Source organism: Henckelia pumila, chromosome 2 (genome assembly GCF_033568475.1).
Source record: "Henckelia pumila isolate YLH828 chromosome 2, ASM3356847v2, whole genome shotgun sequence".
Lineage (NCBI taxonomy): Eukaryota > Viridiplantae > Streptophyta > Magnoliopsida > Lamiales > Gesneriaceae > Henckelia > Henckelia pumila.
Genome location: NC_133121.1, coordinates 15,202,752 through 15,274,097, shown reverse-complemented (window position 1 = coordinate 15,274,097; position 71,346 = coordinate 15,202,752). Strand labels below are relative to the sequence as shown.

At 32.5% G+C, this 71,346-nt stretch overlaps 2 protein-coding genes and 1 long non-coding RNA gene across 8 annotated transcripts; 2 read left to right on the top strand and 1 right to left on the bottom strand.

Moving 5' to 3' along the window:
• Window positions 1-20,664: 20,664 nt before the first annotated feature.
• On the top strand, window positions 20,665-25,101 carry LOC140881145 (RNA demethylase ALKBH10B-like). Its single transcript, XM_073286216.1, has 7 exons — window positions 20,665-21,389; window positions 22,936-23,066; window positions 23,179-23,296; window positions 23,623-23,733; window positions 23,859-23,974; window positions 24,063-24,217; window positions 24,298-25,101. Exons 1-7 carry the CDS (start codon window positions 20,858-20,860, stop codon window positions 24,761-24,763), a joined length of 1,629 nt encoding a protein of 542 aa, XP_073142317.1. The 5' UTR covers window positions 20,665-20,857; the 3' UTR covers window positions 24,764-25,101.
• A 9,571-nt stretch (window positions 25,102-34,672) lies between these two features.
• Window positions 34,673-38,371, top strand: LOC140885279 (uncharacterized). Of its 5 annotated transcripts, none has more exons than XR_012150861.1 (8): window positions 34,673-34,916; window positions 34,989-35,040; window positions 35,280-35,343; window positions 35,572-35,710; window positions 35,825-35,907; window positions 36,474-36,537; window positions 37,316-37,402; window positions 38,127-38,371. It is a non-coding gene; the product is annotated as an uncharacterized lncRNA (long non-coding RNA). The 5 variants fall into 5 exon arrangements; XR_012150858.1 differs by having other exon boundaries at window positions 35,280-35,435; XR_012150860.1 differs by lacking the exon at window positions 34,989-35,040.
• Window positions 38,372-42,075: 3,704 nt separating this feature from the next.
• On the bottom strand, window positions 42,076-57,000 carry LOC140881187 (piezo-type mechanosensitive ion channel homolog). 2 transcript variants are annotated; one of them, XM_073286299.1, is made up of 21 exons: window positions 56,803-57,000; window positions 56,455-56,535; window positions 56,062-56,221; window positions 55,770-55,927; window positions 54,995-55,151; window positions 54,683-54,869; window positions 52,774-52,889; window positions 52,338-52,422; window positions 51,933-52,148; window positions 51,661-51,838; window positions 50,869-50,997; window positions 50,595-50,768; window positions 50,217-50,450; window positions 48,443-49,930; window positions 45,513-47,989; window positions 45,033-45,428; window positions 44,703-44,861; window positions 43,800-44,306; window positions 42,961-43,102; window positions 42,718-42,862; window positions 42,076-42,437 (listed from the first exon to the last, which is right to left on the bottom strand). In XM_073286299.1, exons 1-21 carry the CDS (start codon window positions 56,849-56,851, stop codon window positions 42,302-42,304), a joined length of 7,374 nt encoding a protein of 2,457 aa, XP_073142400.1. In that variant the 5' UTR covers window positions 56,852-57,000; the 3' UTR covers window positions 42,076-42,301. The 2 variants fall into 2 exon arrangements, with proteins under 2 accessions (XP_073142400.1, XP_073142401.1); XM_073286300.1 differs by lacking the exons at window positions 52,774-52,889; window positions 54,683-54,869; window positions 54,995-55,151; ... (2 more) ...; window positions 56,455-56,535; window positions 56,803-57,000 and having other exon boundaries at window positions 51,933-52,163; window positions 52,338-52,420.
• Window positions 57,001-71,346: the final 14,346 nt, after the last annotated feature.

Genomic DNA, 71,346 nt, shown 5'->3' with positions numbered 1-71,346 from the left:
GGCCTCTCTGCCCAGAAAATCTGCATAATTGTTTTGCTGCCAAAGCTGAATTCCCATCCCATAATTCATGCAAGATCAACTCGAAACATGATTTATTAGTTCCAAATCAAGCACATAAACATAAACAACCTCTCAAGCATCTATACATGCATTTGTTACATCAAACAAATCACTAAATAACGATAGACGACATAAACTAACTCAAGTTTCATACATGCATTCCAAAACCAACAAGTTCTAAGGTTTGATGCTTCTAGATCTCAAGACTTCATCTACAACCCGAGTCCTCACTTGCTAGACTCTCTCTCCCAGCTGTCAATGACGTCGATGACCAGCTTCTGCCCCATCTGTTGTCATGCACACATACAAAACAAGACAACAGCTGGATAAACTCCGGTGAGAAATCATTATCAGTATAATTGACATATATATAAAGCGTTAACGAAATCATATCAACTCTATTCATACTCGACTCAACAATAGAGTAAATAACGTATATATCGATTAAGAATTAATTCATAAAACGTCATTGCCATCGAGATTCGTAACCGATCTTGACATGGATATCCATCTATCGTAGCCATCCCGGCTAGAAAATAAGGTTAACCGCAACCTTAGCATAGAATCAATTCAATATACTATCATATCGACTCAAACTCAAAGATCCACTACCTGAGATGGATCGACAACATCAAACATAAATCAAAACATAACAAGTATGTGGTTTTTGCGGGCCAACTCAAGAATAGTCGTTCTTGAGTTTCAAAGTCCTTAACTCGCGATGTCGTCATTATACCTTCGTATATCTCGGTTCTGAATTCTTCAATCTGAAATATAACAATCAAAATACTCATATTAAACTTCATTCAAGCTTATTATATCAGAAACGAATCAAAACTATCAATAGATCGTCAATCAATCTCATTTCAAACCTCAACTTCTTCTTATTCGATTCAACTCGGCGTCTTGTATTGTTAGCCTTCAACTCAACTGAAACGGAAGAATAAAAATGCTATAACATTCATAACATCTAGATAAAGACTTCAGCTCAGGTAGAGGCTATCAAAACAGTCTAAAAACTCGCTTCAACGGCGTAGCGATTGAAAATCGATAACCGACGAAATATCAAAATCATTTCTAATCATTCAAATCATTCGGTCATTGTACATCAGCTGAATTCATCACCCCAAACATCATATCAGCAGCTATAATTCTCGATATACATGCTAGAAGTCATAACCAATATATTCAATTATCCAACTTCGATTCGATATAGCATAAACAATCGATAGAATGCTAAGAACATGACAAAAGCATGAAATCTGATATCTGCTCAATAACTGATATCGAAATCCATATAAAACAACACAAAACTTACACGAGATCGAAGCCCTCGTCGTAAGGATTCCAGAACAATTTCCGGAATCGAAATTGTATAACCGCTTCAAAAGTTATAAAGATTTGAAGATCATGAATTCAAAGAAAATGGAAGAAGATCTCGACTCATGCTCAATTTTCTGAAAGTTTATGCATATCACACGTATGCATGCTGATGAAGAAAATAACATCTGATAACTTCAAACAAAATTGCAGTTTAGTCCCTCGTACTTAAAAATTGCAATTCAGTCCTCGGCCCTCTTTTTAATTCAATTTTAATCCTAAATAATTTAAGAATATTAGTATTTAAATCGAAACTCTAAATATTCCCAAATTAAATATACTCGGATTAAAATCAAATTAAGTTCGGATTAATTTAATTAATCTCGGGCCTTACAGAAATAGTCTTCTCTAATTCATATCACATTATTAAATAATAATTTATTTAATTATTTGCAAATCATGTCTATTTGAATACACAACACCAATTATGTTTCTCTCTCCACAACAAAAGATGATTTTCCTAATAATACGATGCATCCCAACTTCCATTTAGTTCAACATACCTTCATCTATATTTTCTGCTGCCAACACCAGCACTCCAGCGACTTAGCATTGAAAACCAACAAAAAACAAAGTAACAAAACTAATGCGAAACTTCGACAAATTAAATAACGAAATAGAAAGAACATCCGAACATGACAACTCACATGACGAATTCGACAAATTTTCCTGTATTTACTATGACAATGCTACATAAAATATAAACAAAACTTAGCTAGTACATTCATCCAACAGCTAGAATTTGTTACATATAGATGAAGTTCTTCCTTCATTACTATACTACCATAGCAAGCCCTAAACCACCACAAAAACATTCGGCGTTTATATACGGTTTTATAAATCACAAATCCGTCGCTATTTTAAAATTAACGACGGTTTTACGACTTAGTTTTTTAAAATAGTCGCTAAACGGTGTGATTTTTTGGGGTTAACCCTAGCATGAAAATTTTCATGCGAGGCCTTTTTCACTTTCCAATTCATTCGAACCCACACTAATTTATTATAGCTAGGCTTCTGTTACATTTTTATTATAAGATCTTCTGAAGGATATTATTATAAAATAATGTTAAAAGTACAGTACTCATATATCAATACATAAATATTTACAAACTTTACACTGATATTTTTATTCAACATATTGCGAGATAATTAAGCTACCTAGCTAGTAAAAACATCGATCTAGATTCCCATTCACAGCTAAGAAATTATTGGATCGATTTTTGGACTTCTAAGACACACTGGAATCCGATTCCCACCACTACATTTGTCATCTGGAAAAAACTATTTTGTGGGGCAGATATTATATACGTACACACATATATACGAGTGATGTAACTGATCGGGAAATTTATGGGGAAATTTGTTTGTTATAAAATTATACAAGTTGAAAATATTGAGTTGGCCATTAAGAAATGATAAGTATCAAACATTGCAAATTAACGACCTCACAAGTCTTGGAAATTATTCAAAATGCAAGAGATTCAAAAATTTATTTTGTTTATATCGAAAAAAATATACCAGCAAGAAAAATTAAAATTAAACAGGGCGATTGCGATCGAGTTCATACATCTAGTGGATGGGAAAGGAGAACAAAAAAGCACCTTTTGGCTATCAAGAGGGTGTCTTATCTTAGTTGGTAGAGTATATGAGCATTTGGTGATCAGTACTGGTCAGAAGTTCAATTATATTCCCAATACCAACATGACTTTTTTGGACAAGATTGTCGGCTGTCGCACAGAGCTTGCTTAGTATTGTTTATTTGACTAGCGTATTTTGTAAACTATTGCATTAGTTCGGAATTTTACCCAGTGCGCATCGAAAGATAGTGGTCGCGGGTTTTTAAATCATAAAAGATAAAATAAAAATAAAAAGAAGCACATTTTGGCTATGTTCTCGACCCCAAAAGTATGTGCACATTGTCAAAAGAGGAGAGAATCTTAGACTCTAGCTTAGCGACCATGCCATCTAAAGCTAGGTTGGAATTTACTCATAAAGTTCCTCACATTCCACCATTGTTAATTCACTCGCAAATCACGATTATGCAAATAAACCAGCTTGATTTGTTAAAAGAATATGCCATGCATAAACAAATTAAAGTTATGAAATAACAACATATTATTGCATGCAAACTTTTCGAGATGGACCGGACAAAATTCGAGCGGTCATGCATATATATACTTAAACACGATGATCTCTCCTTGATAAATATACCAACAAACACCTTCATTTTCTTGTCATCACACAATATTTTATTTGAAATGACACAGAACCAGAAGGCTACAAACCCTAAGGGGGTGTGCCAGAAACTTTGCAATATTGTAAACCCTTTTAAATCAACCACTCATGATGATCATACCAACATGATCCCTATTGGGTATGATCCTCATGTTACCGATTCGTCGCCTCAAAAACCCGAGAAAACTAGAAGAAAGAAACACACTTTCGAGAGAAGAGAGATTGTGGTGTTTAATGGACACGGAAATGATCAAAAGATTGCTCACGGGGTGTTCGAAAAGGCGGCTGCGAACGAGGCTAAAGAGGTGCAGTCCGTTCATTTTTCAGTGGACAAGATTCATTCAAAGAAGAACAACGATTTGATGCACGAGACACATGATGGTAAGTTTTCTGATTATATCAGTGAAGTGAAGAAAAAGATCACGAGAACTTTGACGCGCATCAACGGCGGCGATCATGTCGCGGGAAGGGTGCCGAAAAGAAGGGACAGCTTCGATGATCGGGTCACGAATTATATTGATCGAGCAAGGATTAAGATCAGAACCACCACCAATGTTGGAGATGAAAATATTATTGGTTTTTCACCTAAATAAAATAAATATATATCTATATATTATATTTACAATATTTTCCCCCTTAAATATAATATATATGTTTGTAAAGTTTGAAGTGATACTGATTTTACGAGTCTCTCATGAAAACTTGTGGAAGAGTTATTGTGAATTTGTGATGGTTTGATTAATGCATATATATATATATATATATATATATATATATATATATAAGAGTTATTGTTTTATATTCTTCTTGTAATTGTCGGTCAATTTACTATCCTAGCTGATTAAACTGGCATTCTTTTCAATTTTAATAATTTCTAATTTTACTTAAAATGCTGACGTAAGAACAAGAAAATATTTAATTTGGGATAAAAAAATGTTGATTTGGCGGAGGTGATGACAAAAATATGTGTCTACTATTTTATTTGCAACTCTTACAGATTTTTCCAATTCTACAAGGCCCAAAGCCCAAAACATAAAATGGGCTGGACCACTAAAATGGTATGTCGAGACTCGCCAGGGTGCATGAATGGCCCATATTCAACATCATTAAATCTAATTTAGCAGAGATAAAAGTAATTAAATCATATTTTTATATAAACATAAACATACATATATATATATATATAGTTTTTGAAAAAATTAAAATAAAGGGAAAAGATCCCCCTGTTTATTCCCTTTGACTCCGCCACTGATAGCTACGGATCTAATATAATTAAGAATGTAGTGAATCTGAGATATTTGGAAAATAAGATTCAAAGATTCTATTTTAGGATATTACAGTTTGATTCAATAATTTACTTGATTTATTGAACTGTCTGTCTCTGTTCTCTATTATATTTGACTCTTCACAAATATAATTAAAATTAAATGAATATTTGGATCATGCGCGCAATAATATTATGTGTAAGTTGACTTTGACATTTAATTTATTGTTATTGTAATCATAATCTATTAAATTAATTTCTTTCAACGGCGTCTTTCACAGTTATTGAAGAGTAAACCTCCTTTCGTTGGAGTCTTTTGATAAAATGGCTATGGCGACAAACACGCTTCTTCAGATTTGAATGAACAATAATGGTCTAAAAAATATATATATTATTTAATTATGAGCCAGCCATTTAATAGATTTAATATATTATACATAATTTTTTTAAAAAAATCATTAATTTGTCAATTTTTGAACTTGAGAAACTATTAGATAATGTGATAATTTTATTCGCTTCCAATCACGTTTGTGACCCTTCTATGAAAGGTTTTGAAAGAGGGAAAATATTTTATATGTGAGAGAAAAGCAGCGGTTGCGAGTTCTCACGTTAAAAAAAATAAAATTTTATGATAAAAAATAATAATTTTGATCTTGTATGTTTGTTTGATCGCTATTTGAATCTTCTATATTCAAAAATTTCAATTTTAGGACTAAATCTCTCAATTTGTGTGAAGTTTATAACTTTTTCCGCATGAGTATTGGTTCAGTACATCATATAAAAATGTCACGTCAGTGTCACCTGAAAAAAAATATATTAAAAAAACATATATGTTTAAATTAAAGTTTGATAACATAAATAATCAAAATCATAAATACCCAAGAATACAAGACGAATAATGCAAATTCCCTTATTTTTAAAGATATTTCGCAAATTCAATTTTTTTAGGCATTTTTTTTTTAGTTTAACGAGATACTATAAATAAACATATATTAATTGATTGTTCGATATTCTCCTGTGGTACCAAGACACACTATGTCTATAAAGTGACTCTATAGACTTTATGATTGATTGTCCTCTGCGTATTAGTAGTGGATTGTCAACGTATTAGCGAGTACCCCCAATTTTTATTTTTATTATTGTTAATATTATTAGAATTATTCTAGGGAAAAAAATATAATATCTGTGTTGATTTAAATTATTGTTTTTAATTTTTATTATTCTAATATCAAATTTGGTTATTGGGCAAATTTAATAACGTGTCACCAACCCAGCTCACGCACACGAGAAACATCACACTTAATTAATATAAACAGCGTGTAAATCATTTTTGTTTTTTGTTTTCAAACTAAATCATTTTTATTTTAAAAATCATATTTCGGCTCAAAAAAATACAATATTAGAGATAGAGAGATACCTAAATTCAATAATGTGAGGTCATTCATGAATGTCGAATTAACCAATTTTCAACCATTCCTTTGTGGAATAACTTTATTTATATTTATATATATATAACTATTACGAAACCATCTCATATATAATTTTGTGAAATATATCTTCGACTCAATTCAATTCATAAAAAATATTATCTTCCATTTCAAAAGTAGTACTTTCATTATAAATATGGATCATGTCGATTTTCTCACAATTTATGTTCTACAAGAGACATATTCTCTCATATATAATTATTTTGTGTATATATGTCAAAAAAAATATTTTTAACGTGGATATTACTATACTATCTGGAAAAAAAATTATTTTGATACATAAAAATAAAAAAAAATCATGTTGGAACCCATATTATGGAATAAAATACTAGTTTAGATTGTTGAAATCATACAACAATCCAAATAATACATGTGGCCGGTGTACAGTGGGGGCAAAAAACAAAAAAAAACTGCAATTTTGGTCTGTGTGTTTATCACTTTGTAATTTTGGTCATCTATATTTTTATATTTCAGTTTTATTCCTGCATATTTCGATTTTTGACAATTTTAGTCAGTTTTCTTCGAAAATGATTACGTGGCACTATACATGTCAACTCTACGTTAGCACTATATTGGTGTCACTTCAGCGTCACATCAGGAAAAAAAATTAAAATTGTCAAAATAACAAAGATAACGGACTAAAACTGAAATCTAAAAATATAAACGATCGAAAACACAAATGTAAAACATACATTACCAAATTTTTTTTTATTTTTTTTTAAAAAAAGTCATGTAAGACAACCAATATTTTTTTGTAACAGGTACGATACCGAAATTTTCGATACGGTATGCGGTATTCGCTGAATATCATGATATACCGTACCGAACCACCCCTAATTTTGGTTAGTGCACCGTTTATCATGTTAATTGATATTATCACTTATACTCGATAATTTTTGTATGGTAGACGCCCGCAATTTCTCATTTACAAGTAAAATTATGTGATAACAGTGTCTATGGCATGATAGTAATCTTTGTGTTTGAATCAATGGATATGGACTTTGTTTTGTGAAAAAAAATGCTTGACGAAGTGAGGCTAGATACTACAAGAAATTTGAATACATTACATGTATCTGTATCTTTAATTTGAGATCCCCCAATCAAAATTCGTCATTAAATTTCACAGATGGGTCAGGGATGGAGTACGGAATTTTATTTCACAATTGATTTCATATAACACTCAAATTTTAAATCGTTAATAAATTAAGTGTCCACAGTGAATAGTGAATGTGCAACATATCATACACACATATATATATATATATAAAAGTGTTCTAAAAGGTGTCGCTTAGGCGCTAGGCGGTTGCCCACTGTCTCGCTTTTTTGTTAGGTTATGTCTCTACGCGTTTCTCGTCTAATCTCCTGGGCGCCGCCTAGGCTGACAGAAATCCGTCTAGGCGGTTACTATTTTTATTAAAAAAATTAAAAATAAAAAACTAAATATGAAGACTTGATATCTATTAGTTAATATCTATGTTGTTGTTGTTCATGTTATTATTATTATTATTATTATTATTATTATTATTATTATTATCTTTACTATATTATAATAGTTGAACATATGATAGAAACTGTCTTGATATGACAATGACATCAAATTATGTTTATCTATTTTTGCCCCTATATTATGTTCATTGTAGAATTAGTTTTGTGGTTCTATTGATAATATTGTTCAATTACTAATGTCCTTCCCACTTTCTCACTCCACGTCTCAAAATGCTTCAATTTCAAACTCTCCACCACTTCTCTCCTCACAACCCACATTCTAAAAGAAACTCCTTCGTTTCAAAATCTCAATATTTAATTTTTACTAATTTTCATCTCGTGTTTTATGTATTAGATATTTATGTGTTAGAAATGATTATGTATTAGATATTTTTAAATTTGTAATTTTCGTCCCGTGTTTTACACAAGCAACGTGTGTGCCACGACGACTAGTTATTATTAAAATTTTATAAGAGTTTCGTAAAAAAACTAAAAAACATAAGATATAAAAATTATATTTTATAGTAAAACTCATGAATATTCCAAGTTATTTATTATTTAGGTTTAAAAAAACCGCCTAAGCGACGTATCGCCTAGCGCTTTTTAGAACATTAATATATATATATATATATATATATATATAATATGGATGTGCAACGTATCACACACATACATATGTGTGGCTAGTTGAAATATTTAATTATTTAGAGTTTGGAATTTTGTGTGAAAGGGTTTTTGTCACCTAACATCACGTATTTAAACTTTGACATGGACAGCAAGAAGAAACTTCTCAATTTGGGTTGTTTGGTGTATGTATATAATTTAAAAACATGAAAAAGTGTATATATATTTTTTATTTTTAAATAAAAAGCCCATCAAACTTCATTACCACTCATGCCACGCGTGTCTTGGGTAGATGTCACAACTCATATGTTTCATTTATAAATAATAATAATAAATTATACATATTATATATATATATATATACATACCCAAAACACTTGTGACGATCTTACGGTTATTTTTGTGAGAGGGATATTTATGTGGGTCATTCTAAAAAAATTATTTTTATATGAAAAATATTACTTTTTATTGTTTACATGAACATGATTGACATATCTCGTGAGTAAATATCTGTGATACCGTCTCACAAGACACCTATTTATATATATTATTATTATTTTTATTATTATTATTATTATTAAAGGAACCAAACAGACAGTTCTTGACTTCACAAATTAATTAAGGCAAAGACCAATTCAAACTAAAACACTAATAACGATTCAATTTTAATCGAACGCCATCTCTACAATTTTTTCCACAAATATATTTAAATTCAATATATCTTAAATGTCTCCTTCGGTTTATGAGGTTAGCATTATTTCCTCTACTGGGGTGATCAAAGTTTTTTAAATTAATCACCGTAATTGCGTGAGTCGAATTTCACCGCACCGTTTTTTTTTTCTTTTTTTTTTCCTTTTTAAAAATTGGGATTAAAAATAGTAATCATGAACCACACCGCATATATGATTCGGTTATTTTTTTGGTCATGAATCGCACCAAATTGCACTGCCTAAACTGCTTGCCATAGTTTTTATTAATTGACCTAAGGTTATAATAATTTGTACATAACGTACTCAATTAAAGAAATCAGCATTCAATATATCTCCACTCTCTTGAAAATTATTCCTCCTGCAAAGAAACTCATCTTATTCTTAAATATTCTTCAAATTAATTTTTATATTTGTTAGAGTATTTTTTTGTTTACAAATATTTTTGTTTGAAGTTTGAAAGTAAAAAAAAATGACAACATAGTGTAAATATCATTTTGTTGTGAGTGTCTTGTTGTGTTCAATTATTAACTTAGTTTTGAATCTTAATTATTGTTTTATCTAGTTTTTTTTTACTATTTGAGTTATATTTTGTATTTGAATAGTACTATATTTTTTCGTTTTCGAATCAATTTGAATATATGTTCCAATATCTATCATTAAAAAAATCAAAAACCGACCATAACCGGTCAAAACCGTAAAATTAATTCTATATGTAAAATCACAATTATTTTTTAAAATATTCACCGTCCGCATATGAAAATTCGGTTTGAATTTTTTTTAAAAAAATTGCAAAACCATATCATGATCACCCCTACCATCCACTAGTAATGTGGTTCATAAAATGAGAACTCTCTTCGTAAAAACATACTGTGAAAGTATTTGGGAGAAATTCTATAAATCACTTCTCAGTTTCTCCTTAACAAAATTTTAAAATTTTGTTAAGAAAAAACCGAAAAGTGCTTTCTAGAAGCTCTCCCAAACACTACCTATATATATTTTACTTGAAAAAAAATTGCATATCATCTCTAACTTAGTTTTTTTTTTGGCTTTTGGATATGTATATTGTCAAATTTTGATGATAATGCAATACATTGTTTTTTCCCTTTAACTTATAATCATTTTTGCTAGAGTCGCGACGTGGTGCCCCAAACGTCAACAATATCCAACACAACCAAATACTATATTGTCAATATCCAATGTCGTGTCAACATTCAATGTAGTGATATAATCAATTTAAATACTTTTGGTTCGCAAAAATAATCTCGTATAGTATTTACTCTCTCCATCCCATTTATACAGGTAAATGCATGTTGTCACACATATTAAGAAAATGATTTTAAAAAATTAAATTTTAGAAAACAATTTTTGATTTTATCCTTTAACATTTAATCATTTTCCTTTAACATTTAATCATTTTCTGTTTGAACTTGACGTAGTGCCTGATATATATGTCGCAGTTGAGGTGCAATAATTGTTCATGCTAGGTAGGAAAATCAAACCATTGCACTTGAGCTATTGTGCGGTTTAAAAGATTTGAGTTACATCATTACCAACAACTATTGCTTTTGGTAAAACGGTAAGCGTTCGATCCTAAAATCGATATTACAGCTAGGTTATGATTTTGATTCTCATTAATTGCAATGAGTGAAATTATTGGTAGTGAGATTGTTGATGTACAATAATTACTCTTGCTGGGTAGAATAATCAAACTATGACGCTTAGACTATTATGCGGTTTAAACGATTTGAGTTGCACCATTAGCGCCAACTATAGCTTTTGGCAGGAACGGATTCTGTCAAGGGCAGTGGTGGGATGTAGCCCAGTTCAATTTTTTTTAATTATTATCCATATATGTTTTTTCTCCAGCCCAGCCCAGTCCACCCTTTCAAGTCCAGTTTACCTCCTTACCTTATTTATCAATTTGCAGTCGGCGGCCTTGTATCATTTGATGATTTTCTTCTTCTCACGGGTTGGACAACGCTGTAAGCCTGCAACACAGACATCAAATTAAAGGTTTACCTCAATTTTATTTTTTTTGGATTTCTCCTTTCTTAATCCTAAAATTCCTTTGATCGTCTGCTTTTTTCTTGTGAAATTTTTTATTTGTGTATATTAGTGTATGTATATTTATATATGTGTATCAGTGTTATGTATTATGATTTATGTCATCATTTTTCTTGGGCTCTCAATAAGATTTATAAGCACGTATGTTTCGTTTTTTATCTGTAATGAAAATTCAACCATCCATTACATGTAGGGTGAGCGTCCTATTACAAGATATTTCAAAGATACAGTATCAATATGCTGATGTATGCAACATACAGTCATGACATGTTATACGGATAAAGTCATATAAAACATGCAACCACATAGTACATGCATACTCAGTCTGGATATCTCGAACATTACTTTCATACCTCAAATAACCGACAGATAAGCAAATCTAGCTATATTGTCCAAGCCTATAGTCCGCACTATAATTCAAAATACTCATGCATTATAATCTTATTCTAAAAGTCTTAACTAGACTAATAGCTACTCTTATTAGCTACTAAGAGTCTAGACTTATACATGCGTCCGTCGTCAGCCCTTTGATGGAGATAGCCCTAGAACTTGGGCACAGCTCCGCTAGAGCTCCAAAGCACCTTGCCAATGCCCCGGACCACACCTAAAAAGCCTCCAAAGCTCTAAAAGCAAGCAAAAAACGAGAGAAAGATTTGATATCGGACACTCCGATCCCTACCAACGAACGGTTCGGTCTGCATGCTTTTGCCACGTGTCTCAATCTCATGACATCTATCCAGCCAAATCATCGGAAGGTCCGATCTCTAGATTGGACGGTTCGACCGTCGCCACATGTTGATCCAAAGTTGACACCTCATTGGACAGTTGGTGTTGGGTTCGGATGCTCCGTTCTGAGAACGGACGGTACGATCTCACCCGATTTTATTTTCTAATTTTTTTTAATTAAATACAATTTAATCCCTTAATCTATGTTTAACCATATTCAGTCAATTAATCTTGCAAAATGGGACCGTGCTACTACAAAAAATTGTACTTGAGAATGCTCCAAAAATGTCCAATATATCGCTCCAAAAATTCAAAAAGAGAATTTTCATATTATGGCCAATAGAGTACGACAAATGATTCGTGAATAAATTAGAGATAAATGTTTCTGTATTTTTTGTTTATGAAGCACGAGATATATCTAAAATATATCAAATGACCATTATCTTGAGATTTGTGAATAATCATGAGAATTTGACAAAAATACTATTTTTTTATTAAAAAAAATGTTAGTGATACTACCTCATTGAATCTGGAAAAAAAAAAATAAATGTTCGTGTTTATCATTACCTTCACGGTTAAGAAAATCAGGGGCAGGGATATGATGGTGCTAGCAATATGCGTGGCGCGTAGAATGGACTTCAATCATGATTTCTTAGAGATTGTCCGTATGCATACTATGTTCACTGTTTTGCCCTTCGATTACAACTGACATTGGTTTCTGCAGCTAAGGATGTCAGTGCTATTTGAGAATTATTTTCTCATTTGGACAATTTTTTTTTTTTGGTGACTTCTTCTACTAAGCACATTGCTGAGTTACATAGTGCATAGAGAAATGAGATTGAGCATATGTGAGCAATTGAGGAACGTGATTCTGGAAGTGGGGCCAATAAGATTGGTAATTTGCAGCAAGCATGAGCTACTCGTTGGAGTTTTCAGTTTTCACTATGAATCAGTAAAAATCTTGATAGGTACGTACGGCTGCAACTTGAAAAGTTTTTGAAGTTCTTAATGACAATTCTCCAAATGAAAGATCTAAGGCTGAAGTTCGGGGGATTTATATAAACATGACAATCTTTGAATTTGTGTTCGTTTTACACTTGATGCATAAAATTATGAGAACAATAGATACTCTTTGTCAAATTCTTGAAAGAAAATCTCAAGACATTTTGACTGATATTGCATTTGTCTTTACTACCAAAACTATCCTTCAAGAACCTAGAGAATGCGAATTGGAAGAATTTTTTCATGGTATGAAAGTTTTTTGTTCAAGAAATGAAATTGAGGTGCCTAACCTTGATTGTTTATACAAGATCGGTTTTTCCCGTCAGCAAACCATAGTTGAGCATTATTACCACTTTGATGTTTTTAATGCAGCAATAGATTTCATCTCGATGAAGTTAAATACTTGGTTTAATGAGTCATCAGTGGAACTTATTTCTCTTAGTACAACTTTAGATCCAAAAAATTCATTTGACTCATTTAACAGTGATGATATTTGCAAAGCTTGCAACGAAATTTTATCCTGAAGATTTCAAAGATCAAGACATCATTGCTTTGGAGTATGAATTGATACATTATATACTTGATATTACGCAGAATGTGAAAGTTTCGAAACTTGTTGATCGAGTTGTGTCATTGACTGAGAGTTGGCGGTCAAAGATTTACGTTATGTTGATCAGATTGATTCACCTTATTTTGACGTTACTTGTTTCTACCGCCACTATCGAGTAAGCATTTTCAGCAATGAAGCATGTGAAGAAGACACTTCGCAATAAAATGGAAGATGAGTTCTTTGCTGATTGTTTGACACTATATTGAATGATATTTTAGCTAAGGATGTAGATGTAGATTCTGTTATAGATTGTATCAAAATTTCATAGTGCTCAACTTTTTTGAACATTATAATGGCTTTATATGTATATATCATATTTTTTTATAATAATATAAATTTATTAATTTAAGTTCAAACCCCTCCCTAACTCTAATTCCTGGATCCGTCCCTGACTTTTGATAAAACGACAAATGTTCGATTCTACAATTGTTATCCATGTCCAACACGACTAGATGTCATATTGTCAATATCCATTGTCGTGCCAACATTCAATGAAAAAAATACTAGAAGCAAAAAACGAAAAACCAAACTATTGCATTAATTACTCAGATCAAACCTAGACTATTTATAAGACCAAAATAAATATATATATCAAATTAAAAAAAATATTTTCCGATTTCCCCATCTTTATTACAACATATTTTTTTTATTTTATTGATGAGTGATTTTTAAAATATTTATATTAAATATGCATGCGTATTTTCTATCCCAAAAAATTTAAAAAAAAATTACGCGTCTCTTCAATAAAAGTATATGTATATACTGTATATACATACGCATGTGTAGTCAACACTTCAACAGAAATTAATTTCCAATCAGAATAATGCGACATGAAAAGAAATTTGATCTTTGAAAATTCAACACAAATTAAAAGGGCTTTACAAATATTATAAAATCCCAAATTAACAAGTGTAGATGGATTTTCCCAAAATAGCCAATAGGATAAACCTTCGCCGAAACGGCGGAATTATTGAATACACCAAAGAGATATATATATATATATATATATATATATATATATATATATATATAATTAATGTTGTAAATTAGTTTGAACTTTGTAATTCTTCATAAAAAAACTCTTTAAAAATATAAAGGATGCAACATATATATGCTTCCAAAAATCATTAAAAAAACAAACAAATGTTGTATATAGTATCACTAGCATGAGTATGTGAGTGTATGTTTCATGTGACACCGTCTCACGGATCAATATGTATGATATGACTCAATCAAACTAATATCTACAATGAAAATAAATATTTTTGCTATAAACATGACACTTTTTCATGATGAATCAAGTCGAATAAGAGATCTGTCTTACAAAATTAATCTGTATGATCGTCTCGTAGGCTTATATATGTTTTAAAAGTGCATTGATCATTTTAACTTTTTGAATTATAAACTAAAATCCAAAATATAAGCCAACAATAATGTTTGGACACCAATCTAGTGGTGGTGACTAGGCCATTTGGAGCACTCGACATATTTGATAAAATGACCTAATTACTCGAAATATGGATTCTTTATTTTATCACCGGCTTCCTACTTTCTCCTATGCCATCCCCTCTACTCTCTTCCACCCAAAACAACCCCAACTTAGTAAAAGAGGGGCGTTGGCCTAAAGGGGGCTCGTATTTTATATATATAAGCATTTATTCTCACTTTGATGGTTACCAAATCACATGGCTACTAAATTACTCTACTCATGAATGGATTCAACCGTCTTTTTCCTCTTAAATTAGATGCTCTTTATCATATGACCAAATACCAATCTTGAAAGAGGACGATATCAACCTGGTTAGACGATGTTGTCAATTTTTATATAGAATAGGAACGAGTGGAAATCCAAGAGAAATTTTGTAAGGTTAAATATAGATCTATCTAAAAATCTATTAATAGTACATTTACATATAAATAGTTCGTAAATTTAATTAAATTCAATATTTAACGACACGAGATTGATGTTCGGTTGGAGATGACCTTAGTCCCGGCCACTCCATTAACAAAAGAAATGAATCCATCCGTACTTATCACGTAAATAACCCCGCCGATGCCCCCATTTTAGTCACTTAAACAAAAACATCATTTTCACATGTGGTTAAATTATATCGTGTTTTCTTTATTTTCAGGGGAAATTTATTGACCAATGTATGTGTCTATGTGAGTCATCATGTATCGTTTTCAAAATGTCAAAATATATTATATCATGATCTCTCTTTTTTCTTTTTCTTTTTTTTTTTTCAAAATACAAGATAATTTGGCTTTTACTAATGCGTGTGTTGGCTACCTCATGTATCATTTTCAAAACGTCAATTGATGGGTTTCTTTTCATATAAATTATATATAACACCAAAGTTTTGTAGTAAATTTGTGTGTGTTTACGTGAATCATGAGGGACTGTCCATTCAATCACTTAGCTTTATAAATTGCTTTCTTTTAACCACAACCTCTCATGCGCCTCTTTTTCTTCACTTTTTCCTTCAAAAGGGAATGGAATCACGCACTTTCAATGCTGGCTCCCACTTACCCTTTTTATTTATTTGTTTACTAAATAAGCTAAATTTGGATCGACATTGCAAACAAATTGGTTCGTGTGGAACATTATTATTTTTATAATTTAACTTTTGATTTGAAGTTCGAGTTCGAGTTTTATTTTATTATTTCACCCGTTTTTGGATTTGGATATCCTACAATGTTTTGCTGGAAATGAGATAAAAGTTTTAGGATATTGTATTATCTTAATAGTGAATACAACAGTAAATATTTATTAATATACGTGAGATTCATACATTTTTTTAGTGGACCTTTATGAATATTAATCTTTAAGATTTATTATCTTAAGGTGAAATATCTCGAATATTTGCTTCGAACTTAAACAACGATTAATCTTGAATTTGACATTGAAGTTATAACTTCTTAAAGAGAATATTTATGGAGCGTTAAATTGAATAATCAAAGATTGCGAGATTTATACTCGTATTTTATTTTAGCTTCGTTGAGTGCTAAGAATATGGACTTGGTTTAACCCAATTTCAAAAACTGTCTCAAGTGGAGAGTGTTGTCCAAAATCATATATAGAGCTCATATGAATTTTATCCAACTGATGTGGGATAATCACACTCCTAAAAAGAACATTTGGAGCGTTGAGATATTAACGGGTCACTTAATTATGAGCAGTCCAACACGTAACGACAAAACCTGGTTCTATTATCATGTTTAGATTGTAAACTGGGTCTAACTTAATCCCAAAACCTAGCTCAAGGAGAAGGAAAATGTTTGAAAATTTACAAAGTAACATAAAGTTTGATCATATATTTAAATATTTAATGATATTCGAATCGGCTTGAAAATCATCTTGATTTATGTTCATCCCTTAACTTCGATCAACCCGTGTGACAATTTACCGTAAGTTATGTAATATTTATATTAATTTGATATTTAACACAAGATATTGGAGTAGTTTCCATTCACCTCTCCTATATTTTATGTATTTGACATTAATTCACTTCGCTTGACAAAGTTATAATTTTATTCTTGATAAGGAGTTAAGTGTCAAATACATAAAATATAAGAGAAGTAAAAAAAAATGTATAATATCAATCAGTTGTCTTATAGTCTAACCAAAGTCGTGTAATATTGCGATCAATAATTAGATTAGAATCTTGCGGGTACCCGTGCATATATTTTCGTATCCAGACGCTATAAATTGTCAAAATTTGTACGTTGTTTCTTTCAGATTTAATTTGTGTTTTCCCCTAATCACATTGTTAAATTTATTATTTATCTACGTCTTAGTAGACACGCGCTTTATGCTTAAAAGTGTTCTGTATAATTTACAAACAAAAGGGGAAAAGATATGAAAATTAAAGAAAAAAAAAAGAAAAAAATACAACGGATTATATGTAATTATTTTCTATGATTCTTTATAAGAACTTGGTCAATTTTTTTTTTTTTTTTTATAGCTTATTGTTCTTTACCTTTCCAATTTCCTCTTAGATTCCTAGAGTTTTTATTTTTTAAATATATAGTTAAAGGAAATTTCTCCCAAAGGCCAAGAATTGGCTAACAAATTTTGTTAATTGATAAAAAAATATTATTATAATAGAGCTAGTAACTACTTTATAGTGGTCGATGAGACTTTAGCCCAACGACTAAGGTTGATGTACCTTTTGGTCTTAAGTTCGATTTCAGCTGATTGCGGATAGTTTTTGAAATTTATTTATATAAATTTAGAAATTTTCTTTGTGATTTTTCTGTTCGATATAAGCACGTCTCGAATCCATATTCAAGTCTCGTTTGTAGTGCGGACAATTAAAAGAAACTACTTTATAGTGAAGCTTAATTAATTATATATTATATAACTTTTTTTAAAACACTAAATACATTATATTATTAATAATAATAATAATAAACCATTCCGGCAACCACAAGACTCAGGCTTGAACATGACGCCATCGAAATTCTGGTTTATCTATTTATTTACTTTACTAAAAGTTAGTTATTTGGATTTTAAACAATGATGTAAAGATGAGATCAGTATTTATTCTTATAACCCATTTATAGTTTAATTAAATATAAGTATTTTTTTATATGCTTATCCTCAATGATTAACTTTGGAGAAAATATTTCTGTTAAAGTTACTGTCTACAATAATTAACTTTTTTTTTTAAAAATAAAATAAATTCAGCGTAAAGGTGGGGAAAAAACAACTTTTATTACCTTTAAGAAATTATTCGGTAGAATAAGACAGCGCATCTCTTTTTGCTACATTCGACAGTACATTTAAACAAAATTAAGGTACGTATAATTAGTTTAGGGTTCAAAACAACATCTTTCAGGCCTTGGATACCAATTTAAAATAATAATAATAATGTTAGTGACACAATCCACGCAACAAAGGATGCATTGTAGGTTTTGAGGAGATGTATTTGAAATTCATATATTTTGGTTATGACTTTATTGTTATCATGAAACGATACATCGAATCTTAAATTCTCATATTATTTATTTACACTTTAATGATATAAAATAAAATTAATTTCAAATGACTCCGTTATTGAATGAATTTGAAATTAATTTTAATTAACACCAAATACTATATAAAATTGAAAGAGGTGAGTATGAAATTTACGGTCGTTTACTCATCTAAACAACAAAAATATAACTAAATATATGTGAAATCCATCAATCCAATCACAACCTGACATAACTAAATGTTCAAATATTTTATTGACCGGGCCTCCTGTGAGACGTTAATTTTCACATATATTTATTCGTGAGACGGATCGATCCGACCTATATATATATATATATATATGAAATGTGATATTTTTGGCATAAAATATTACTTCATGAATCAAGTCGATTAGAAGATCTATATAATAAAATTAATCCGTGGGATGATCTAATAAGAATTTTATGTCTTTTATTATGCATATTGAAAAATATTGAATACATAATTTTTTTGTTATAAAAAAAATTAATTTTATATAAAAATAATGATATTTTTGGAGAAGGTACATTTTATAAATAAATTTCTCATTTTTTTCCTTTATTAAAAATGTTGATAAATTAAAAATGTAAGTACTTAATGATTGTAATTTTATAAGAATAAATTGCTAAAAGAATAAAGAAAATAATACTGAATTACCTTAAATAAATTTGACGGATTAAAAAGGCAATCTAACCTGAATAAAGAGTAGTAGTAAAATAACAAGTGGCTGTGTTGTTTTAACCTACGCCACGGTTGGTGGTAAGTGGAATCGTCCGCATGTGCGTAATGCGCCACATCGGTGGTCACAAAGCGCAGCCAACTAACCTACACAGTCCACGACACTTGCGCATGTGGGACCCAGACTCTCATAATACGACCTCATTGGCCGGCTTCAATCGTGGGACCCAGACCCGAATCATTTTCGGGTGGGGGACCCGAACCAATTCCCCCCAAACCCTGTCCTGTCCTCTGAATTTTATAATAAAAAGTCAATTCTTTGAACAAAGCTAACTAATAATCAAAACCTACATGTTAAATTGGGACCAAACACCCAGTATATGTCACACATCTAAAATATCAGTTTTGAAAACGTAGCTTACATTATTCTGCAATCACCATAATTTCCTCCTCAACATTTTCTACCAACACATGTATTATTTTTTTTCTCAACCATTAAATACGAATTGACTTTTATTTCTTTTTTTAATTTAATAACCTAGATTTTTCTGTCTTACGTAATTCGACACGAATAATCAAAACTCACAAGCCAGTAGAGATTCGGTTATCTATTCGACGTTGAGAAAAGGAAAACATTAAGTCGATAGTTTATGATTATTTGTGATTAATCGGCGGTAGGACAACTATTAAAGTAGTGCTTGCAACCTTTAAAAATAAGTGATTATGGAGATTCTTTTCACAAATTTATGAAGAAAATTTCCATAATCACATATTTTTAGAGGTTGCAAACACTACCTAAATATATCTCTTTATCAACTTTTTCGTTTTTTCATCTGAGATTCGGAAAACTATATTTGGAATATTATAATTACTTGTGTTCAGTATTTTTAGATTTGTAAAAGTTACACGTGGATTTCTAATTACTCATGTTCTAATATCTAACTTTGTCATACGAAAATGGAAAATGTTTTTGTACACTCAAATCTTAATCCTCGGTGCTTGATCTCGACATTTCGTCATACTTTCATATTCTTAGAATATGTAAGATAGTGCGAATGATGGTAATTTTTTCTTCAAACATAACTTCAAAAGGACTGAATAAACACAAATCCAAGGCAAGTACTGAAGCAATTGAATTAGAAAGTACACAATATTAATTTTTGTTTGTTTTAGTGTATAACATATGACGTGGACATAGAGAAATAAATTGACACGTAGGCTGAAATTTGGACACGTCATATATGTTCCCCACCTGGTACGGACTATTCCACCACTCCTCTTCCACACATATAAAACTACATAAACCCTTCACACCTCCAACGATTTTTTTTCGCTCTCTAAATTTCAAGAATCACATTTTGCTTTTCTTTTTCCCATTTTTTTCAACAATTTCCTCCAATCCCACAAATTTTACCGAGATTTAGGCACATATATGTAACCAACTGTTTCACACTGACGATCCCAAATCACAGTATTCACTGAAATTAGCTTCTCGTGATTGATTCACCCATCTCAGACAATCTACGCTATATCCAGATGCCGCCGGCGGCCGCCGTTTTAGCTCAGGGCGATAGGATTCAGGTGAATCCGATCATGGCGCCAGCGGTCGTGCAACAGCCCCTGCCGCCGCCGCCGGGGGTGATGATGACCACCGTGTCGGAGACGTTCGCCAAGGATGCTATCATCTCGTGGTTCCGTGGGGAGTTTGCGGCGGCGAATGCTATCATCGATGCGCTCTGCAGCCACCTGACGCAGCTGGAGAGTGGCGGCCCGGCCGAGTACCAGTCGGTTTTCGCGGCTATACACAGGCGGAGGATGAACTGGATCCCGATCCTCCACAGGCAGAAGTATTTCTCCATCGCGGATATTCCGACGGAGCTCAAGAAAGTGGCCGCGAAGAAGATAGAGGAGAGGAACGTCGCATGTGCAGAGTCGTGTGATGAGAAAGTGAAGAACCATGAGAGCCCGGCGGAGGAATCGGCGGACATAATTGAGAATGACGGCGGTGAAGCGGCGCGTGAGGAATCCGAGAGAGATGATTCGCCTGAAAGTGAGATCACCGATACAGGTAAGTTCACTGAGCCTCGATCTGTCCATTGCATCATCACAAATCAAACATGTTACAATGAGGATCAAGATCAATTTGTTTTTTTGCCAAATATTTATATATTATTTAACGTTGATTATATAAGTTTTGTTACTGTTCAGCAAGCAACAGACTTTCCTGAATGATCCAGAATATTTAAATACGAAAATAAAATACTTGGTAATGTGATACTTCATTTCATTTTTTTTTAAAATAAAAATTTTATGTTTTCTGATAATCTCCGAGTATTTTATGGGCGATTTGAGAAAATCGAGATGTCGGAAAGTTTGTTGGGCAACGAGTCCAAAGTTAGTTTGGGGAACCGCAAAAAATCCGAATCCTTAATAATTGTGAGCAGAATAGAGCCACGAGAATTTGTAAGAAGACGAAATTCTCAAATAAATTTAATTTTTTTAAGCAAAAAATCGAATTGTTGTTATTTGGGACGCCATTAATGGAGCAAGATCATTGTGATCTGTGGCCGGGGCACCTGTACAATGGCTATCTATACAAAGAATTTGAATAAAAAAATTCTTTTGGTGGGCGGCGGTTGGTCTGGACCGTCGGATCTTTTATTGGATGTGGTGGCTGCCTCCAGTTGGCTTTTCTTGGCTGCTGTTGGCCCACTGGTCCATTTTGTCTTGAAGGGGATATTCGGAATCGGATCCCATATGGGTTCTTCTTATTGTTTCCACAAGCAACTCGGACTTTCCAACTCGTTTGACTTCACCGAGTTGCCTCGCCGAACCGGTTTTCTAATTCTTCAACATGGATATCAGTTTTGAAAATGGCCCTTTTTTTGTTTTTTTTTTTTTAAATAATCGAGGGTCTTTGTGGCCTTCCACTTGTTGCAAGAGAAAAAAAACATGCATATCTCATAGTTTAATGATTTTTAGATATGTTCCTTTTTGGCCAAAAAAGGGAGAGTTGCAAAATATGATAAAAATCTTGAAGTGAATATGAAAAAAATACAGGGCCCTTTTGATCTAGATTCTTGGTCCGATAAGGCAAAGTGCACCATTTAGATACTATTCCACTCATATAAGTTCATGCTCTATGAATGGTGCACAAATGATGCTTTTTCGTTTTTTGTCATGGTCTGTTAGTGGACTTGGTACAGCAAATTAATATCACGGTATCGCTCACTTTTCTTTTTCCCCACCCCACACGTATGTGCCCAGTGCGACGAATTGAGACCTAAATCTTGGAAAAACAAGTAAACTTAACCTGATATAGAAAGAAGTTCTTGAATTGAACCATAAAAGAAACATAGGGAGGAGAATACAAGAAAACAGACAGAGGCTTTGTATAGACACACATTGTTAATCCCGAGAGAAAGAACTGGTCCCTTTAGATGACAGCTTTTTTGCTTTGCCTTCCTTTTACAATGACTCTTCGTTGAATATATTCTTTCATTACATTGATTATTGTGCAAGAAGGTTGTGTTCATTTATTTAATCCATTTGTTTTTAGTAGTTCGGTTTTGGGATGATTCCAAAATTCCTTATTTTTTTATGATGTACGGCAGGATCTCAAGAAGTGCAGCCATCTCTTGAACATGTTGATATATGTTCCAACCATGAAGAGTGTGATGCACGTCGTGCTCAGATCAAGATGACGAAAGGTTTCATCGCAAAGGAGCCAGTTAAAGGGCATATGGTGAGTTCGTTTCTTTATTAATCTCTTAGTTTTCTTGTGCAGATGATTTTCGATTTCGTGATGAATGAATGTCTATTTAACGTGCTAATTATAACCATAAATTGCAATGCAGGTGAATGTTGTTAGAGGTCTTAAGTTGTATGAAGACTTATTCACTGATGTCGAGCTCTCTAAATTGAATGACTTCGTGAATGAACTTCGAGTCGCTGGTCAGAACGGTGAACTGTCAGGTGGATCCTGTGATCCGTGATGCTTATATAGTTAGACTAGTTGTTTCGTTTTGGACCAGAAGTTTTGAGGTTGTAACCAGGTTTGAGCAGGTTTGGGGATTCATTTTGCTTGAGATTAAATAATTCGATTTGCTGCTAAAACTGTTTTGCCAATGACAAAATATGACATAATGATTCAACATATTCAACCAAGAACTCCAATATGTTCTCAAATTTACGAATTGATTTTTTGGTGCTTATTTTTGTCTTCCGATATTTTGCGATGAGTCTTGTGCAATCCATTCTACTAGAGGAAAGCTCTGATCTAATGCTGCATGTGTTTTCAGATGAGACCTTTGTTCTATACAATCAGCAAGTGAAAGGAAACAAGAGGGAGTTGATTCAACTAGGCGTTCCCATTTTCGGGAAGATAAACAATGATTCAACGACCCAAAAGAGTATGCAGTTAGAGCGTAGTTTGTTTAGCCTCTATTGATTTGTTTCTTGATATCTTTTTCCTTTGCAACAGTGATGAATACCTGCTAGTAATTTTAATGTTTCTTTCTTTAAATTATGTTGACAGACTATGTCGAGCCGATCCCAGCTCTCCTCCAAGGTGTAATTGAGCACTTGATTCAATGGCATCTGATTCCAGAACACAGGAAACCAAACAGCTGCATCATTACCTTCTTTGATGAGGTATATGTATTTCAAATTTGTATCATTTATGTCTGCTCCTCTAGTTCCATGTCTTGTGTTTACTATTAACAATTTTTTTCGGTATCAGGGCGAATATTCTCAGCCTTTTCTTAAACCACCTCATTTGGACCAGCCTCTTTCTACACTCCTCCTCTCCGAATCAACAATGGCATTCGGCCGCACGCTAGTGAACGATGGTGAAGGAAATTATAGAGGGCCACTCATGCTTTCTCTGAAGGAAGGGTCTGTGTTGAACTTAATCGTTTTCCCCCCTCCAGATTTTTATGGATGATACGATGTTTAATTCCAAACATTTTGTGCAGGGCTCTTTTAGTCATGAGAGGGAACAGCTCAGACACGGCAAGGCATGTTATGTGCGCCTCGGTTAACAAGAGGGTGACCATCACTTTCTTCAGAGTTCGAGCAGAGACCCAAAACAACACACCTGCAGAAAGCCCTTTAAATAAAGCCATGACTTTGTGGCAACCTGGTGCCCCAAATCCAAACACCATACTCACTGGCTACGAACCAATGACCATGATGCCAAAATGGAGTATCCTGCGCTCCCCTGTGGTGATGTTAGCCCCGGTGCGTCCTGTGGTTGTGAGTCCTAAAAGAGTTCCGGGTGGTGGCACTGGGGTGTTCTTGCCATGGACCGTTAATGGTTCGCGAAAGCCTGCAAAGCATCTTCCTCCACGTGCTCAAAGAGGACGGTTTCTTTCTTTACATTCCTCGGTTGAAACACGTAAAGAAGACACAAAGTCTGATTCAGGTCTCAACAATTCATAAATATTTATACGTGTGATTTCCAAGTAATTTTGGTGATGCTCTCATGTCAAAAGAAGTTCTCAATGCTGATTAAAATTGTGCATTTTCTCCTCTTTCTAATCTGCCAGGTTTTTAGTGTTGGTCCTTTATACATCCACTGAATTAATGTAGTCTCCAGAAATGGTTGATCTTGAGGTTAAATTGAGTGTCATTTAGTCCTGTATCGACTCTCTTTTTTGGATCGAGTTCTTTTAGAGTATGGTTCTCTGTTCTGTTCAGGAAGAAGAATTTTTCCAACTGATGTGTTTCAACTTTCATTAACCTTATCTTTTCAAATTGTGTGATTCTTTGTGAAACCACTGTAAAAACAAAAGATGTGAACACAAGTACTTCCGCATTTGGCTTTTTGCTACTTTCACAACTTTGAGAGCTTTGAATAATGAAACTTCACATACCATTTACAGTTGCAACAAAGGCTTTAGGATACAAATATGATCAATCTATTATTATTATTATTATTATTATTATTATTATTATATACCTAAAAGTGTGAATAAAAGGGTAAAATTTTACGATTGTGAAATAACAACTTTGTCCTTTTATTTACACTATAAATAATATCATATAAAAACATATAGGGATATAAAAGTAAAAACAACATTTTAGTTAGATTATAAAAGTAAATGAATATTTCTATTATATTATATGTAAATAGTAATATCTATTACTTATCTAAAAGTGTGAATAAAAGGGTAAAGTTTTACGACTTTGAAATAACAACTTTGTCCTTTTATTTACACTATAAGTAAGGTCATATAAAAACATATAGGGATATAAAAGTAAAAAAAAAAAATTGAAACTAACAACATTTTAGTTATGATATAAAAGTAAATGAATATTTCTATTATATTATATGTAAATGTAATATTCATAAATACATTATACATTTATGACATTCATTAAATTACAACTAATGCATATCTTAATAACATTACATAATATATTTCTTAATTATTATTTTTTTGAAAAAAACTATTTTTTTCATTTTTCACAATTTGTTTTTATTTATTTTACGCTAAGTAATGTTAGGCAATATAAAAATATATAGGAATAAGTTAAATTTTAGTTTGTGGCTTAATTGAATTGTAGTTAATCAAATAGATAAATAAATCTTGAAAAAAACAAAAGAAGAAAAATAAAACCTATGGAATTAATATAAAAAGTTAGAATTAAAAAAAATTAAGAATATAAATTATGAAAAGAACAAAACTAAAACAAAAAATTTAGTATCATAATATTAAAAGTTAGGGAAAATTGTTTTTTTGATCCCGTATATTTGTCACTTTGCGTTTTCAGTCCTTTATATTTTCAGATTTCAGTTTTAGCTCGCTATCTTTATGTTTTTGACAATTTTAGTCATTTTTTCGATGTGGAGCTGACGTGACACCAATTCAGTACTGATATGGAGCTGACATGTACATTGACAAGTAAGCATTTTCGAATAAAAAAGACCGAAATTTTCAAAGGCCGCATCTATTTCTTGAATTAACAAAGCACAAGGTTTTGCAATCAAGCTTTCCCTCGTTCATCGTCATCCTCAATATCCCAACTCAAGTCCCCTCATCATCTACTGCATCACTTATCAACTTCCTCAGTTCAGCCCTATTCGTGGCGCCACCATCAACAACTGAAATTTTCTTCTCGTCTCCACTTCCAACATCCTCAATCTCATCCCACTCCAAGTCCTCATTCACCTTTGCTGATGCATCACTTTTCTTCAAAGATTCACCTTTTCCCTCAAATATATAAATATCATTAATATAAAAAATTATAGAGACAAATATTAATTGTTAGTTCTATTTTCATCTTAATTTATATGTTATTTTCAATTTTTCAAAACAAGTTATCCTTGTTTTAAGTTCTAAATTTTGTATCCCATAAATTTAAATTTTAAGTTAAAAAATTAATTTTCTAATTAATTATAATATCTTATAAAAGAGATATATGTACTTACTAAATTGTTATTGTAAAATAAAATATTCTTTATCACCGTTAACATATTTAATTTGTATATTGACATTATTAAAAATAAAAATAAATGAAAATTAGTTTTAGAACTTAGTTTTAACAGTATAATATTATATATAGAGAGAGTTTACATAAAAATTCTATATTATAAAAACTTTGGCGTTAATCGCTAGGATATATTTTAATTTGTTAAAAATATATATAAATTAACATAATAATATTAGTTTTAATCTTAAAATATTTTATTTGTCCCCCCAAACTTTAATCACATTTTGGTATATAAAAATTTTACATTTCAATATTTTTTAATATATTTTTGTGAAAAAAATTGACTAATATTTTGTATATCTATACTAAAAATTGGGATATAATATAAATAATACTAAATTTTAACATCAAAATAAAATTGTTTTTCGTGTCACTTATGAGACAAGAGAATTTTAGTTGCTAACATGTAAAAGTTTGTATTTGAGTTTATGAAAGTAAGCTAAACTTTATTATATAAGAAGTGATATTATAAAGAAAAATATTGTGCATAATAAATCAATTAATTAAAGTTGAGTTTTATTAATAGACTGATGTATACAAAATATTAAGGGAAAAATATTTTAATGTTATATATAATTTTTGTCTAAAAATAATTTAAATTATTCCTCATATTTGATTTGTTTGAATTAAATTTGGTCCACATTTTGTAAGTTCCCCACACCCTCCCCCCCCCCCACCCCACAAATACAACACTTTTATTGGTAAGAAAAAAAAAGAGAGTAATTTATTATAAAAAGAGGACAATATAGTCAAATCATGTGTAAAAAACACCAAAACACCATAAATATATGCAGTTCAGTGCGTGCAATTACATGTTGGGTGCTGTGAGCAAAAATTTTAAAAGGTCAAAGACATATTAGCCTATTAAATTTTCACATGAGGTTTTTGTGATAATTAGGATTTTCACAAGGGGACTAGATGCAATTAGCCCGACAAGATCTGAAACGACTCGATCTAATAAAATACTAGAAATTTTTTTTATTAAATAATAAAAGTACATACAATACATATATGTTCATACATATATGTATAAACACTAAAATTAAACATTGAATAAAAACTTGATAAATAACTTATATAAATATTAATCAAATACTTAATAAAAATCTTGTATCATGCATTATTAAAATAGAATCTCATACAAAAATTCATACGTCATGCACACGTAAATAAGATAATACTTTTGAAACCACCATAATAATATAAATGCGGAAAAACGTGTTTAAAGAACTGATAAAAATCTAAAGACATAAAAACTCTGATAGCAACGGTCACGGGTGCCATCTGCAGGCAGGGGCGGCTCCACGTTGGGGCAAGGGGGGGCAGCTGCCCCCCTTGAATTTTTTTTATAAAATTATAATATGTCCTTATAGTTAAAAATTATATTTTATGAAAATAAATTAGGAACCAAATACAAAAATATAAAAGAGGGTCAAAAAATTTAATTTAATCTTCATCGTTTAATGTGTGCAAAGTGACCCAAAAATTTGTGGTTCATAGTCTTTAAAACTTGAAGCTCAAGCATTAAGTTTAAAACGTAAACACAAATGAGTTTTAAGTTTTTTAAACCTAAAAAATAATTGTTGAAGCAAGAATTGTCAGCTTAAGAATTTGTAAGTTTGGCTTTTAATTTATGAGTCGCGACAACTGCAGTGAAGAGATAATTTTTTGCTGAAAAAATTATTACAAATATTCATTAATTATATATATATATATATATATATATATATATATATATTTGTCTGACCGGCTGCCATCCCTTAATAAAATTTCTAGATCCGCCCCTGTCTGCAGGTGAACTCATAGGCCCTCACCGCCGGTAGGAGCTACTATGTTATCATCATAATCACCTGCACCATATAAGCGTAGTGAGCCTAGAGGCCCAACATATTTTATCTCATAATAACAAGGTTTAAAAATCATGCAACCACATAAACATACTAATACATATAATTTACATGAACATGCATGCATGCTCTTAAATGAATCATCATGAATATCTGTCTGTGCATACATCATAAATAAACATACTTATCATAGTTGAGTATATCATCATTATAAACGGTCTATGGTTATATCCATGAATGTGACTGAATCCGTGCCGACTGATCAGTCTATAAAACTAACGTATGTGGCGATGAATAATCACCTCTATGCTGGTAATAAACTACCTCTGAACTGTGCTGGTGGTAAACCACTTCTGAACTGTTCTGTCACATCACTTCAATTCCCATCATAAAAATATTTTCTTGCTCAACTCTTAATCATGATCACATCATAAAATATTTCATGTATGCATGCACTTAAAATATGTTCGTAATATATATTTAATTAATTTTCATAATAAATATACTTATACTTAAAATAAACTTCATGCATAAAATAAATTAAATATATATTCCGAACTTAGTTATTTTTCATGGGATTGTCCAGACTGCTGGTCATTTAAACTTAAGCCCATAAATTCCTAGACTGTATCATTAATTTAATTTTAAGCTCAAACATAACAATATGGCCCAAATATTCACAGACTTGTCCAATAATTCCCATGGGCTCCCAAGTTCGTGAAAATTATTTGGCTTACTTAATTAACTAATTTTAAGGCCTAATTAAAATAATTAAAAGCCCAAGTATATATATAATAAGCTTAACCCAAATAAAACACTTAAAACAATAATTACTTAAAAATAAAAATACCCGAACCCGACTAATATAACCCGGACCCGGACCCAACTAACATGACCCGACATGTCTTAGACCCGACCCGACCCGGACCACCCAAGCCCGAGCCCAGCCCGAAACCAACATGCACAGCCCGTTTCCCTTGCTCCCTCAAAACCTGCGCAGACCACTCCTCCTTCAGCGGCGTCGGCCGCCTTACTCCGGCAACCACCGGCCGGAGTACCACCACTTACATCTAGCCAACAATCAGACGTTTCCAACAAGCCATAACCCAGCCTAAACCGTGACCTACACAGCTCACACGAAGCTCTGCACCAGACCCCCTTTTCCTCCTCGCGCGCAGACATGAGCAGCAGCCAAACTTTCGTTCGTGCCGCTTGCTCCGACAACCATTGACCGTAAAACCACTTCTGAGACTTAGCTAACATCCTATAGGTTCAAACCCAACAAACCACGCACTAAATCGTGGCCTGAGGAAGGAGAACGAACCTCACTTCCTCGGAACCCTAAACCTACGCGAGCTGCTACTCAGAAGAAGAGAGCTTCATTTCCAGCCTATCTCAGCCTCAAACCCCGACCTAGCTCAACTTTAGGGACACCCATACACGTCTCCAGCCATGTTCAACCCATGCAAGAAAAACGTGAGGATGAGATGCAAACAAGCCATATTCATGAGTTTTTCATCCATAAAATAAAGATCTCGCATGAAAATCATATTATCAATGCAAAACGTGATGAATTTAGAATATTTAGCTTATACGGTGGCCAAAAAGAGAATTCAAACATGCCTTGATGAAGATAATTGAGAAACGACGCTTCTATCGCGTGTACGACGCTCAGGACGAACGAATCTACAAGCTTGGTTAAAAATCACCAAAGTTGGCTATGGAGGCTGGGTTTGCTGATGAACACGATGGAGAGGGTGATGATGGAGGTGGGGTGCATGTCGGCTAAGGAGAAAAGAACGTGAGTTTTGGGGTAGGCTTAGGGAATGGATTAGGATATAACTAAATTAAATTATATTAAGGGGAAATTGCATATATCACCCCTGTGATATCCCGGGTTCGCTGATAACCCCCTGTGTAATTTTTTTGAGCTAAAAACCCCCTGTATTTCTGGATCGGTAGCACACGCACCCTTCCCGCCATGGTTTGTAGTACACGCGCTATATGATGCGAATATTGAAGTTTTTTTATATACAAAAAGTCTAAAATACCCTTAGATAATTGATATATGTGAATGTATTGTATCTCGTCTCTTTCACTCATCTGTTCTTCTCTCGGCTTCTCTGAATATTTAGGGAAGATGGAATCAAAGGTTGATGTGAGGTATCCTCAAACTCCATGGTGTAAGTGCAACGTTAAGGCTCATATTCGAGTTGTCCAAACCAAGAAACCATCCAAAGGACGACTATATTATTGTTGCTCTTTTCAGAAATGTGGGTATTTTCGTTGGTGTGTCCCTGAAAGTGTACGTGGTGTTGAGGTGTCATCTGAGATGGGAAGTGGGCAGCCATTGTCTGAGATGGGAAGTGGGCAGCCATCGGCTTCAATGCCATGTCCAACAAGCGAAAGATCGGGCAGTGGGCAGCCATCAGCTTCGATTCCAAGCCCGACTACCGAAAATTTGCATGACAGTGGCAATGAAGACGTGATATTGGAATTCAAGCTTCTAAAGGTTCGATCCAACCACCAATGTAGCTGCAGGCGTTGATGAAGTTATGTAAGAGTCCTTAGGGTTCCTTTTGTTAGGTTCATGTAATTTGGGGATTATGCAATTTGGGGCTTTATGTCATATTGTTAAGAAGTTTAAGAAGTTTTCTATAATTTTTCTGTAATTTGTGGCTTTATGCCATATTGTTAAGAAGTTTTCTGTAATTTGTGGCTTTATGCCATATTGTTAAGAAGTTTAATGAATTATGAAGTTATGTTGAATGTATTTTACTGTAATTCGATGTTAATGTTGTAATTCAATGCATTTTCTAATAGAATGAACTCTAATTCTGTTGGAATATGAAGGTTCAATACATAATTCATTGATCAAAATGAAAGTTCAATACACCAAAGTAAATAACAAAATGAAGGTTCATTAACTTAGTGCAACCATTCATAAATTTAGTACATCCATTAATTTAACAAAAGTACACAAAATAAAGGTTGCAATTGTACTTGAATCACAAAAGTTCATAAAATCAGTCTTTCTTATAAAGCAAGTCCAGCCCTTTCTCTTGCTCTCCTTTTGATTTTTTCCAAAACAGCTGATATTGTGGTTTTCTTCACTCTTGCATCTGCACTTGCAGTTGTGAATTCATTTCCCATTGCAGTAGCTGTTGCATTTGCACTTGCATTAGCATGACCACTTGCATTTGCATTTGCACTTGCACTTGCACTCGCACTTGCACTTGCGGTACCACTTGCACTGGCATTAGCATTAAAAATCATATGAACCCGATGATGTTGTGCCATTGAGGATTGTGGTGGTTGTGTGGCTAATGGTGGTTGCTGTGAATTTGAAGCCGAAGATGGTTGAAGTGAATTTTCAGGAACTGTGCTCCTTTGTGACGAGGCCGCATGTTGGGCACCTGTGCCTCTATTGTTCCTTGTTATGGATTCAGGAACCGTGCTCCTTTGTGATGAGGTCACATGTTGGGCACCTGTGCCTCTATTGTTCCTTGTTATGGAGGTGGCCTAATAAAATTTAAAATTTAAGGTTAGAAATTTATAAACGTAAATATTGAATTTTAAATGTTACCTCCTTGGATCTTGTCTTATTTCTCCCTGTTCTTTGATTCCTTGATGAAGTTGTGCTCTAGTTCATAATTAACATATTCAGTAAACTATCATCAATTACATATGCATGCATAAATAAATAAAAAACTGTTCATACCCGTCTAGGATTTGTGCAGCTGCCTATATTATGGCCTGTTTGTAAACAATTAGAGCATGTGTGAGTCAGCCCTTGTCTTGTCGATGTGTTTTTCACCTCGTCTGCCCCTCTTTTCCTTTTTTTCTTTGGCCTCCCAGATCTTTTCTTCACTTCTGGTGGCTGGAGTGACTCATAGGTTGTCTTGCAATAATAATCTTCACTTGGTACTGCATGGATCATGTGAGAATATGTCCTCAAGTAAGCATCTCTTTTGTAGTATTGGTGAACAAACTCCGAAATTTGAAGTCTATGCTCCCTAATTGCTGCACAAGCATGTGAACATGGATATCCACACAACTGAAACATCCCACAACTGCATTCTTTTTTATCCAAATCAATAATATACTGTCCATTCGGATTTTGAACCTGGTACTCCATCCCTCCACAAAAGAGTGCGTGTGAATTTCTGCCCTTTTCTTCAAACTCATTCACTTTTTTAACTATATTTGGACATACCTCGCCTACATACTTTTCAATTCCTTTCTTCTTCACCTGAATTCTGATCATTAGTTTTGTTCTAATCCACTCCAACATAGAGATTATAGGCATGTCTCTTGCTTCCAAAATATAGCTATTAAATGATTCAGTCATATTATTGACAATAACATCACAAAAGGATGAAATAGGGAAGTGAGACCTGGCCCAATGAACTGGAGGGATTTTGCTTAACCATTCAGCGGCAATTTCATAATCTGGACTGGTCTTTGGATCGGCTGTTTCAATTCTTTTCATCCAGATTGTGAAGTCATTTTTGTTTGTTGTGTTTGCTGCTCCCCACAACAGCCCCTTCAAGTCCACACCAGCATGCTTTCTTGAAAAATTTTGGTACAAATGGCGTAAACAAAACCTATGTTCACAATCTGGTGCAAGCTCACTAAGTGCCTCTAATAGCCCTTTTTGTCTATCAGTGATGAATGTCCACCTACCCTCTCCAATATCCTCCAACAACTCATTGATGAACCATCTCCAGTTATCATAATTCTCCACTTGTACCACTGCCATTGAGATTGGAAAAATATTTTCATTCCCATCTCTTCCAACCGCTACTAAGAGTTGCCCACCATAAGTAGTTTTCAAAAAACATCCATCAAGACCTATAACAGGTCGACAACCAGCTAAAAATCCAAACTTCAATGCCTCAAGACTAAAATACATTCTCTGTAATGTAGGAACATCAAATGAAGGATCTCTTCTTAATATGAGTTTACTACCTGGGTTGTATTTTCTAACAGTCTCACAATAATCCCATAGTTTTAAATATTGAGCCTTAATCCTACCTTTCATTTTCTCTAGAGCCGCTTTCTTGGCTCTGTATACCTTGTATTTGTTAACCTCAACACGACATTTTCTAATGATAGTCCTCCTAAGCTTTTCCACTGGAATACTAGGATTTTCGATTACAATCATTTCAATTCTTTTTGCCAAATACTTATAGGTGGCAAATTTGTTGGTAGTGGCCCTAACACATGAATGCTTTCCAGTAAGTGTTTTTACCTGAAATGTTGGTCCTCCCATGACCAAACTAGCATGTAATTTCCATTCACATCCAGCCTTACACGCAGCAGTGACTCTATTTTTCTCATTCTTTATAAACAACAACTCCACTCCTGCCCTAACTGTCCAATCGGTAAGAACGCTCCTAAACTCAGTCACATCTTTAAATTTCATACCCACCTGAAATTCAAAGCTTTTCATATTCATTCTTTCAGAGAAAACAGTTTGTTTTGGACCAACATGATCCTCATCAGAACTTTCCAAACTAATAAGTTCTTCATCTATCTCCAGGTCACTATACCAAAACTCTGTTTCTTCAATTTGTTGAGCATCTAGTTGTCTTTTATTCATTTCATCCATTCACTACAAGAAAACTGGCAATACACATCACTCTAAAGACAACGGTTTTATAGAAAACCGTTGTGTTTAAGCCTATAACAACGGTTTTTAAAAAAACCGTTGTTAATGAGCGCTTTTTTTAAATGAAAGACAACGGTTTAATCATAACCGATGTTGTTTATGCTCTACAACAACGGTTTTTAAAAACCGTTGTCTATGAGCGTGTTTTTTTTAAAAAAATAGACAACGGTTATTCTAAAGTGTTGTGTTTGTGTGTTGTCTTTTAGGATTTTTAATATTTTTTAAAAAAAATAAAAGATTTAAAATATAATAATATCGTTGACCTTTTTCCCCCACAAATATTTACAAGTACTCTAATTGGGATCGGCAAACTTTCCCATGGCTAGCCCTAAATCTATCGCCCTTCATCTTTAGCTCCCCCTTCGCTGCTTGTGCTGAGATCGATTCTATGTTTCTGCCCTTTTTTCTTGAATCGATTCTCAGCCAGCTTTCTATTTTCTATATCGATCGATTATCTCTTAGCTTTTCCCTTTTTGCTGCTCGTACGTTTGTAAACATCGATCGAAGCTTATTCTCTCCAATCCGACGGCGGCAGAATGATGCATACGTTGTGGATGCTCGGGAGCTTCGTGATGTGGTGGGTTTTCTCCTTTTACGTGTATACTTCTGCTTCTTGTATGATTTTCTCATTATTTTTAATTCATCACAGTTTTATGGGTATTGTTTCTTTTGTCCGATGGAGTAATTGGCGGATAATATTGGTGGGTTTCCGCTTGCTAGTTTATTTTAATTTTGATAGAGTTTAATTTTTTTCTATATTTTTAATTTTTTTATATGTATCGGTGAATGAAGAACTGAGTCTATGGGCCAAGTTCCAGCGCTCTTGGATATTGGATTCTTTTTGAATTCCAGGATGGAACTCTCCTTGGTGTCATAGTTGTTTGAAGTCTCAAAAAATATGTCTTTCCGCATATTCACACTATTTTTTACTTATTTGTAGGAGGATCATGTTCTTTTAGTTCCTGAGAAAAAAGAATCAGAAGCCTCGTGTGGCAATAGTTAAGGCAAGTTCTCTTTTCACGTGTGAGTTAAGCTTTCACTGAGAACATGGTCATGTGGAAAGTGCCTAAGAGAAATGTTTGAGAATGTCATGTTGGTAATATTTTTTTTGCCATTGTAATTTGGTTATAGATGAATTTCAGCTTATTCGATCTGTTGGTTCAAGTCAACCTAAGTTCTTTTTTATTTTTCTCTTGAACTAATTTGTAAAAATATTGATTGAGTAAAAACAGATGTTATTGGAGAGCTTATGGAGTGATATGTGGTAATCCTTTTAAATCTCTCGTGGGTTTTGTTGTGATATTGGCAAAGCTTTGAGACGTTTCATCTTTGTCCATTAACATGAAGCGGTCGTGAATATCAGGTTGTTAAGTAAGTTGCTTCTAGTAAAGTCGTTTTCTTCCTGAATTATAGGAAAGAATATATGCTGTCTTCGGTGGCTTCCTTGTGGCCTTTGAATAAATTTTCACTTCGTTTTGTGCACAGGAAATTTATCAGACATTCGATGAAAGCTATAATGGTAACAACACAGAGATTTTATCGTCCAGACGAGGCAGAGAAAAACGGAGGTGGTAATTGGCCATGTATATTTGTCATTTATTTATTTTGATTCTAAGTGTTTTCATAAAGTAATTAGTACGTAAATTAGAATTTATAATTTATCAACTTTTTTCTATATTTACCACCAAAAATATGAAATAACAATATATAAGAAAGGGTCGAGGGATTAGTTTGGAATATTTCGAGATGGCTCTATGAAATTTTATTAGATATTTTGTTGTTTTGCGAAAATTCATTTCTCATACTAAAAATTAATTACCATAAATGAAAATTTTATTTAAAATATAATATATAAAGTAAAATTAACTTTAGATTAAATATTTTAAAAAATACAGTTAGTTTAATGGAATTTACTTAGCTTATTTTAGAAATAATATTTAAAAAATTCATATGAGAAATGTTAATTAGTGAAATAAACATTTAGGTACCTTCCCCACGGTACCTCGATGTGTCCCTCTTTTATTCTCTTGTTATTAGTTTATTATTATCCATGTTTATTCGTGTTTATGTATTTCCATTTCCATTTTCAATATCACTTTTCCATCAATATGTTAACATGATATGTGCACTGCAGGTTCTTAATTTAGCATAAAGTGGAACACTTGAATTTTATCGGAGTTGTAGGAACTTTACACGAGGTATGTTAATTGAAATTATTTTTTGTGATGCACTTATTTAATGTGCAAGATGATTCCCTTCTTTTTTTTTACATTCTATGTAAACATATGAAAATTGGATCATTTTTTATAAAGTACAGAAATTTAATCTCCTCTAATATGTGTCCCAAAAATATGTTCCGGCCTTTTTTCTGTTGGGCTAGTTTTGTTTTACTATTACTTTGTTATCAGAATGTTAATTAGAAAATTGGAGATATATGCTACTACTTATTCACTACAAGAATTCGGCCAAATAAAGTAATTGATTATGATGTTTTTGTTATTATTATGTACTTGAGATTGTGTTAATATCTTGTTGTATGATGTACAATTTTTTGAAGGTAGGTGTTGTCTTATTTCTGGATGCTTGGTTATATCTAAAATGGACAAAGAGTGGATGTCTAAACATAGATTATCAATTGAATTTTGGGATTTACTAATTATATGATTGTGTGTAGTTGTCATTGGATTCTTCCTGTCATTAAACCTTAGGTATATTTTTTATTAATTAATAATTTTACATTTTTATTATAGGCTCCTAGACAACCAGACTTTAAACAACGTGGTTATAACGTAATGAGATTTATGAAACAGATTACTGAGAAAGTGTCAAATATCGAGAGAGATTCAATACTATCAATAGTACTATTGTTATATCTCTTAAACAATATGAATTATATATATATATATATATATATATCATTTTAGAAATTCATTAATGGTTTGTTTTTAATAATATAACTCATGTGAGTGTTCCCAGTTCATGAAAGCAGAGTACACTATGGAAGAAATTGATGAGGTGCGCTCCAAGGTGACTGAATGCATACAAGATCATATCTATGATTAGGTACATACATGGCTTTCATAATTTTGAGTTTTTAATAATCGGTGTTTGATCATTGGTATATCAAAAAAATTAATAGATGGATGGATGCAGATTTAGATTTAGATTTCTTTTCAAGATATTTATTGGTTCTTTGTTAGTGGTGAGTTTTGGAAGGTATTTAATCTAGTTCAAGGCATTGATATATCCAAAAATGCCGATTCGAGTGGATCTTGAAAAAGGTTCTATTAAATGCATGACTGCTTATTCGAAAACCGATTCGATCTTTTGTTTGTTTAGAAATTTGAAACTTTTGCAGATTTAATAATTTACATGTTCTTTGGTTTTGGTAAAAAAAAAAAAAAAGCAGGTTAATATTCTCTACCTTTTAGCTTTGATTAATTGTCCCTTGATTGTGAATTCAATTTCTCTTGATACAAAAAACCATGGCAGCAACTTTAGATGCATATAGTACTTGTACTTTTCAAGTTTTCTTCACAGATCCTCATAGAGAAGAGCTTATGCAAGCATTTGCGAGAACTTTTTACGAAAAGTGCTGCCTCTTCTACAAATATTTCTTATGTTTTCCTTTTTGATACAACTTCTTCTTCTTGCTCTTCTTTTTTTTATGGGTGTTTAGACATTTTTACATAATTCTTATATTAATGGACTTCGTCTTTAGTTCCATAGTTTTGTTGCCATTATAATTAAGTTTCTTACTTTTGCATTTGTCTCTTTTATATTGTAGGCCTATCGAAAGAGACAAAAAGGTCTGGATGGACATGGGCTAATGTTAGTGGAGGATTTGCTTGTGAATGCTTTTGTGATGTCTTGTTTCAGAAAGTATTTGGCAATGGAAATACAAGGCTTGTAGCACAATTATTTTATCTAAATTTATGTTTTGAACTTAATTTACTCGAAACTAGATAGATTATGATCAATTTGTAGGAATTGTAAGTTGTTTTGATCAACTAATGCACATTTTATGATGTTTTAAATATGAGAGCAATTAGTTTTTGTAAATTGATTGTTTATTTAAACTAAAATACAATGGTACACAACGGTTTTAATTTTTTGCAAAAATGTTGTTAAATTTTATCAAAGACAATGGTTTAAACACTAAAAGACAACAGTTTTTAAACGTTTTAAACATATAAAAGACAACGGTTAAAAAACATTGTACAAATGTTGTCTATTACGATCAAAGACAAAGGTGGAAAATTGTTGTAAAACCGATGTCATTTTTTATATAAGACAACGTTTTATTTTCAAAAATACAAGGGTTAAAAACCGTTGTCGTTGAATATTTAAGACAACGGTTTTTCACCGTTGTCTATGACCGTACCACCTTTAACAACATAGCCATTAACATCGGTTTTAAACCCCCCTTTGACAACGGTTTTTCACCCTTGTCTTTTAGCTTTTTTGTTGTAGTGATTGCATCAATCCCTGCAGAAAACTCGGAATCTAAATCCTCATCGGATTCAGAAAAGCTGTCATCTAACAAGTGTTCATCATCATCTCCAACTGGTGTTCCAACAATTCCACTTTCATCATCATCTATCGGGTCACTGCCAAATGAAGCACTCATCTCCATTTCATCATTAACATTTGCATCAGCATTTGCATTATCAGTTGGTCCAACTGTATTCTCAGCTGGAATAGATTTTCTCTCCTGCGACCATAATGTTATCACATTGAAATTCTTGAAGCAATTGCACATAGTACGAATCTCTGCATCCCCAACAATCTTCACAATTCCTGTTTCAAATGAACTGTTTGGTAATTTGAAGTAAAATCCACATTTGTTACCTGCCCACCAGCCGCTTTGTACATATCAGGCAAATCATCGACACAAAACCTATCAAGATCGACACTTGGAATCACATATTTCAATCCACCTCTATAACACTTCTCATCAAATTTCCCACCAAGCCACATTTCAATCCGAACCGTCGAATCCATCAATTCAATAAAGATACCTCAATGTACACTGTAATTGAAAGAAATAAAAACATAAATTTCGAGCAAAAATAATAACCCAATCAACGAACCAACCAATAACCAAAACATAAAAGTTGGTGAAAAGAAAGTCCAAGGAAAACTTACCAGATTAAGCTACGAAATATAAGTCTTGAAGATAAGCAATCAATTGACCTCCTGGTGTCCGATTGAAAGTTCGGCAGTTCATATGTTTAGGGTTTGACTGAGAGAAATGGAAGAAAATGAAAGATATCGGTGATGGCAGAGAGGAAGGGAAGAAAAATGAGTGATATAGGTGACAGATTTTATTATTTATGTAGGGGTAATTTTGGCATTTTTATTTTTAATGTGACTAAAAATTAAGTTGGGGTGCGTGTGCTACCGATCCGAAAACACGAGGGGTTTTTAGCTCAAAAAAATTACACAGGGGGTTATCAACGAACCCGAAATATCACAGGGGTGATATATGCAATTTCCCCTTATATTAATTAAGCTAAATAGATAATTATGCCAAAAATACATTTAAAACTCATAATAAAAAAAATATAAATCTGATACATAATGAAAATCCCGAAATTAAAAAATAGGAGATTTTTAAAAGTTAATAAAAGTCATTAAAATGACTTATTTTGGATAAAAATGAGCTCCTAAAATAATATATAAATAAATACTATAATTTTCAGGAAATTAATACCCTAAAATATTATTTTAAGGCTCATAAAAATCTCATAAGATATTTTGGATGAAAAACTAATATCTCGTCCGTCCACGGTCCCGTCTACGCGATAAAATCAACTAATTACTCAAAATTCTAAAATTTCTTATTTATGGGTTAAATACTAAAATGACTTTAAATCATGCATATAATTCGCATAATATCACATAAAATCATTTAAACCAAATTTTTAATTTTTTAAAATAATTATTTTCTTAATAATGCATGCGGATTTACGTAATCGAATTTCCGAGCGTTACAAGATCCACACCGAGGATCCATGCATGCGATCATCTTAAAATAAAACCTCTCTAAATTAATATTTAATAAATTATTAATCTCTCTAAAATAATAATTTTTTCAATCCCAACTTGGGTCAATTTGAAATAAATAATTTCAATAAACTAATAAGTTAATAAAATTTTGGAAGACTTTTATGTAAATGTATAGTCACATCAATATAATAAATTAATAACCCTGTAAAATTACAAAATATAACTATGACAAGTTAGTAAAATGTGATTCTATTATTATTTGTTTTTGTCTTGAAATTCAAATCTAATTGAAACATTTTTCTAATTGAAATTATCTCCAACTTTTCTGGTTGCATCAAAAGCATCGTTGTTCCATTATCAAACTGTAACAAAAAAATTGTGAAGATTTTTTTCTCTATAAATTACTCATATCGCGTAACTAATTCCAAAGATATTTGTATCATTCTCAACTTCAAGATTTTCAATTGCACTGATTGTAATTTTTTATAACCTTTGCACTTCGTCCATTTTCACCTACAAAATATGGAAATTTTTTTAAATAAATAATATAGAAACTTCTAGTATTACATGAATTTAAATATTTAAAATAATAAATTATTAATTTATCGATTAATTAATACCTCTATAAATTAATAAAATTTTATGGTCCCAACCAGTGTTTTCGGAACCGGACCGAACCGGTCGGTTTGACCGGGAACCGGTCGCTGGACCGGTCCGATCTGACCCCAAGAACCGGAAAATCGGTCCAACTGATCAAAACCGGTCAAGAACCGGTTGGACCGGCCAAGAAACGGAAAACCGGTTCAACCGGTTTTTCAAATTTTTTTATTTTTTTTGAAAATTTACATTTTTTTATTTTTAAACCTTAGATTTAATATTTATATATATAAATACATTATTATTTGAAATTTCTATTTCATTTAAAAAAATATTTTAATAATTATTGGTTTTTTAAAAATTAAATAATTTATTATTTAAATAATTTATAACTATAATTGATATTGTAAATATATTTACATATTTATTTAGGTTTCAAACTATGTTAAATATATATTTTATGTTTGTTTATATAATTTTTGAGTTTTTAAAATTTTAAAATATATTATTTATTATATTAAATTATATAAACGTTTTTTCGGTTCGACCGTCCGGTTAAAATGGTCCTACTGGTTGGATCATTTTTTTTAAGTAAACCGGTTCGATCACCGATCCGGTTATAAAAACACTAGTCCCAACATTATTAATTTATAGAAGTTTTACTGTACTAAACTGGTTGCCCTGCTTATCTCATTTGCGAGCTGCTTGTTTCATGTGTAATTGAATCATACAATTATAAGTTTTAATTTAAAGTTAGATTGTATGTATCATTTTTCTAACTTTTTACATAATGGCTTCTATAATTGGCATGATCGTATATTTAAATGAAATGAGTTGCACGAGAACAATGGTCAGCAATAAAAAATTAATTTCTATTTTCCTTTTTTTTTTGGTTGAAACTCTATTTTCCTGTTTTTGAAACATTGAACAATGAGAAATGAAAATAATAAGGATGAAAACAGAAGACATGACAACTTAAAGGCCAAATTTGATAATTTTTTCCTTGAGTTACTGATCACATTTCACAAGGCGAAAATAAGAATTAGGAGGCCTACTGGCCTGGTAATGATAATTAGATTTCCAAGTATTAATCATATTAACAACTCTTTAATGCAGCTACACAAAGACCAGTCACATTACACACAATGTATCTCAAGAAAATAAGGACCGTGAGAAGGCTTGGTGATGCTAACTAAATTTACAAGTATTGGTTGTAGTATGGCTGCGTCTTCTATGACGTTAATTGGTCCTACCATCGACATTTCGTCTGGAATGTTATCATGGTCATCTACTCAAAGAACTAGTCGGGGTGGGTATACTCGAGCATGGTATAATGGTCATCAACTCGAAGAATTAGTCAGGGTTGGTATACTCTAGCAACATGTGAGGTGACCTGTAAATTTTCACTAATGTCCAGTATAGTACCTCTTCAACTCCAAGTTCACCTTCTGCTCTCGCGGCATATATATCCTCACAGATGGCTATCAACCTGAAGAAACGTCAGAATCACTCAGTGCAATATTGGATCTGGTTTGATTTTTATGAATCAGGGTTGAAACAAGTTGTGAAGTTAAGACAACGCATCTCCATGGCCTAAATATAGATGCATCTTTCAAAAAATAAACGAGATCAACGACAAACAAGACAACATTATTCGATCATTTCAATCCAATGGGTCTAGGTGATTGTAGACAACATTAACCAGTTCATTTAATATTATCATTAACAAGATAAGGGTAAGATTTTGGGTGGTTCACACATTTCAGTACCTGTCACATGAAGGAAGATTCTCGTATGGTATTCTCATCCGTAGGTCAGAACACTGCATTCTGATAAACCGTCCAACTGCAAGTACAAATGTGATGTAGAGACCCCATATACTGAATTTACTGAGTGTTTCACCAAGAAATCCCTCTGGTATAATATAACAGATGAATCACTCTATACGTCAGGATTCAATTAAACTTCAGCCCACATTTGTACAAGACAAAAGGAGATGTGATAAATCTTACGTGGGGTTTCTTCTGATGCAATGACAGCCATGGGTCCTGATAAGCCTCCACACCAATTTTTGTCAAAAGAGTTTATATCATGGAAGGACCACCATTCAGAACTCCCATGATGAAGGATGAGATCCGCACTGACATCATTTACCTGTCGATTGTTGACTCATGGCTCATCAAACAATCTTAAATTCATTGGTAAATCATTTCTTACAGAGAGAATCAGTTTCATTCATCTAAAACAGTTTGAACAGCATACCCAAACTTTAGATAAGACGAAAACTTACGTATATTAAGAGGAAAATCTTTATTTTTAGAAAAATCAAATATAGAAGTTGAAAATTTATTCCTTTGATGGGCAACTATGCTTGGCTCTACCCCTGTCACATGCCTCCTCTACCAAGTAAAATAAAGCCCTCTACACAAGAGATGTTGAAGTGTTTATGCAGATAATGCCAACAAAGTCCTGCATTCCCCTATCCCACCAATTTGTATCTGTGATGCATCACTCTTGTGCATTTCGCTCTAGTGATCCTATAATCAACTAAGGACTTAGAGGGGTCTTCAAACTATTGCCTAAATTTTCCTTTATATTGATGGTGTCTTTCCCTGAATAAAAAACTTGACATATGAGGACTTAGCGAGGAACATTATTAGGTTATAGAACCATTCGAGCTAAATCTCTGTGAAAGTCGTTTTAAACAATCATCAGATTTCAAAACTATAACTAGTTTAGAAATTTACTTTAATTGACTCCATCTTTTCTTTACATCATAACGCCAATAGGTGAGATTGTGTATGTGTGTATGAAAAAAGGGAGTGGGGTGAGGGAGGGTTCAAATGCATACCTCCTGCTCAAAAGGTCTAACTTCTCCAGACCCGGTAACGCGAAAATATCTTGGATAAATGTTATTAACTCTAAAGCTGCTGAAGGAACCTTTCAGAACTAACTCAACTTCTGATGATTTGGGAAGATCTGATGGATCAACGCTTCTTTCATATTTCACAGTTTCCTTTCCTTTTGGCCGGTCCCTTGTAAGAACCCAAGAAAATTTTATATCCATGCTACTACTGTTAAGTGAACGGATAAACTGCTTCTGAACCACATCAGGGACAAGCCACATAGTACTTGCATCAGCTTGACAGCAAACGAGTTGGATGTCATTAACATTGTATGAGGTTATATATTCTTCAGGATCAAAATCAACATTTGCATTGAAATCATTCCATGAAAGTTTCTCACAAAGAGTTGTCTGGTACAAAGTCAACCTTCCACCGACTGTCTTGATATCCAACTGAAAACTTGCATCATTAATTGGATTTGCTATGTTTGTCGGATTACCGTTACTGTATATCTGTAAGAGAACAATCAGCTTCCATTGAAAAGAGTAATCCTTGGTATATTCCTTATCATGTTTGGTTACATAAAAAAAATGTATCTTTTCAGTCAGGTTTTGCATGAGCGTTGTGTTCCAATACAACACATAAGTATGGCCGATGCTTGCGTGATTTTTAACAATTGCCAGTTTTAGAACATGATAATTTCAGGTGATTGACAGCAAGCAATTGAATTTATAAAATCAATGTGTAATACCAATGCTCAGATACCATTGAACAAAATAAACACTAAAAGAAAATAAATGCTACAACAATCACCAAATAATTTTTTTTTACTATGATTCACATCCGTATCTTTTCAAAAAGAATAAAACATAATTCTCTTTTGTGGAGTTAAGCCACGAGCTACGTACCAGCATTGGGGTCCAAATAACACATATTAATATGAAGAACAGACATATGCCATTGCAGATCTTAGTCATCTTGGTCTGTTTCTCTCCTTGTTTATGCGTAGCTCTGTTCAGAACATTATCGCACTTGACAAGGTACAAGCTTGCATTTATGTCTTCCAACTGAAAACACAGAAAACATCACCTTTTAAAGCAATCCCAATCTTGTGCATGGAAAATGATTCGCCAAACAAATGAACACACTCAATACAGTTATCAAAGACTCAAAGATTCACGTATTCAACATACTACAAGTACTTGGAGCAGTTGTGACATGAAACTTGAACAACTCACCTTCAGCCAGTCATACATTGTTAATGATGTTGTTGTGCAAGACCAATCAAGGACGCATCGCAATTCGTACAAAAAAGGCAAAGCACGAAAGAGCCTGTGGCCAAGATAATTAACCCGAGAAATTTTGCTCGTTAGAAACTGACGATATAATGTGCATTTGTGAGGAACCCCATATCGAATTTGAGTGGCTTGCAGCGCCAGAGAAACAGCTTTAGTAAGATATATTGCTCGAAGAGCCAATCCAGCAGCATTTTTCTGAGAAGTATCCATATTCCAAGCATAATCGGTGACAGTATAAGTGGAGAGAATGAGGTTGAAAAGGTAAAATATGACTTTTCCTGTCCCCAGTGAGCATAGATACATGATGCGATCAACAATCATTAGAAAGAAGATTATCTGCATGCAAGAAAAAGTAAACCCCAGCGCAATAAATAACCATTCACGTGTAATTCAAAAGATGAAAAAGGCAAATACTCGCACCATTAGAATAAATACAAACTCTTTTGGAAATTGATCCTCAAGTTGATAGTACTCCAGAATTTCACTTTTATTCTTTATAACAGATTGGTAGAATATAGCAACCAGAAAGAAAACAGTCAAATCAGCACCAAAGATATACGCATAGAGATCGACTTCTCTCTTGCCACCACCAACTACTGAGAGTACATGATATGGAAATCCAATGCTTTCAGCAAGTCCCATGCTTAGAGCTTCAAGTATCTCTTTAGCTACATCAGCTGCTGGAGTTAGAGATTTATAATTTTCTGATGGTGTGCATTCACTTAATGGAGAGGCATAAAGAACCTCAAAAACAGCCAAAGCCACGTTGCTGTTTTCAGTACTATTTTCAATGCTCTGAACTTGAACCTTGCTAGCGCAAGTCCACTGATTAGGCACTACATTCTTGCACTTTTCATCATGTACAAGCTGCAGAAGCTGATTCATTCCAGATACAAGTCTCTCTGGTTGGATTCCATCCTCTGGCCATACTTTGACATCCATGGACAACTGAACAAAATATGGAGGAGATTCTACTTCCTGTGTCAGAGATTTCCAGTATCTTGAACAGCTACTAACCATCATTTCAACTATTTGTTTCATAAATTGGACAAATTTCATAGGTTTCTCAACCCAGCTAGAATCTGAGTGAACTTTGTTTTGATCAAGTATCCCCCCTTTTCCATAATTAATTCCAGCTGAAAACCATTCACCATCTTTAGCAGTTATAGAACACTGTATTAGAGTAGATAAATAAACTAAAAATAGAGGTAGCAAACTGATGACAAAAGACGATGTTATTCTTTTTGTTGGAAACCCCAACCCGCGCAGAAGGCCTGACTGAACGCTGAAACCACAGTGCTGGATCATGATTTGATATAAATACTGAATCAAAACATACATTTCCGTGTAGATTAGCATTATAACCCAGAAGATGTAGTCAGGTCCAGTGTTAACGCAGAGAGCATAAAAGAACAAAGCCCCCAAGTACACCATAGAAAGCAAACTGAAATTCCAAAGAAAAATAAGAACAAAACAGCAGTAACACACTACATCATTATTAGATCTCATCTGGGACCATATATGCTGGACTATCCGCCCAATCTGCAGACTTGAGAAATCTGAAGTTCTACTCCTGTCTGACTGAAGCGAAGATGACCGATTCAAGCGCAAATCTCTGATGTCGGAACTTTTTTTCTCATCAGACGGTCCTTCCATATGTAAGGGCCCATATGAATCTGAATCCGAATCTTGAGGTGCAATATTCAAAAAGCTCACGAGACTGTTAACAGCCTGATTTCCAATTGACTGTACTTGGGAAACACCATCACCTATCAACTGTACAGCAGAAGCTAAAGGGTTTTCCTGGGATTGGGTTCTACCTTTCTTAACTTTGTCCAAATCATTAACAACATTATAACTGTCGTACTCCTCTTGCTCTGTTATCTCACCAAAAAAAGCATCTGTCGGGTACCTTGTGAAATCTACTGCTAATGGACTCTCTGGTCTAGAGCTACCCGGGGAATCGTGCACATTGGATGGGAAAGCATAATTGATGTTGCCATCTTGTTCTGCAAGTTTGCAGGTATCTGTCTGATTAAGTGAAGCATTCTTCCTTCTTCTCAATCCTTCATTAACAGGTGAAGAAGCATCATCAGCAGGCAAGGAATTCATACTGTGGAGCTGAATTTGTAGGTTGAGCATCTCAGATTTCATCTTCTCCACTTGTAAGTTACGCTGACGTTTCTCCTCCTCAGATTTGCGAATATGCTGCAACTGTTCAGTCTTCCAAGCAGCTTTCTTCTCTTGCTCTCGGACAATTGCACCAATTTGTTCAGCTTCAAGGTACCGAAATACATAATCAAATTCCGACAGGGAGAACATATATGATTGAAGTGATACCAGAAAAAAAATGATTATTTCGACTAAAGCAGATCTTGAGGTAATCCGAAACCCATAATCATATTTATAGAATCCAATCACCTCATATACATAATCAATTGTTTCGCACTTTTCAGCATTAAAGTCACCAACAAAGGGAGATTGATAGGCCAGAGAGAGAACAATAACAGCAAAGTTGTACATTCGCAGATACTTGAAGATCTTATTTTTCTTCTTCAGTATGGTAAGTCTTAGACGGAAGAACACAAGAGCAAAGCCAAGGTACCCAAGGTGTAAAATGTCATACTCCAGGGTTCCTGTAATTAAGATGGAAGCAAGTACTAGATCCAACAAATGACAATAGCAGTAAACCCTCAAATAGTCCAAAAAAGTCCACATGCTTTTGGTTTCAAATGATAGATCTTGCCAAGCTATAGCATTCTTTCGGTGAGAAACCATTTGGTAATATGCATATGACCCCGAAAAACAAGAGGCATGGTCTGCACGAACTTTAAAGCATGCCACCATGAAAACCACATAATAACTGATTAGCATTCGAGGATCATCAACAGTAAGGCCTGCCAGAGAAAAAACAAACGACTGATAGCAGTGGAAGAGAAAAAGTGGAATTTTATAGCAAATATGAAGCTGAGGCATCCCTCTGTTTTTAAAGGAGCCTTAGTTTGGAATCTACCAAGGTGCAAATGGCAGAATATCAAAAGACTGAAAATAGTATTCTCATCGGTTCTCACACAGCCAAAGTTATTTTCTGCAACCCCTTTGGAAACCATTATCACGACAATTGATTATTGGAGCTCTAGACCATTAAATATAAAATTTAACTTCAGTTAAGAAGTATATCCCAACATTAAGATTGTCGAAATTAAACTGCTGGGTGACGACATTCCATAAACTCTCCAGACAAATGAGACAAGAATAAAATTGTTTCTTAAAACCACTGTATCATGCTGAACAGAGAAATGGCAGAATAATTTTTTCTAAGAAGCAATTAACAAAGTGAGAAAACTTACCCAGCCAACATTTTTCACAATATTGAAAATATAGATATGAGTTTTTCCAGCAATCATGGCAACGTGCAGCGCTCTCAGCAGAAGCATGGTGATTCAAAGGTGTCATAGTTTTCCACATCACAATATATTCAGCGAGAAGAATAATAGCAAACAGAAAGACAAAGATCAGCCACAATCTTCGTACAATAGGTCGTGCCAATAGAATACAGGTAGCGAGACAAGCAATATAAAGCATAGAAATGGCGTTCAACAAAGCAAAACTGGCAAGTAATAGTGCTATCATATTGATCTCAAGGCCAAAGAGGTTGAACATGTTTTCCATCCAAAACTTCAAATAAACTTTTAGGGTTGTCTTCTGCATTTCAAATCTATCCTGCCTCAAGTCAAGAATCCTTTTCTTATTCCATTTGTGGCTATCTTTCATGTTTCCCCAAAAATACCCAAATAAATATTTTCTATTGTCGTGATCCTGAGAGACTCTACTTGTAGAAAAATCATGATTTTGTGCAGACAGTTCACTGGATTTCACGAAGGTCTGTTCATCCCCATTAGAACTTGATACAGCATGCAACGCATCATCTGGTGAGAAGAATAAAGGGCAAGGTTCCTCTGATCTTCCATTAAGAAGAGAACCAGGCACTTTTTCCAACCAGTGAAAAACATTATACTGAAGGGTACATGCAGCAATCACCAAAATTTTTGCCCTCAAGCCTGCTTCTAGGCCCTTGAAACTTGGTCTATACACCTGTAAACCCAAAAGGAGAGACCAGTCATGATGTTTTTGTCCAGGAAACATTCTAGCCTGTTTACCCCACATCTGATAGAGATATTCAGCCTCCACAAGAAAGCCTGTGTAGATTAAGAATAATTTGGATGGGGTTCTCGAAGCTTTAGGCAAAGCTGAACAGAAGACAAGACCAAGAAGATACAAGAAACCAAAGGCACTTATCGGAGATAGTGAAGCATAGAATAGTGCAATATGCAAAATCTTTTGACCATGCCAGATCAGAAAACGTTTGGTGAACCCCAGTATCCCTGACTGCAATGGATTAGGATCTTCGGGTTTTATTTTTTTGCTTCGTCTTCTTTCATAGCTATAAAGTTGCATGACAATCATAATTGCTAGAGACTCCCAGAGATTTCGTAACAAAGGGGCTTCAGTATCATAACCAAGGCATACATTAAGATCAACTTTTGTGGAGACCCATGCTTCAAAAGTTGGGAATATGCTTAACATATAAATGAAAATGAAAACCGAAATTGCGTAAACTTTGAGTGGAAACCATAGACGACTCTTTGTCTTCTCAACAAGCTGTCTTCCGATGATCCAGACAAGGAGCAGAAAAATGTACCCAAATGATGTATAATTAGGCCTTACAGTATAGACAGCCAGAAGAATGGTGAGAAAAGAAATGTAGGTTCCAAATGATCTGTACATGGATAAGAACTTCTTCTCAACTGCACCGAGATACAGAGCTACCTTTCTCTCTGGAAGATGGTAAATAATAAGTGAGAACAGAATATATTCATAATGTCTAAACAGCAATCATAATTCTCTATTTCTTCCTAGAAAAAGGACTGAAGCCGGAAACAACAATTGTTGCATCAATTTTAGTACAATTTAAGAAGATAACTCTTCAGGAGTATTTTTCAATTCCTTATTTATGTGCTAGTCCATGAACTATGTGAATTAAAATCTAGCCCAAATGTGATCCAACTCATCCAAATCAGGCAGACACTAACATCAGATTATCTTTGGTTAATGTTACAGTACCATCGGAAGAATCCTCGCAGTCGTCTCTGATATTGGAAGAAGCATATACTGATAGAAGCACTGATTTATTCAAACCAGCTCTCAGAATGCTAAATCCAATTGGATGACAAGGCGTGTGTCGAACAATAGCAGAAAATGAGAACAACATTTCAAAGCCACGGTTATGGATCGCACAAAAGCATGCAAGCAGAGCAATTTGCAGGAAGTCCCAAGAACTATCACTTTCCAGAAACCCTACAAGAGTTTAGATCCATGTTAACAAACATAAATCATAAGGTACTCGGCGGAAATAATGGTTGAAATAACATATTGAACGAAGTGATCATCTGAACAAGGAAACAAGTTAAGATAATAATTTTTTTAAAAAAAAACCCACACCTAACTGTGCTAGCACTTCTGCACTTATTGAACCTTTTTGCTCCAATTTTCTTGAGATCAAATTCAGCTGAAGAATGTATAAAATCGCAAAATGTGCCTCACATAGAAGAATCAGGGATTGGCGAATCCCTTTATTGATGTTATGGCTCAAAAGATACACAAAGAAGAAAATCACTGCAAGGTAAAATAGAATTTAATGCCTATTAGTATATAGAGCCAGAATCAGATAACCATTAATCAAAGCACTGATCTGATAATAATTCATACATCATACCATAAACAGCATGGATGAAACCTGGCTTCATTGCGATGAGAAACATCAGTAACATCATAATTGGCCGAGAACATTTGCGCAGCCCCCAAGCAACTGTAGCCACTATCAAGACTTTGGCATCTTTTTTTGCTGCATAGCAATATGTATAGTACCAAAATATTCAGGTTCAAACTGAAATGATACATTCACTGAAACAAAAACATATTGCAAAACAATTATCAGAACAATAATAGAATAAGTGAATAACCGGTATAAACTTAGACAACAAGGAAATTCATATTATAAAGAACAGGATTCCAGATGATTGTACACAATGACCTAAATTAGATATCGCTCTTCATATCCAGTATCAAAAGAAGCCTTTGTCCTGTTTTTATTAAGTTGTGATAGGTTAAAAAGGCAAGACCTGAAGCAGCACAAGGAAACATGAGGCATTCCAAACAACTAATGAAAAGGATATAAGCTAAAATATACATTTATGTACAAGAAACATACTACGAGTAAAACTCATTTACTCTAACCTTAGAAAACTAGCCCAACCAATTGATAGTCAAACAGGTAACACTTCACTCACATAAAGGTGGCTCAATAACAGTCTCCTTATGTGCAGTTGCATAGAAAGAAAGGGTTGAGAAATGATTTAGGAAAGGATCAACCAAGCAAAGCGGTCAAATTCATCAAGAATAAAACTATCAAGACATGATAAATTGACAAGAAAGAGAACATGAGTATTTCATAGCTTTTGAGTGCAAGTGAATTTAAAATTGGTGACTCAAATGCCAGAATCGGTACCTTCTTCAGTTTCATTCTCATTGGACGATTGCCTCTCCTCATTTGACAGGCATAAGAAAACAGAATTGTTAACAAGATTACCAATAGCTACAAGAACTCCAAGAAAGAACTGTGCTAGGAGGAAGAAACCAGGAATTGGATAATGCCACAATCCAATCATCTCCCAGATCTCCATGTCCTAAGTTAAAAAGAAGAAAGAATCAAATTTTCATTGGTTCTCAGCAGATTAAGATCCTGTATTCCTGGTCGAAATTAACAAGGCAAGGAGATACCTTCCCAAGTTTCCAGTTCACATAGGCAAAGGCCACGTTGAAAACATATGTGCTCGCAGCCCACAACAGAATGAAGACAAGAAGCAATCCATTCAACCGGTGCATACGGAACAAGGATGGAAAAGCATACAAAATATACCCAACATATGCAAGTAATCCAAATGCACACATACTTGCAAAATGGAAGCTCCAATACGAAAGGGCAAACAAGGATATCTGTCAATTTTATCACTGAAAGTTTAACATGTAAGCAAACAATATAAGAAAATAAACAAAACTACGTTATTAGAAGCCACTAACAGACAGGACCGTTAGTTCGAACTCTTTACCATCGAAAACAGGATTTAGGAAGAGAATAAATTGTGAAAGAAAATAGTTTTGGTGTTAAGGTTTATAAATACATACCGGAAAACCATATGTAAACCAGTTAATACTAAAAATCCTGAAAACAGTTCCCCGTAATAAAATGTTGGTATGCCTTACACCAGACCTACAGGAAAAAATTTGATCACAGTGAAAAGGCTGTATGACAAAATTCTAATGTGAACAATAAATGAGTAAAAATTTCTTGTGCCAATAAACGAAATTTTAAACTAATGTATAGGGTTGGAAATCGAACATCAAGACAGAAATGTCTAAAGTTATAGATTGTCATGAAAAACAGAATTCTGCAAGACGAAAAGATCGCATCCATTATATATTGCTTGCACGAGAAAGAATAAAAAAATTGGCTTTCTTCCCCTCTATATATGTTAGCTACACCAAGGTTCTTGCTCGAATCTAATCGCCAGCTGTAAAGATTGCATCAAAGGAAAACAGTGGCACCTAAAGTAAAAGTTACCTCAACTGACGAACAAAAAATGAATTCCTTGAGGGAAGAAGTTGTTCAGTCAAGCTGTCTTGCCTCACTGACATGATGAATTCCATTTCCTCTAAATCATGTTTTATACAAGAGAGCTGCATTATGTTTCATAATTACTTATTAGTTGAACAAAAAACTTGAGTAAAGCAGAAAACAGAAACAAAAAAAAAAGGTCTGCCACTTTAATATTTGATTTTATTAAATCCCTTCACCTATCACAAGCCAATTCCAAATTTAAATTTGACAAAACTATCCTAGGGTGATTCTTTGTGTTTTCATAACATTATCCGCAGCATGGAAAGAACTCTAAGCCATGAAAACCATGGAAAACTTTATAATTCTCATGGAAGACGGGAAGCAAGGGGAGAGGAAGGGAATTATGGAGCACGATCCCCTTCAGCATTCCGAACAACAAGCCCTCTGATTTAGAATCATAAACCAATACCTGATCATTTGTACATTTCTATGAATAAACTGAACTAGTTGCGTAGTACCACCTTCCCTTTTCCTTTCCCCTTCCCCTTCCCCTTCCCCTCTCCTTGTTTCAAGATTACATTTCATGTAACACCCCAAATACTAGCTAAGCATTTTTAAAAATAAATAATGACATATTTATGTTAAGTAATAGTTCTGCATAATATTTGTCGAAAAAATATATATTATGCATAACACAATTTTGGTATTAAAATATAATCAATATTTTATTTCAAGGCTCCCGTTTATTTCAAGGCTCTCACTATTAAATTATATATCAATAACAAAATCATGTTATGTATGATAATAGTTTTTATATTATCCAGAACAAAACAAACGATATAACACAAATATATCATATTATTAATTTTTAAAATCGCTTGGCTAGTATTTGATGGGTTACATTTCATCATCTTCTTAAATGTAGAAAATCAACATACTGAAGGACAAGTACTACAAATCCAATGACTGCCTCCGGTTACCAACAATGGTTGTTCAAATTGAGAAAACTCCACATAAGTAAAAATATCATGTCACATCCTTGATCCTTCGCCTTTTTTCCTGAACTTAAGGCCAGAAGTAGTTCACAGCTGCTGTAAAACAGCTTCAGCAATCATCTTAATCATAATTTTCAAACAGATTTCTATATATAAAATTCTCACAATTCCAATGGTGTGTTATTAGCTGAAAAAATAATGCTTATGCACAAGCCATTATTAACTGAGTTGGATTTATAATGATATAGGTTTTGTAAGACAAGTAAAAAGACAAAGACAGTGACGAATAGAAAAAACACTTCAAGAAGAAATGACATTCACAAATCAACTGTGTATCATCATTTATTATGGTCTATCTCTATTTGTTCCTTTGTTTCATTCCACAATTTATGGAATCTAATTCTTCAATTGATCGATGAAAATTTACCCAAGTGGCTAATGCACAATTAAGTTGGCCTACTTGAGCCAAACATGAAAATTTTTTGTCTCAGCCAGTGGCATCGAACACGTGGCTATCTTTATAATGCACAGTACTAACGCTGTACAAAACTGCAAGTTACATATAAGGAAAGCCAACTTAGTCAGGAGAAAAACAAACTTCAAATCAAAATATCAAAACTGAACCACCACAATTATCCAACACTTTTTGATGCATTGTTTCCTTCGAGACACAATAAATGCCGCACTAGATACAAGGATCATAGTCGTTTAACAGCCCTTAAAATCAACAAACCAATTGGCACGACAGATTTGTATGCAATATATAGCTGAGTTAAGAAAACTGTGATTATAGAGAAATCGAAGTTGATCCTGATCATTGCAGATCTGCAGTTGCGAAATTTTCTTTACTATAAGCTACCAAATGAGTTTCAGATCAAACACAGGCAACATGGAAACAAAAAGATTCAAAAGCATACCATATAATAAAACACCAGTAATGAAATGCCAGAACAACTTTCTTGCCAGCCAGAATCAGCACAAACTTTGTATAGACCAATGAAGTCAGCTATCATATGAAACATATTTTGTATCCCAACTGGAAGCTGGTACACGTAAAGTAGGCAAATGCTAAAGCCAGAGTACAACCAAAGTAGCTTCCACCACCTTAGCAATGAGACATAACATAGACGAGCCAGAAAAATGATGTCACAAAACTAATTTTTGGGCACTCTGGCAGATATGCTCATAAAAAGATAACAAAACTAACAACACCACGAAGGAAGAGTTACCTGAAAAGTCCTAAAAAGTTGCTCGTTAGAGACCAATCAATGAGTCCAACACAGCTGCAAAGGAAAAATGGTAAAGAAATCCAGGAAGGATTGCTGATCCCCGCGACCAATTGCACAGCAGGAACTAGTAAGCAGAAAGCGAGCCTAAGACGATAACCTTCGATTTGGAACAAAAATAACTGTCAAATATGACCCAAATCTGTGGAAACATATAAAATATAATATCTCTTGCAGAGAGAATGAAACACTGTGATTGCTGCAAACTACTTCAGTAAAATATAAAAAAATAAATTTTTAGAGCAATCATTGAATTAATATACCCCAGTAACTTTTTCAAAAAATATATATGCCCCAGTATCAGGCTCATCATTGTACATTGGTGAATATCAAGGTCAATTTCAAAATATTGTCCGGAGAGCGTGTGTTTGTGTTAAGAGTGATAGCTTCTTTTGTATAGATCCTAGACAAATTAATTCCAAATGTATTATTATTTTTCATTCCAATCCTCTTTCACACACCCTGAAATTTAAATTAAAAAATAAAAATGAAACGCCATTTTCTTCCCCATACAGTATCGATTATTAATGTATTCATGAAGAAATATTACTTGTGAATTGTGAGAACTTCAGATTGTTTTGTCTCCTATGATGAGTTACATTTCCAACTTAATGCATGCAAGCTAGCCTTTAAAATTGAATTTATGAATAAAGATATACGACACTTGTTTTTTATAATTAATGAATAGTTAAAATGACTGTTGCTACAATTTACAAACCTATATGTTCAATAACTGATGAAAGATAACTCCAGCATGAAAATGGAGATGCTACCAAGCTAAATTTGTTCCCATGAATCTCAATAAAAGCAACAAGTCCCACCAGTAATTCCAGAATCAGAAAATAAATGACGGTTGGAGATCTCCAAGATTGAAACCTAAAAGCCATTAACATGACAAATAGTTATCCGCGAAATATCTTTCTGTGATGATAAATCAGAAAGAAAAACTATCACATATAGGGCATTCAATATTGGAAATCGAGATATTAAATAAAAAAAGCATATCCTACTTCATAAATCCAAAAAGTTTTATCCACCAAGCATCAGTGCTGCCCCATTGCGAATTCGGAATAGCCCATAGAGTGAGAAAAATGACTTGCAGAACAATCACAAGAACTGAGTGCATAAGAACAAACCACAAGCATAAAACACTTCCCCTGAATCTGAATCCTGCATGATTTCATAAAAAAGAGCAGCAGAAACAAAGCATTAATTAATTTAGTGTTTGTGAAAAGACAGAGCTACTTAACACTGATATTCCTGAACATTCGCAGCAGAACATACAATCACACTACAAATAATGACAGGGTGCAACTAAAGAAAGTCGATGCATGCCTTAGTCTCACAAGAATGACGCGGCAATGTGTATAACTCAGATTAATACTCAAAACAAAAATGCTTACCTCTTTTGGGAATATTGAACTGTAAAACCAAAGAAGTCACCAAATGAATGAAGGAAATCAAACTCCAATTCATCAACCCAGCTGCAAAATAGCATAACTCTTAGAGAGAGAAGAACAAGATCGATAAACAAGACCACTGGAAAACTAGTGTAATGGAAAATCCAAAACCCGTTGATTTAATACATAATTACAACCATATATTTCTATAAATTCTCTAGCACCCATAGAAATAGAACTCATAAAACAGATACATTCCATTTTTCACATAATTCCTAGGTAGTTTTTGTCGTTTTATAATTGTATAAAACGATCGATCAAAATTTAGAGAAGAAAACACGAATCACATACCTGTCAAAAGCAGCAGAGGCAACACAAACCGGCGGAGAATTCTCGCCATTGTCAGCTCTTTCTACCATCCAATCTCATCACAGTTCGAAAGATTATGACATTGACATGGGATATTTTATTTCAAGATATACAGAAAACCCATGCCATCAACAAACCAAAAAATTTCCCCTATTTGTCGCCCAAAACAAACACACTCCCATCACGCTGTTTGTTTTGCTTCGATCAAGGTAGAAAGAAAAACATTAATTTAAAAAAGAATGGGAAAAAAAAAATCATGCAAAATGTCGATAAGCACATCATATTAAGCATGCAAGAAAAAAGGGAATCCAAATTCCTACCGACAACCAAAATTCTCTTGTGCCTCTAAGAATTCGATGCGGTTTTGTTGGTGAAAATCCGGAAAACAAACAAATCTGACAAAATATATATATATATATATATAAATTTAAAATCTGGGAACAACGGGAAAAGCTTACTGCTTAATACATGAATATAAATCGTTCGAGCTGGGCAGTGGGTACTGTACTCCCAGTTAACAGGGCCGGGTACAAGCCCATAGATATTATAATGGGCTACATTTTATATTATAATGGGTTTCTACTTTCTAGATTCTAGCAAGAATGTTTTGGGTTTTTTTGGGTTTCAAAAAAAAAAAAGGCAAGAATGTTGTGGAAAAATAAAATATGTTTAGTCAACAAAAAATCCGGTGCCAGCTCAGTAATTTTCAGCCCATCGTTGCAAATTCCGGCCAAAAATGAACTAAATTGCAAAATATCAAAACTTACTAAATTTTGATAAATTAGAAAACTCTGTAAAAGTTTACAAGTTTTATTAAAGTGAATTCAAAACTACTCTTTCCCATCTGTATATTCAAAATGAATGCCGAGATACCCGCATGCTGCGACTTTTGCTGTAACTTATGTGTCATCGTCATTTTTTTGATATCACGCCAGTATTTTCGAGTGGCGCATCGAGACTTTAATAAAACAAGACTAAACGTTTAAATTACCAAAACCCAAAATATAACATTACAATACTTAATGATGTCACGTCAGCGATTTCGGGTAACACATCTGGTCGAGTGGGCCCACCCCAATGGCAAGACGTACAATAAATGAGAGTTGGGAGATGACAATCTGAAAATTTTCAAATTATCTGAGTAGTTTCCATTTCATGCATCACTTTCTCTCAGTTTCAACTCAACCGCTCGATTGTAAATCCCTCGTGCTATCTGCCCTCTTCTTTTTACATTAATTAATTACATTCGTTTCAACTTTTTCTATATATATATATATATATATGTATATATAATTCTTGTTTAAATATCATCGCGGTGGCTAGCTAATATATATGCATGCAGAAAATGAGAGAAAATATATATATATATATATATGTTTGTTTTCTTATATCTTGAATTCCTAGCTGTAACAAATGGTGATCGAATTTGTTTGTCTTTTACTCATTTGATGCCAAGAAATCATAGCAAAAAAGCAATTAAAGGGTGTTAGGGTTTACAGGTGTTGCTTCAAGAATTCTTTATTAGCATGCATGCATGTGTGGTGGCATGGCATTATATATATTACCCAATATTATTTATTTATTTCTTTCAAAATATACAATATATCATATTCATATCTGCAGCCATGACTGGGGGAAGCAACAGTAGTACTGGATTCGAGACGTGCACCGAGTGTATCGGCTTCGAGAGCTTGACTGAGAAGGACATCGTCCATTCTTCTTTAATTACCGATCAGTTGTACTCGTACTCGTACTCGCCGCCGCCTGCGCGGAGATCAAGAGATCAGGAAACCACGAAGCAGGTTTTTCCGCCGTTTCTGACGAGCTTGTGTGAGAACGGACGGCCAAGATTCAGCCTGGTGAAGACGATCAGGGACAACGGCCGGCTGGAGATCGCCGCGGTTCCGAACCGTGGACCGGAGCTTTTGGTGGTCCGGGATTGGGAACAAGGTGGTGGCCATGTGAGGATCCGATCGCTGGACGTACAATTTTAGCGCTTCAATATTATTCAATCGGTTTCTTAATTGTTTCCATGGTTTAATTTTCGATCGATCGATCGGTTAATTAGAAATACATATATAAAATTTTGTATCATAAATTTAGAGGGGACTGCAGCAGGTTTCTATATTCAAATCTCTTCTCATCGGCTTTCTTGAATTTGGATTTTGTTTAGATTTTTATAAACTGATTGATTCGGCTTTCAAAATGATGACCAAAATTAGTTTCTTGAAATTAATTTGAAGAATGCTATTCTTTAATATTTATTAATTCCCATAATTATTTGGCTGAAAACTCTTATTAATTTCTCTGTTACAGATTTTCTATGAATTATCATATTTTCCGTTGATAAAGGAAAATCGGAAAAAATGTGTGTTCTTCTCGTGATATTTCTGTGTTTGCCACGAGTTTTCTTTTTGAGTTATTTTCTGGTCATATACAATTTTCAATTATAATTTTAAAATTACGTTTAGAAAATATATATAATTGATTCTTTTCCGAGTTATTATGATGAGGTAGAGTCGCCGACGATAGTTTCAACGGTGTTGAGTATATATATAGTGAAGTGTCTTATTCAAAATTGTAGGTGAACAAGTTTTTTTTTTGGGTAATTAATCATGACATGGAGTCGACAACTATAGTTTTTAAAAGTGTGGAATATAATTAATATAGTCGAGTTTCTAATTTTAAATTTCCCGACACGAGTTATTTTGTGACGTAAAGTCAGGAATGATGATTTTAAAAGTACCAGATATTTTTAATTAGTCGACTCTCTAATTTAGAATTTTCATACACATGCAAGTCTCAATATATTTTCTATAGAAGTCGTCAACAATGGTTTTAAAAGTGTCGAATAAATATTTTTGGTAAAAAGTTTTTTTGGGTTATTTGTGACATGGAGTCGACAACGATATATAGTTTTAGAAGTTGGAAGACATAGTTGAGTTTTTAATTTAAAATTTTAAAGCACAAGTTTTTCGAGTAATTTTGTGAGGTGGAGTCATCAACGATAGTTTAAAAGTTTCAAATATATCAGTACTCATCAGATGCATGCGATGTGTGCATGTCTATTTTAACAAAAAATAAAAAATAAATGGTGAAATAAAAAAGTAAAAAAAATAACATTCCGTATATAAATATTTGCCAAAATATTATAACATTTTTGTAATTAAAGAGCTATCAAAAGAGTATTAAATTAATTTATGATAAATTTATCATTGCGATAACGGACAATGACACTAAAATGTCTCAAATTTAATAATATAGTAGGGAGAATGGATTCTCGACTTTAAAATTGTTGGTAACAAGTTTGTTTGAGTAATTTTTTGGCGTGGTAGCTGTAATTTGTAAACGTGTTGAATATATGATAAAATATCAAATTTAAAATTTTCGATATCGAGTCTTAAACAATAGTTTTAAGAGTGTTGAATATATATTAGGTATCAAATTTACAAACTTTTGGACAAAAGTTTTTTCTAGTTATATTATGACGTGGAGTCTCACCAATGATAATTTCAAAAATGTCAAAAATGCACAAGAGTATCAAATTTAAAATTTTTGGCCACAAAATTTCGGAGTTATTTTGTGACGTAGAGTCACCAATGATAGTTTTAAAAATGTCGAAAATGCACAAGAGTATCAAATTTAAAATTTATGTAGACAAGTTTTTCGGAGTTATTTTGTGACGTGGAGTTGCCAACAATAGTTTCAAACGTGTTGAATATATAGTCGGGTGTCTGGTTTAACATTTTTGGTGTTTTATGACTAGGAGTCGTCAATGATACTTCAAAAGTTTCGAATATAAACTAGAATGCCAAGTTTAAAATTGACGGAAACGGGTTTTTTTTTGTGACGTGGACTCGTGAATGATAGTTTTAAAAGTGTTTAATATATAATAGAATATGTGTTAACATAAACGGTCAAATTTCTAATTTAGAATTGTAGACATAAATTTTTGTGAAAAGGAGCAAACGTTTCTAGTGTTTCATTTATAAATAATATATATGGTACGATTTATTTATAGTACGATTAATATTATTTATACTCTATTTTATACGGTAAATTATACATGTATACTTTTTTTAATTTATTGTTTTCTATACGTATAAGTGAAACATATAATATGAATTTAATTACTTTTTTTCATTCAATATTTTTATCAATTAACACAATAGCTATTCATTAATCTAAATACTTTTCCCATCTATTATAATTGGTACGTGCGGGTATAATTTTACGATATGAAGTTATTTTATACTTTCTCCATCCATTATTGTGCATATATAATATAACATGCATCTATTTTGTTCACGTCGTTCAATATTTATTTTTTTAAAAGAAAATTAAATCGAGTAATATTTTGACAAACAAGTTTATTATTCATATAATTTGAAGGAGTAAACACAATAGATTATAAATTTATAATATTCCAATCCAATCGATCTGGAAAATGATTGGATTATAAGTTTATTATTTTACAATTTTGGTGAGAAATATATATAGACGTTTATTGTAGTGCTTTGATTTTTTTTAAAAAAAATTAACTAATATTAGTTCGTCGTTTTTTAAAGAATATTTTAAGTATTTAATTTGTTGTTTGATAATTTTTAATGTACTTCTAAATTTAATAAATTGTAGAGTGATTTTTTTAGCATGTTGTTCGATCGTGCTAAGTTGAGTTTTTCAGGGGTGCATGGTATACCGTATTGTATCGTAAAAAAAACCATATTTCCCATAATTATTTGAAAGATCTTAGAAGTTATACTCATGATAAATTTTATCTAGTTATTAATTTTCTATGAATTCTCAAATTTTCCATTGAAAAGGGAAAATCGTAAAATGTGTTTTCTTCTCGTGATATTTTTTGTGTTTGCCACGAGTTTTCTTTTTGAGTTATTTTCTGATATACAATTTTCAATTATAATTTTAAAATTAAGTTTAGAAAATATAATTTATTCCAATTTCAAATCGTCGGACACGAGCTTTTGAGTTATAATTATGATGAGGTATAGTCGCCGACGATAGTTCCAACAGTGTTTGAGTGAAGTGTTTGATTTAAAATTTTAGGGGAACAAGTTTTTTGGGTTAATTATGACAATGCTATATAGTTTTAAAAGTATGAAAACTATATAGTCGAGTTCAGGGACGAAACTAGAAATTTGGGTCGAGGGGGGGCTAAGTTTTATATTAAAAAATTTATCGATAAAAAATTAAGGAACTATCCTATATATATTGTGTTATCAGGCTCTTAATTTATTTTTCTGATTTCTTGAAGGTCACTAACACTTTTAATAACCCAAAAAAAACTAAATTTGATTATTTATGCTTAAAAAATAGTATTATATTGTATTTTAATATTTGGATTTCTTTAACAAACATTTATTTAAAGGTTTGATGAAATAAATTTGTTATTATTTATTTTTAAAATATGTTTTAAAGTTAACTTATATATAATATTTTCATAAATTTGGGTATAATTTTTGCAAGTTAACTTATTGGGTTATATATATAACCCAATAAGCATGGTGGGCTAGCCTGGGCTAGAGCCAAGGCTAGCCCACCACTATGGTCCGTCTCTGGTCGAGTTTCTACTTTAAAATTTCCGGGCACGAGTTATTTTGTGACGTAAAGTCAGCGATAATAATTTTAAAAGTACCAGATATTTTTAATTAGTCGAGTCTCTAATTTAGAATTTTCATACGCAAATCTCAATATGTTTTTTATATGAAGTCGTCAACAATAGTTTTAAAAGTACGTCGAATATATATTAGGTATCAAATTTAAATTTTCCAGACAAGTGTTTTTTCAAGTTATTTTGTGACGTGGAGTCGCAAATGATAGTTTTAAAATGTTAAAAATGTACAAGATGGTAGAGTTCAACCTACCTTACACGAATTTTTTGGAGTTAATTTGTGACGTGGAATTGCCAACAATAGTTTTAAATGTGTTGGATATATACAGTCGAGTGTCTAATCTAAAATTTTTTAACACAAGTACGTACTTTCGAGTTATTTTATGACTTGGAGTCGCTAATGATAACTTTAAAGGTTTTATTTTTTTTTAGAATAAGTTTAAAGGTGTTGAATATATACTAGAGTGTAAAATTTAAAAATGTCGGAAACAAGTTTTTTCAATTAACTTCGTTTCGTGCATATAATTTTCTATGCATTTTCAAATTTCCAATAAAAAAGAAAATCGTAAAATGTTTTTTCTTTCGCGATATTTTTTGTGTTTGTCATGAGTTTCTTTTTGAATTATTTTGTTATATATAGTTTTCAACTGCAATTTTTAAATTGAGTTTTTGTCTCTGATTTAAAATTTCCGGACATGAGTTCTTATGAGTTATTTGACGACATAGAGTCGCCAAAGATAGTTTTAAAAGTATTGAATATATAGTCAAGTATCTAAATTAAAATTTTCGGTAACAATTTTTTTTGGGTTATTTGTGACATGGAGTCGAAAACGATATATAGTTTTAGAAGTTTGGAACACATAGACGAGTTTTTAATTTCACAATTTTTTCAAGTAATTTTGTGAGGTGGAGTCATCAACGATAGTTTAAAAGTTTCAAATATATCAATACTCATCAGATACATGTGATATGTGCTTGTATATTTTAACGAAAATAAAAAAAATGGTGAATTAAAATAATACAAAAATAACATTCCGTATATAAATATTTACCAAAATATTATAACATTTTTGTAATTAAAGAGCTATCAAAGGAGTATTAAATTAGTTTATGATAAAGTTATCATTGCGACGACGGATCATGACACTAAAATGTCTCAAATTTAATAATATAGTAGGGAGAATGTGTTCTCGACTTTGTTGTTAACAAGTTTTTTTGAGTAATTTTCTGGCGTGGTAGTTGTAAACGTGTTGAATGTATGATAAAATGTCAAATTTAAAATTTTCGATATCGAGTCTTAAACAATAGTTTTAAAAGCGTTGAATATATATTAGGTATCAAATTTACAAATTTTCGGACAAAAGTTTTTTCTAGTTATTTTGTGACGTGGATTCTCACCAATGATAATTTCAAAAATGTCAAAAATGCACAAGAGTATCAAATTTAAAATTTTTGGCCACAAAATTTCGGAGTTATTTTGTTACGTGTAGTCACCAATAATAGTTTTAAAAATGTCGAAAATGCACAAGAGTATCAAATTTTTAAAATTTATATACACAAGTTTTTCAGAGTTATTTTGTGATGTGGATCGAGTTACCAACAATAGTTTCAAACGTGTTTAATATATAGTCGCGCGGTTGTCTACTTTAAAATTTTTGGTTTTTTATGCATGACTAGGAGTCGTCAATGATACTTCAAAAGTTTCGAATATAAACTAGAATGCCAAGTTAAAATTGCCGGGAACGAGTTTTTTTTTTTTTAGTAATTTTGTGACGTGGACTCGTCAATGGTAGTTTTAAAAATGGTAGTTTTAAAAGTGTTTAATATATAGTAGAATATCTAAAAGTGTTAACATAAACAGTCAAATTTTTAATTTAGAATTGCCAGACATAATTTTTATGTATAAGGAGCAAACGTTTCTAGTGTTTCATCTATAAATAATATAAATGGTACGATTAATTTATTTATAGTATATACGATTAATATTGTTTATACTCTATTTTATACATGTATACTCTTTTTAATTTTTTTAATTTATTATTTTCTATACATATAAGTGAAACATATAATATGAATTTAATTATTTTTTTCATTCAATGTTTTTATCAATTAACACACTAGCTATTCATTAATCTAAATACTTTTCCCATCTATTTTTATAATTGGTACGTGCGGGTATAATTTTACGATATGAAGTTAATTTTGCACTTTCTCCATCCATTATTGTTGTTAGGATCGAAAATACGTGTGTAGAGGAGGGTGAATACACACAATATTTCAGAGCTACAATAGCTCGTTCTTGAAATGTTCAAAAATAAACCGAGCACCGATGAATTATATCGAGTTTGGTTTTCAAACCAAGCGGAATACACTCGAAATAATCCTTCGTAGAAACCGAATAAACATTTTCAAAATCATTTTAAAAGATGCAAGTTCAAATGACAAAAACAGTTTGGTTGAAGCATTTTATCAAACACTTTGTGTACTATATTTTGGTCTATGAAGAACACATAAAATGCTTCAACAATGCATCTTAAAACAGTGGCAATAATAATGTAAATGCGATAAACAAATAGACACGAATTTGTTTATGGATGTTCGGAGCTCAATCTCCTACGTCACCACTTCTTCCACCTCGGAAGGATCCACTAGAAGACTTTGATTTATACAAACCCATTTGTACAAACCCAATCCAATTTAGGACTTATCCAATGCCTAAACGAGAACTCCTAGCCACTCTCGATCGTAGGCCTTGTGACGCCCGGGGCTGAAGAGGCAGGGAGTGATCGCCGGTGCCAAGAGGTTGCATGGACAATGAGCGGCTCCTGGTAGGCTTCTAGGCGGAGGGAGACATGAATGAACCAATCCCGTGCCGGAATGAGAGGGATTCTGAGACTGTGTAGGTATGGGACTACATGGTTGAGGAGAGTTTAAAAGATTTCATATGTGCTACTCATATCAAGAAGGTGGATCTTCTTTTCGGAAGCTCATCACATAAGAACTCCAAAGTTAAGCGTGCTTAACTTGGGGCAATTATAGGATGGGTGACCCCCTGGGAAGTTTCTCAGGGTGCGTGTGAGTGAGGACATAAGCACGCTGAAAAGATCCGTCTTGATACAGTGGGTCGTTACAGGCCTCAACCTCACAATCCGCATAATGTTTTACGTCTTTATGCCAAGACTACAAACACAATGTTTAATAGCTTTGATCTAGTCTGGTCCGACTTTGATCTGGTCGAGCTTTGATCTGGTCTGGTTCAATTGATCTGGTATAGAGCAACTTCGATCTGGTCTTGTTCACTTGATTTGGTTTGGACATGTTTCATCTGATCTGTTCATTTGATTATAGCTCTTGATTCACTGATTTCTGGGCAAGGTGATGAACATAAAAGTTGTAGCCCTTTGTCTTGAATTTCCACAGAATCTAGAATCGCTTGCTTTCAAGTTCTTATGTGAGAGATATACTCGAAATACTAAGCTGTGTCAGAAATTCTGTTCTGCAGATTTTGTGTGCAGATCTCAAAACTTCATCGTGCTTTATCTGCTTCTTAATATCCGATTCAGATTGAGCTTCTTAAAGATGATTTGTAGATAATTGTCTTAGATTCGTAACGCAAACTGAATCATCCCATTTGAATAATCGAGCTGTAAGTTATGGCCAAAATATCAGAACTGGTCTGTTTGATCTGTTTGTTGTAGCTTTGATCTGATTTGCATCCAGCTCGATGTTGCGACCAACGTTTCGCCTTGATAACGTCCGAATTAACTCATATGGCCTGAGATATGACTTGTAGATATTTTAGTAAGATTTCTAACCGTTTTGGCCTCAAGTCATTTGGAGCACCGAGCTATGAGATATGATCGATTTACTAAACTGCGCTAGCTTGAATAACTTTGAGTTCCAGCTCAAACTTTCCAACTTTGATCTACTAACTACAACACTTGATTAAATATGTTAGAAACACAATAACAAGTTTTGTTATCATCAAAATCAAGATTGCTTGTATTTCACAACCCAACAATTGTGCATATATATATTATTTTGTTTACGTCGTTCAATTTTTATTTATTTTTTAAAGAAACTTAAATCAAGTAATTGACAAACAAGTTTATTATTCATATAATTTGAATGAGTAAACACAATAGATTATAAATTTATAATATTTCAATCCAATCGATCTGGAAAATGATTGGATTATAAGTTTATTATTTTACAATTTTGTTGGGAAAGAGACGTTTATTGTAGTGCTTTGATTTTTTTAAAAAAAATTAACTAATATTAGTTCGTCGTTTTTTAAAGAATATAATATTTTAAGTGTTTAATTTGTTGTTTGATAATTTTTAATGTATTTCTAAATTTAATAAATTGTAGAGTGATTTTTTAGTATGTTGTTTGATCATGCTAAGTTGAGTTCTTCAGGGGTGGCATACCATATTGTATTCTAACAAAAACCATATTTCCCAGAATTATTTGAAAGATCTTAGAAGTTATACTCATGATAAATTTTATCTAGTTATTAATTTTCTATATATGAATTCTCAAATTTTCCATTGAAAAGGGAAAATCGTAAAAATGTGTTTTCTTCTCGTGATATTTTCTGTGTTTGCCAGGAGTTTTCTTTTTGAGTTATTTTCTGATATATAATTTTCAATTATAATTTTAAAATTAAGTTTAGAAAATATAATTTATTCCCATTTCAAATCGTCGGACACGAGCTTTAATTTGAGTTATAATTAAGATTAGGTAGAGTCGCCGACGATAGTTCCAACAGTGTTTGAGTATATAGTGAGTGTCCGATTTAAAATTGTAGGGGAACAAGTTTTTTGGGTTAATTATGACAAGGATGGTTTTAAAAGTATGTAAACTATATAGTCGAGTTTCTAATTTAAAATTTCCGAGCACGAATTATTTTGTGGCGTAAAGTCAGCAATGATAATTGTAAAAGTACTAGATATTTTTAATTAATCGACTCTCTAATTTAGAATTTTCATACGCAAGTCTCAATATGTTTTCTATATGAAGTCGTCAACAATGACTTTAAAAGTGTCGAATATATATTAGAAAATTTAAATTTTTCAGACAAACGTTTTTTCAAGTTCTTTTGTAACGTGGAGTCGCAAATGATAGTTTTAAAATGTTAAAAATGTACAAAATGGTAGAGTTCAACTTACCTTATGCGAATTTTTCGAAGTTAATTTGTGACGTGAAATTGCCAACAATAGTTTTAAATGTGTTGGAGATATATAGTCGAGTGTCTAATGTAAAATTTTTAAACACAAGTACGTACTTTCGAGTTATTTTATGATTTGGAGTTGCCAATGATAAATTTAAGGGGTTTTTTTTTAAGAGTAAGTTTAAAGGTGTTGAATATATACTAGAGTGTAAAATTTAAAAATGTCGGAAACGAGTTTTTTCAATTAACTTCTTGTCGTGGAGTACTCGCCAATTGTTTTAAAAAGATTGAACATACAGTAGTGTATCAAATTAATTTAAATTAATATCCGGCCAAATTAAATCTTTTTCAAGTTATTTTTGTGATGTAAATTAGCAATGATAGTTTTAAAAGTTTAATATATAGTCGGTTGTCTAATTTGGAATGGCCAGAGCCAGACACAAGTTTTTTCGAATTATTTTGTGAAATGGAGTCATCAACAATAATTTTAAAAGTTTCGAATTAGGATATCAAATTTAAAATATTTATTTTCCACCAAAAAAAATCGATAGAAGTTATAAATTTATATGTTACAAGGTATATAATTTTCTATGAATTTTCAAATTTCTAATAAAAAAGAAAATCGTAAAATGTTTTTTCTTTCGCGATATTTTTTGTGTTTGTCATGAGTTTCTTTTTGAATTATTTTGTTATATATAGTTTTCAATAATAATTTTAAATTAAGTTTAGAAATATAGTGTGACTCTGATTTAAAATTGCCGGACATGAGTTTATGAGTTATTTTGACGACATAGAAATAGAGTCACCAAATTAAGATAGTTTTAAAAGTACTTAATATATATATATATATATATATATATATATATATATAGTCAAGTGTCTAATTTAAAATTTTCGACAATAAGTTTTTTTTGTGTTATTTGTGACATGGAGTCGACAAAGATAGTTTTAGAAGTTTGAAACAGACAGACTAGTTTTTAATTTAAAATTTCCAAGCACAAGTTTTTCGAGTAATTTTGTGAGGTGGAGTAATCAACGATAGTTTAAAAGTTTCAAATATACTAGTAATCATCATATGCACCCGATGTGTATTTCTATAGCTCATTTTTTTAACAAAAATACAAAAATACAAAAATAACATTCCGTATATAAATATCCACCAAAAAATTATAATATTTTCTTAGTTAAAAAGCTATCAAAAGAGTATTAAATTAATTTATGGTAAATTTATTATTGCGATGATGAACCAAGACACTCGAGTTTTATAATATAATAATAAAGATAATAGATATCGATTTTAAAATTATGGGAACAAGTTTTTTTTTAGTAATTTTGTAGTGTGGTAGTTGTAAACGTGTTGAATATATGATAAAATATTAAATTTAAAATTTTCGATATCGAGTCTTAAACAATAGTTTTAAAAGCGTGGAACATATATATGGTATCAAATTTACAAATTTTCGGACAAAAGTTTTTTTCTAGTTATTTTGCGACGTAGAGTCTCACCAATGATAGTTTCAAAAATTTCAAAATTGCACAAGAGTATCAAATTTAAATTTTTTTGCCACAAAATTTCGGAATTATTTTGTGACGTGTGAGTCATCAATGATAGTTTTAAAAAAGTCAAAAATGCACAAATGTATCAAATTTAAAATTTTTGTACACAAGATTTTCGTAGTTTATTTTGTGACATGGAGTTGTCAATGGTAGTCTTAAAAGTGTTTAATATATAGTAGAGTATCAAATTCAAATTAATTGTCAGGCACAAGTATTTTCGAGGTATTTTGTGACATGAAGTCACCGATGATAGTTCTAAAAGTGTAATATAAACAGTCAAATTTCTAATTTAGAATTGCCAGACATAAATTTTTGGGAAACGAGTCCTCTGTGTTGAGGGAAAATTACAATATTGATTATGTAATTTGGCTTGTTTGCAATTTTGGTCCTCTAGATCATCAAATTTATTTTGTTGTTTGGAACCTTTTTGAATTATTTTGTTATATACAGTTTTCAATTATAATTTTTAAATTAAGTTTAGAAATACAGTTGACTCTAATTTAAATTGTCGGACATGAGTTTTTATGAGTAATGTTGACGACATAGAGTCGCTAAAGATAGTTTGATTTAAAAGTATAAAATATATAGTCAAGTGTCTAATTTAAAATTTTCGGTAACAAGTTTTTTTGGGTTATTTGTGACATGGAGTCAACAACGATAGTTTTAGAAGTTTGGAACACATAGTCGAGTTTTTAATTTAAAATGTTCAAGCACAAGTACTTTGAGTAATTTTATGAAGTAGAGTCATCAACGATAGTTTAAAAAGTTTCAAATACTAGTACTCATGCGATGCGTGTTTGTATATTTTAACGAAAATAATAAATAAAAAATAGTGAAATAAAAAAATACAAAAATAACATTCCATATATAAATATCCACCAAAAAATTAAAACATTTTCGTAATTAAAGAGCTATCAAAGGATTATTAAATTAATTTATGGTAAATTTATCACTGAGATGACGAACCATGACACTAAAATTTGTCAAGTTTAATAATACATATATAGTAGAGATAATGGATTCTCGACTTTAAAATTATGGGAACAAGTTTTTTTAAGGAATTTTGTGGTGTGGTAGTTGTAAACGTGTTGCATATATGATAAAATATCAAATTTAAAATCTTTGATATCAAGTCTTAAACAATAGTTTTAAAAGCGTTGAATATATATTAGGTATCAAATTTACAAATTTTCGGACAAAAGTTTTTTCTAGTTATTTTGCGACGTGGAGTCTCACCAATTATAGTTTCAAAAATGTCAAAATTGCACAAAAGTATCAAATAAAATTTTTGGCCACAAAATTTTGGAGTTATTTTGTGACGTGGAGTCACCAATGATAGTTTTAAAAATGTCGAAAATGCACTAGGGTATCAAATTTAAAATTTTTGTACACAATTTTTTCGGAGTTATTTTGTGACGTGGAGTCACCAATGATAGTTTTAAAAATGTCGAAAATGCACAAGGGTATCAAATTTAAAATTTCTGTACACAAGTTTTTCGAAGTTATTTTGTGACGTGGAGTCGTCAATGGTAAGTGTACGTTTAATATATAGTAGAGTATCAAAATCAAATTAATTGTTAGGCACGAGTATTTTTGAGGTATTTTGTGACGTGAAGTCACCAATTATAGTTCTACAACTGACTACAAGTGTAACATAAACAGTCAAAATTTTAATTTAGAATTGTCAGACATAAATTTTTGTGAAACGGAGTCATCTGTGTTGAGGAAAAATTACGGGCTAATCGCATTAATCTCCCCTGTAAAAAGTCTAAAAACCATAAAATCCTCTAAGAAATATTAATAGGCTATTGCATCCATCAGTTTTCTAAAATGTAGCACATTTCACCCCTATGTTATACAAACTCGGACATATTTATACTCTCTCATAGGGGGTTTTATGCTAATTTTTTAAAAACATAAGGTCTAACATGCTATTAATTTTACATATGGTATTTTATGCATTTTAGACTTTTCAATGGGGGGATGTTGATGCAATTAGTCCAAAAATTACAATATTGATTATGTAATTTGACAATTTTGATCCTCCTATCATCAAATTTCTTTAAATGATATTTGCCAACAAATGTCAAAGAAGACAAAAACTCGCATAAAATAAGTACACTGGACCAACATTACACTTTTTTCTTATGCTATAAAGATCAGGCTG

Excerpts from the sequence above, each read along its gene's own strand:
- LOC140881187 (XM_073286299.1), bottom strand. The coding sequence starts at position 56,851 with ATGGCGAGAATTCTCCGCCGGTTTGTGTTGCCTCTGCTGCTTTTGACA. Across the intron at positions 50,769-50,868 it reads TTTCATCCATGCTGTTTATG|TGATTTTCTTCTTTGTGTAT; the intron begins GTATGATGTATG and ends TTTACCTTGCAG. Across the intron at positions 42,438-42,717 it reads AATCTTCCTTCATGTGACAG|GTTGATAGCCATCTGTGAGG; the intron begins GTACTGAAATGT and ends ACGTTTCTTCAG.
- LOC140881145 (XM_073286216.1), top strand. The coding sequence starts at position 20,858 with ATGCCGCCGGCGGCCGCCGTTTTAGCTCAGGGCGATAGGATTCAGGTG. Across the intron at positions 23,297-23,622 it reads TCAGAACGGTGAACTGTCAG|ATGAGACCTTTGTTCTATAC; the intron begins GTGGATCCTGTG and ends ATGTGTTTTCAG. Across the intron at positions 24,218-24,297 it reads ATGCTTTCTCTGAAGGAAGG|GGCTCTTTTAGTCATGAGAG; the intron begins GTCTGTGTTGAA and ends CATTTTGTGCAG.